The sequence below is a fragment of the Melanaphis sacchari genome, unplaced genomic scaffold, assembly GCF_002803265.2.
Source record: "Melanaphis sacchari strain LSU unplaced genomic scaffold, SCAv2.0 Contig53_pilon_pilon, whole genome shotgun sequence".
Classification (NCBI taxonomy): Eukaryota; Metazoa; Arthropoda; class Insecta; order Hemiptera; family Aphididae; genus Melanaphis; species Melanaphis sacchari.
Genome location: NW_020271371.1, coordinates 563,918 through 636,006, shown reverse-complemented (window position 1 = coordinate 636,006; position 72,089 = coordinate 563,918). Strand labels below are relative to the sequence as shown.

The 72,089-nt window shown below is 30.5% G+C and overlaps 2 protein-coding genes and 1 long non-coding RNA gene across 8 annotated transcripts in view; 1 reads left to right on the top strand and 2 right to left on the bottom strand.

The window, feature by feature from the left end:
- The window catches only part of LOC112599564, an 11,252-nt gene extending 6,194 nt beyond the window's left edge, over positions 1 to 5,058 (top strand). The window contains exons 9-15 of the mRNA XM_025346502.1: positions 1,375 to 1,495; positions 1,563 to 1,751; positions 1,837 to 1,979; positions 2,414 to 2,526; positions 2,806 to 3,065; positions 3,978 to 4,144; positions 4,653 to 5,058. Coding sequence (XP_025202287.1) covers positions 1,375 to 1,495; positions 1,563 to 1,751; positions 1,837 to 1,979; positions 2,414 to 2,526; positions 2,806 to 3,065; positions 3,978 to 4,144; positions 4,653 to 4,829 — 1,170 coding nt within the window. The 3' untranslated portion in view covers positions 4,830 to 5,058. The remainder of the gene's footprint in view (positions 1 to 1,374; positions 1,496 to 1,562; positions 1,752 to 1,836; positions 1,980 to 2,413; positions 2,527 to 2,805; positions 3,066 to 3,977; positions 4,145 to 4,652) is intronic.
- Positions 5,059 to 7,374: 2,316 nt separating this feature from the next.
- On the bottom strand, positions 7,375 to 8,898 carry LOC112599592. The gene is made up of 3 exons (XR_003114948.1): positions 8,378 to 8,898; positions 8,091 to 8,323; positions 7,375 to 7,935 (listed from the first exon to the last, which is right to left on the bottom strand). It is a non-coding gene; the product is annotated as an uncharacterized LOC112599592 (long non-coding RNA).
- Positions 8,899 to 23,548: 14,650 nt separating this feature from the next.
- Positions 23,549 to 61,031, bottom strand: LOC112599544 (mushroom body large-type Kenyon cell-specific protein 1). 6 transcript variants are annotated; one of them, XM_025346473.1, is made up of 5 exons: positions 60,678 to 60,764; positions 60,250 to 60,350; positions 35,858 to 36,045; positions 28,967 to 29,733; positions 23,549 to 27,381 (listed from the first exon to the last, which is right to left on the bottom strand). In XM_025346473.1, the coding sequence occupies exons 3-5, from the start codon at positions 36,017 to 36,019 to the stop codon at positions 24,591 to 24,593; spliced, it is 3,720 nt and encodes a 1,239-aa protein (XP_025202258.1). In that variant the 5' UTR covers positions 36,020 to 36,045; positions 60,250 to 60,350; positions 60,678 to 60,764; the 3' UTR covers positions 23,549 to 24,590. The 6 variants fall into 6 exon arrangements, with proteins under 6 accessions (XP_025202258.1, XP_025202254.1, XP_025202256.1 ...); XM_025346469.1 differs by lacking the exon at positions 60,250 to 60,350 and having other exon boundaries at positions 60,678 to 61,031; XM_025346471.1 differs by lacking the exons at positions 60,250 to 60,350; positions 60,678 to 60,764 and adding an exon at positions 59,361 to 59,784.
- Between the last annotated feature and the right edge of the window lie 11,058 nt (positions 61,032 to 72,089).

The window sequence follows — 72,089 nt, the reverse complement described above, 5'->3', positions numbered from 1 at the left end:
TATAATAGTAATAATAACACAATTATTTCTATTAATACTAACCATTATAATAATTCTACGAATGATAAAATCCATCCTACAAAAAGAAGACCATAATAACCGCTGCTCATAAGTCACACTGTTCGGTGAGTTACCGATAGATCTCCTGAACCCAATAAGCACCGCCAATCCACGTCAAAATAGTATGTTTCAATATGTTCTGGATCCCCCGCAAAACCAGTGAATCCGGCTACCCTGCCCAGCCTATAGCTTTATGCTATCACGTTATTATTACGTTCTATACGTATTATTGTTCTAAGTAATTTTAATTTTGCACAAGAAAAAAGTATAACTAGTATAAATATTATTCGCCACTGATAACTGCGGCAATGGATTTATTAAATTATAAATACGTATTTGCGTTCGATAAAAAAACAATTGGTGGGGAAGTGTCTAAAATATCCCTTAATGACTTGGTAAAATTTGAATAATTTCTAGATATTCCGGATAAATTGTAAACTTTGTTTAAATATATAGGTACCTTGAAACGTGTCGCCGGATCTAATAAAATTAATTGCGCTTTTAAAGTATGAATAATTTCTAGATATTCCGGATAAATTGTAAACTTTGTTTAAATATATAGGTACCTTGAAACGTGTCGCCGGATCTAATAAAATTAATTGCGCTTTTAAAGTATGAATATAAATATTTTTATAGTCATGAGTAAAATGCTATAATACGGTGAGCTATATTTTTTTAAGTCGGTGGAAGAGGGAAGGCATGGAAGATTATAACTATTTAAGTAATAATAAACGTACAGAAATAGAGATTATTATTTTTAATAATGTGTCAGGTTTTATACATCTTTGGCATTGATAATATCCAGTACCTATCTACTAAACGATTTATTTATGTTATTTGTATACATTTGAATTGTTGTATTTTTTAGAAGTAATTAATTAATATTTATTCATAATTGTCAAAAACCTTAGCATACAGTTTACGTATTACCTATACTAGAGGAAGGATATCACATGCGTTACGGTGTGACGCACAATTATGCGATTTCTAGGAAAATGTTGTCTTACTGTCTTAGATAATCACATACACAAATCAAGGACTTCGTGTATGTAATAAGACTATTTTCTATTTGACATAATAATAATATGACAAGTAGCAATAAATAATATATTGCAAAGGAGGATATTGAAAAACCCAATCGACCACTTCTTCGACAATATGAACTAGACCAACCGGTCTGTTCATTGAGATCAATTCGAAATAGCTGACATTTTGACTGAAAACGGCAATAAATCATACATCATAATATTGATTTTTTTTTTTTTTATGTATATAACCGTAAATCATTCGCATGTATTTGTGATTCTCATCTAGTGTGATCTATATCGTTTGTGTATTCGTTTTCTCGTTCTTGATAATATGTCGAAACAGGCTATTGTATGGTGTTTGATTTTCGCGTACACCGCCAATTCACAATTCTCGAACCGAAAAGACGGTGAGACTGACAAGTCGGGATTAACTCAATGCTTATGTTGGTCTTATTTCAACCTTTGTCTGCGTAGATGAGCTGTGCAAAGTGATAACAAAAACTAACGACGATTATACGTGTAAGCCAATCAATCAATGTCCAGTAGCTCTTCGCGCTGCTGAAGACCTTTCGGTGTATCCAAAGATATGCAGGTTCCGTGGACAAACACCAATCGTATGCTGTCAGACTTCACAAGAAATCCTCAGTAGAAATTCCACCGAAAGCGAGTGAAATATTATTATTATTATTTATTTTTTACTATCGGCAATAACGTTTAAATCTTAAAAACTCCAAATGATTTTGTGTAGTGTGCAGAGAATATTATTCGTTGACTACGAAGGGTGGTGGAATTATCGACTCCGGTAGTTGTCGAACGAAAAATATGATCAGCAAAAATCTTCTTACCATCGTCGGCGGGGACAAAGCCGAGGAAATGGAATTTCCTCATATGGCAAGTACCTATCAATTAATGTAAAAAAAAATTAAACTAAATTTAAGCGAATCGTTTTATTGAAATTGCCCATGATATAAATATGGTGACTCACAACAATAATAAACTTGTCACTCATTTTTTCAAAAAAATATTCATGAATATCTCAAGATAATGTTCTTATTTTTCTAAGAACTGTATGATAATATTTAAAATAGTTATAGTATACATGCTTAGTGCAATATTATTCCTGCACAGTGCACACCTACCTATAATTTAAAATATTAGATATCTACTGTTTCCATCTCTATCTGTGCATGCAGTTTAGATGCCTACTAAAATATTACAGTATCTACCTAAGCGTTGAACATTCTATATAAGTAGCGTGCTACCTCCAAATAATAATAAATAGAATAAATGTGTAATGTTTGTAATAATTAGTCAGAAATATTCAGGTTCTTTTAGGATTTGGAGAGAAAATTAAGAATGTCGAATGGGCCTGCGGTGGATCATTGATTAGCGATCGTTATGTGCTTTCAGCAGCACACTGTTCTGAAATTGGAAAAAAGTAAGTTCCCATTATAACGTTAACTCGACATAAACATTTAACAGGTATGATAACTACAAAAATATAAATGTTTTTCGTTTTTTAAGTGAAAACTAAATTTTATTTTCAACATATCTATGAAGTGTTTTATTTATTTTTATTTTATACGTACCAACTATAATTAATTAGGTACTTCATTTTTATTTTTTTTTTTTATCCAAGACCAATATACGTCATAATATTATATTAATACATTATGAAACGAATTTCAACTATATAATACGGTTATTCTTACTTCAGAAGTCCAGTTAAATGGGCCTTGCTGGGTGACAACAACATAGGTTCAAATGAAGGTGCTGCAGACCCTCAGGTTCGCGAAATCGACCAACGCATCTTGCATCCAGATTACAAACCTCCGTCAATGTACAACGATATCGGTCTGTTCCGGTTAAGCACACCGGTTAAATTCAATCAATTTATCTTACCGATATGCATAAACTCCGAAAAGCAATTGACTGTTAAACAAGCAATCGCCATTGGTTGGGGAAGAACTAGTTCAGGTTTTTGTATACTATTTATGTAGTTTTAAGAACATTTTGAAAAATGTTCTAAGTCATTTTCAAATTATTAATAGTACATAGGTACTACATATTAATTATTATTAACATTATGTTGCAACAATTGCTACAATCGAAAAACCAATTATTATATAATGTACTTTGAACAATATATTAAATTAGATCAAATACATGCTAGTAAACTTGAGGATCTTCTAAGTAAAAGTCTTAATAATTTATCTATAAATCATTAAAAAAAAAAAAAAAAACTTAGTTAATTTATTATCATAACATACACACATATATATATATATATTACAAATATTATCTAGACACAATTTAACAATACGTCAATACTTTTAATATATATTTATATTTAAATTAATATATTTTATATTAATATCTATAATTAAGGTACCTATATGTTTTAATGTTTTATCCCAATAATTAGTGATCATCCTATAATTTCTATCTGGTACTTATCAATTATTTTATTAGGTAATTCTAAAAATGTACTGTGTCCAAACGTGCATGTAATAATGTTAAAGCCATTTTTTATATACATTCTGAACTTAAGTTTAAATTCAAATTTTATAATTTTTTAGAAATAATAGATAATACTGCACTATATCAGCGGTTCTCAAACTGTGGTACGCGTACCACTAGTGGTACGCGAAAGACTACGTCATGATGGTACGCGGAACTGCGGAAGGCCGCTTGGTGGTAGGATTTTTAATCTTCAGTGGTACGCGACTGATTGATAATATACTTAAGTGGTACGCGAAATAAAAAGTTTGAGAACCGCTGCACTATATCATAATATAATAATTGGCTTCGTGCCTTATTCGTAACCTCATTAAAATTATTTAGTGATTTATTGATTAATATATTTTATTATTATTATTATTGATTTAGCTGGTCAAACAAGTAATTTATTGATGAAAGTATCATTAGATTTAGTGGAACAAAATGAATGCAATCGTAGCTATTCGTCTTCCAGGAGTCCAAACTTAAAATTTGGAATAAATCCTAACAATCAAATTTGTGCCGGAAAAATGGAAGGTGGCAAGGACACGTGTCAAGTACGAAATTAAAATTTAAATAACTATGAATAGGTACTAATCTATTATAAAGTAAATACTAAATCTATAATAATTTATTTATTGGTAAATTTAACTTGTCGAATTGAAATAGTTGTTCATATACAGGTAGGTACCTCAGTAGGTAGGTACCTGCCTACCTACTGTTGAGTAACCTATACGATAACTACCGTTAATTTGTGTTCTTAAATCTATGGATAACGGTTTTTGATATACTAAAAATGTAATGTCAGATTATATAGTATTATATATTTTGTAACTTAGGTAATATAAATTTGACGTTACACCACGAAAATAGATGACCATTCTTTATGGATACCAGGACATGGCACTATTTCGTTGTCATTTTAGTGCTTCTTTTTCATTCACAAACAATGTTTAGTTTAGATCTCATGAGATTCCATACAAGTATATTGTGAATCAAGAAATATTTTAAAACTGTTGTGTTATTGATTCTGTAAATATTTTATGCACTTATTTGGCTATCTAGGGCGATTCAGGTGGACCATTACAGATCGTACATCCTGAATTTGAGTGTATGTACACGCAAGTGGGTATTACGTCGTTCGGGAAACTGTGTGGTGAACCAAATGTGCCTGGCGTCTACACGAAGGTGTCCAATTACGTGTCTTGGATCGATAGCGTCGTTTGGTCGAACTCTCCATGAATATTGCGATTACAGCCATTTAAAATGATGATTATACAGCAAAAGAATTTTCTTTCAGCACATATTATTATTATAGTGCGTGGTAAATGTAATACCAATTTATATGTTATGTCATATAATTATGTGCACACCTACCTATAATAATTATCCTTTATACAACATTAGGTACCTAGTAGATATTATTGGTAACAACTTATAAGTATATTAATGTATACTACACGTCTACCTACCTAATGTTATTGTAATAAAATGTTTAATGTATTAATAAAATATGTGGATTACATTTAAAGCTAATATTTGATAAGTATTATAATTACTATAATTTAATATCTATATAAACACACAAAAAAAAAAACTTTGCAGTGTTCGGTATTTTATTAGTAGATTGATACCTCAATTTAAGCCGTAAAAAATGTAAGAGTGCATATATATGTATAGATATATCTCGATCAACGCTTAGATATTATGTAAATAATCGATTTCTAAGTGTTAAATTATAAAATTAAAAACTATTTTTTAAGTACTATTTTTCTTTCTTGTCAGTCATTAATATACCGTCTGATTAGTTATTTATAAAAGTGATTGAATCATCGAGATTATAATACTTAACTGTCTTAAAAACTACCTACCTACCAAACTGTTGAAAACCGGAAAACTATGTCAGAATTGAAAGAATAGGTAGTGTTGGAGTAGGTTATTTCGTACTACCCACTAGTTTATAAATTTTTAATAATAGTTGAGTGTCTACTGTTAAAAAAGATTACAAATTTATAAGCGAATGGTTTAGTAACTAAACTTTAGTTATTTAGGAAAAAAAATATTATTTTCATGAAAAAAAGAAACGTATATGATAACGCCATCTAGCGGTTGATATTAATGACAGTCATGTTCAGTAACTATAGTATATTACAATATGTTATTTAAAATAAATCGTACACATTTTCTGTTTATGAAGAACTTAAAAAATATATGCAAGTCGTTCTCAAAATAATCTAAAAATATCTTAAATACATGATATGCAAAATAAATTGTTTACACACATTATTTTGAGAATGAATATTTTAATTTTTTAATGAAAAATAATAACATAGGTACTTAGTTATTCTATTGTAATTAATAAAATATTACCCATAGAAACTTGATACAATTGTGTATGAAAATATTTACCTAACATTATGAAATTTTCAAAGTATTTGGTTATAGGCTATTTTTATCACAAACAAATTCTCATTCTTTTACAGTATGAAGTGTAATGGTATAAAATCCATTAGAATATTTACATTTTATTGATTTACACATAATAGAAAACTTTTAATAGTTATTAATATGTAAAAATGATATTAATTAATACATGAAAATAAATTTATCTTTACAATAATCATAAATCTCAATAATAATTAAAAAAAAAAAGAAAATAATTGATTATTGTTTAAGTGTAAATAATAAAAAATACTGTGGCAAGGAGAGGAGGTGAACATATTCCTAGTTTAGTAAATTGAAATTTTTCAAGCAAAATTAAAATTATAATATAAAATAGGTTTTAAATTTTAAATTTAATATTAAGAAGTAAGTACAATGATTATAATTTGCTTGCTTTATTAAATTAACACGATTAAATATTTTTATATTTTGAAAAAAAAAATTAACGGTTTATTTTAAATAATGTAATTTCAGTTTTTCTAGTATAATTTCACAAATGAACTTTTAGAGAAGTAGCTTCTCTTATTCTACAATAGTCTATAAGCTATAAGTACCTATTATCGTCAAGCAAATTGTTGCAAGAGATAGTAAGTTAAATTTTAATTCAATGATAAAGAATTACACAAAGAAAATCATAGAACGAATAGTGTGTTAAACTGTTTCTAATTGTATCTTATAGTATAATTACATATATTGCAATTAGTTATTTATTTTTTGATATATAAGTAATATATTTACTATATTACTTAATAATAATTAAAGTATTATAATACATATTATTTTTATTAATTTATTATAAATTATTATCAATATATTGTTAAATGGTGTGAATAAGTTAATACTATAATTACTAGCTTTTAATTATCTACACTAAATATTTTGAAAATGTAATTATATATATTGTAATAAATAATAATAATAATAATAATAATAATATGCATAATAGTAAAAAGTTTCAAATATTTATGATTTTATACTACTTTAATTATGATAAAATGTTCTTTATGTTTATCCCTGGAAGTTGGAGTATTTTTATCAATTGTTAGACAACTATGTAAATGTATCAAAAACAGTTTAATGCTTAAAGTTTATAACAACTTATATTAGGATTTATTATATTATATTATTAATAATCTACAGCAAATAGTAATAATTAACGATTCCAGTAATATTAATATTAACTGAAAATAAAATAAAATAACAACTTAGATTATAATATTTTAAAGCAGATTCCGATTTGAAAAATATAATGTGAAATGTTTAATTAGTTTGCAAACAGTACTAATTTTTAATTCATTTTTATAATAAACACTAAAAATTAAATGTATAATTGTTATAAGGCAGAGCTATGTATTTTCTTATTTCTTCAGTTACCATTAATTTTTACTTGATATTAGGTATAGGATGTATTCACTTTTCAATTATTTTTAGTACAAAGCTTAACAGTTTCAGATGAATTTTTCTTTGCATTGCATTATTCCCTTTATAATGTTTTAGCTAGTGTCTTATATTTTTATTTTACATCTTAATTCTGCTATTTAGGAATTTCTTTGATGCAAACCAGATATAATAGATTAATAATAATTGTATCAAGTAAATATTATTAATTTTTAAGATTTTTAATGATTTGTATAACTTGTATATATTACAGTCAAGATAGTTAACATGACTCTTAAGTCTTAAGCAATGTTAATAATTATAAAAAATCTCTAATAAACTATGCCAGCGTTATACTTATTCAATTTAGACATTATTGCTGGTATATTATATTACACAGATACCCACTACCTACACATACCTATAGTGATATTTTTATGATTATAACTTGAAGACTGTACGTTGTATGGTGTACAGCAATTTCTGTTGTAAGGGTGGTAACTCTTTTCAATATTGAAAAATCATGTCACTGAAAGAACAGTTAAATATTATTATACAAAAATATTAGATTTACATTAGAAGGCTGATAATATAACAATAAATAATTTTATGAATGATTGCCCTTGGTTAGTTTACAACATTAATACCTGATAAATATAATACAAATGGTAGATCAATACTCACATATAACCCTGTTAAATGACAGATTTAATCTCGTGCAAAATATAAGCTGAAAAACATAGGTATTAAAGTTAATTAATACAATAAAATGTATAGATCTCACGTGCATGCGACTACCCAGCCACGGTTATTGTCGATTAAGTCAATGAACAAAAAATAAACCACAACGTTCAAACCACGGGCAGGAACAACACAAAATCACAACAGTTGTCGATTAACACAAGTAACACCCTAAACTAAAGAAAACAACATTAACTCTTAATACTGGTTGTTGCTCAAACAATAGTTACCAAACTACATCAAATTTCACTGGACGCAGATTGAAGACAGATGAAAAGATGATTTAAAACATGTGGATGTGTTCCATTTTCTGTAAACAAATACAATAAAAAAGAAAAAGAAGTTGCGACGAAAATGCTGTAATGACAGTTCAATAACAAGTCCACGTAAAGTTTGCCCATCGCTTGATGAACCAAAAACCAACAAATAAGGCTTTCAATACCTAACTCTGTAAACGCGCGAATGATGGAAAATGTTAACTTCCGGTATTTTAATCACGGTAAGACTTATCTAAAATTTAAAAAACGCGAACATTTTTAACATGGATTTTGTCAAGAGATACAAACACGACACATGAGGAGACCCTTAATCCAAGCTTACGCTCAGGACATTTCTTACCAATATTTTCAGTACTCACTGAACTCAGTTTTAACTCTTAATAGTCTTAACACTCTTAACACTCTTAACAGTCTTAACTCTGCGTATGACTCGAAATTCGAACGAACATACATGTCGTATGACTCGTATGAGACAGTCGTGAATCGTGATATGAGCCGATGTGCCATGCTCGTCGCTTAGTATCGAACGGATAACAGCTGAGCAGTTATCATACCGCAACAGAGATACGTAAAACGTTGTCGGGACGCATCAACAAAATTAAACACGTTTGTGGTGTGAACAAATTTCTAGATACTTAAATACTTACAGTGCCTGTAAGATCGTATTTGTAGTTATTTAAAATTTAAAAATGTTTGTAAATCAATAAAAATAATTAACTCCAGACTTGAGTTAATTAAGTTAGGTCAACGTAAATTATAGGTTATAGTTTATGACTAGGTAACTCATAAATTTATGATAGCTAGTAAGCAATATATTATTTAAAACATAGTGTACGAGTTCGAAATAAGAACACAGAAGAATATTAAATTTAATACATTTTTTTTTTTCATCATAAATAAATATTTGTTAAAAATTCCGTCTACTATTCCATCTTATTTCATACTGTCTGTAGTAGTTTTGTCAATTACACGTTTGTTGTATTTTATAATTATTGATTGGCATATTTGATATTTATTTACTTTTTTTTCTTGATTAAATTAAGCGTGTAAAATGTGATCAAACAAAACAGTAATATACTAATTACTAATATATCTACGCCTTTTTGTTGGACTTGCTTTATTATCGCATTCTTAATTTTATGTTTATTGTCTTTCAAATACATAAACCGTAATAATGTAATCTATTATACTATACGGATACTTTAATTAGGTAAATTGTTAAGTTTATTAGAAATTAAGTACCTGATTAGTAGGTAGTTATCAAATTAAAAAAAAAGTTAACATATTCGATATTATTTATGTAAGCAAATCACCAAACATTGTGTTAGAAGTTTTGAACCGTTTGAAAAAAAAAAAGTTTAATTAAATATAAAAATAATAAAACGAAAAATACGATCACATTGGACATTATATCTGTGTGGTATTTAATATAGATTGTATACACTATAGACATATCACCACTTATAGTATTACGTCGTCTCGGTTAACATTTTCAGTTTGTTTATACAGATTTATTGTTGACAATATAAATGTTTTTTGTATTATCGCAATTACTGTACAGTATCATTTGTTCTCAAAATGTTATAAGCACCTACAAAATTCACAAGAGATAAAATATTGATATGTCCATTAATAATAGTTAATACTTAATATTATATAATATACAGATACTATAGATACCGCAAAAATATAATTTTATCATAACATAGTAAACTGAGCTCAATTTTTCTTCCGGGTAAAAATTAAACCATTTAACCGTTTTTCAAAACGAATTTTACGTATTGCAAAGAATAATTTATGCCGCTGAATAATATTTTATTTGATCACCTATATTATATTCGGGACGAACAAAAAAATCAGACGCGATTATACACATTTATCGAAAAAATGTTGAACAACTATTATAGATGACCCACGCGTGTTTAGCTGGCTGTCGGAGTCCTGTGGGTTAGTACACACTACACACGTGTCAAAAAATATATTTAAACATATATTAATATTTAATATGCATAAAATAATAATCATGGTAGAAAATAAATACTCACGTTAAACCGATTAACGAATTATGATGTTTACCATTCTACGAATTTATATTAATTAAATATTCGTAAAATACTTCAAAAACGCACGCACGTATTTGATTTTAAATTTCTGCAGAAAACTATTATTACAAATCTATACTTGTTTTATTAGAGTACACGACGTTGATAATATTAATCCATCGAATTTGTAAAACGTTAATCTGTTTGATATAATATTTTCATCAATCAGAAGCCAAAAAGTACTTGGCTTAACATTAATTTTACAATGTTACATTCTTATATTATAATTAGAAACCGAAATTATATGCACTAATAATGTGGCAAATATGATACAAATATATAAAGTAAAAGGGTAAAAATATACATTAATATTTAGGTACAAATAATTGAAAAATATGCTCAAATATGCGTCATAAATTTATATTATTTCAAACAATACAAACATTAGAACAAATAAAAAAAATAAATATAACTTTATGACTTTTCAATATTTAAATATACCAACAAAATATTTAAATATAAAAAAATAACATCATTCTATATGTTTTTAAAACAGTTTAAACAAATATAGGTAATATAATAAAAACTGCGGTGTTACCACTTACCAATAAATGAATGTTAAATTTTTACACAACTTTAAGAAGTCACTTTAAAAGTAATTTAATTTGTCATATAATAGTTTATCAATACGGTATCGAACTAGAGAAGATAAAATTCTATACTGTGTTGACGGTATTTTTTATTCGTTAGTATGGCAGTATTTAAAAATTACGATTTCTAAAATAAAAACTTAAAATAATTTGATTATTTACTAAGATTGTAAAAAATATGCACATTATATGTACTTTTGAAAAAATGTAGCTCAACCCTCTAAATATACCATTATATGCAAAATTAAATTTGGTCTAGAGAATCAGTTGGGTCTGAATCGCCTACATTTCAAACCCTCGTGTAAGTGCATACATTTAGTATGAACATGCAAACGCATAAAATTCTGGTCTCTAATTATAATATTTATATAATATTTAATTTAAATATAATATATTGAACTACAAAGTGTATTTACTTTCTACGAGCGACGACTGATACTTAGCACCAAGTATGATGTAGATGAGAGGTAGACGTAACTTGAATGGCTGTAGATCAACATCAATAATAGTATGAATTCTGAAGTATTTAAAGTATCAATTAAATGAATAGCAACTAAAATGTTCCGATTTTGTTGTTTATCTATGTAGTTATATATAGTTAGACATATTATGACATGTTATGCGAAACCAAAACAATATAATAAGGATGATCATGGACGAGAATCCAGTTGGCAAAAGACCATTGGGGAGACCTAGATTGAGGTGGGAAGATATGATAAAAAGAGACGTGGAGACACTTAATGGAGGACCGGATTGGAAAGTACAAGCACTAGATAGGGAAAGATGGAGAATTGGATGTGTGACGGGATGGTCTTAATAGCCGATAAAGAAGAAGAAGAAAAGTTATATATCGTATCCATAATATACTTTTTTGTAACAATAAGTTAATTTTATTAATCTTGATGAATTGTTTAGTCATAAAATCAAAGCGGTTTTTTTGTTTTATTATTTTATAAAGTTTTAAAGTATGTTTTATACAAATTTATAGCCAAGTAATAAAAAGATCCTTAAGTAATATTATTTTTAATTTTAAAAGCAATTATTACTGTTCGTCTGTTCACTAAACTATTATAAGTAATAATTTAATTTTAAAATAACGAATTTTAACATTTTATTAAGTGTATTTTGCATGGAAATTCAAATATAATTAAAATATCTATGAGTTTAAAGATTGAAAATGTATTATATATTTTTAAAATATGTTAAGCTTGTGTAGATTTTTATTAAATTCGAATATCATTGATATTATACAATTATGTAAAGTATTTGAATAAATGTTTTTAAATACTGAAATAATTTTTAAATTGAACATTTTAAACATTGTTTTGGATGTATTGTATTGTATTTTAAATTTAAAAAAATATTATTAGTCACATTTTAGATTGTTTTTTGTTTATCATTTTATTATGTTATTTATAATTAAAATAAAATTATTAAATATTTATTTTTATATTCGTTTTAATATAACTTTGTTTAAGTATGTATATCAAGCGATGAGAGTAGTTAAACAAATAAATATGTTTTTCATTTATTAATCAATACTTATGGAAACCCTAAAATAATATGCAACATTTCGGGTCAAAAATCTTTAATTCTCAACTCATACCACTATTTGATATTTTTAACTTATTAATTTTAATGAAATTTTATTATCACCTCACAGTTTTTGAATTATAATACTAACTTGTATAGGTACTTAAGACTATCGTGCTAGTTATGAATTCAGAAATATATCGTTTGTTTTGTCCAGTTTTAAAATAGAATTATAAATTACAATTACATCATTACTTTTAATATCGCAACATTTGCAACATACAATATTATGTAGATACGAAAAATCAAATTATAGACTGCATTGAATAGCCTGTGAATTATCTTAGTTATAGACAGTTATACACATAAATACACGAATTTAACGTATAGATTCTTTCATAAGTTTTTAAATAAAACTAATGATAAAATATTGTTTCTTTTTAGTGTCAGAAATGACTTATAATTATGGAAATGTTTAGTTTTGAAGTTTATATACCGTGTTATTAAAATAAATTTTAGTATTCGATTAAAAAAAAAAAAAAAAAAAAAATGAACGATGTGCAACACAATATATCTAGATTTTTAAATAGATATAATTCGTGTTTAAGCCATCTGCGCTATATACCTCAATAGAATGCATATTGTTTATCTAGGTACCTATTATCAGTTATCGTTCTGCAAAATATTTTTTAATGCGTTCAAAACAAATCTAAACCCAATATTTTAATAAATACTGCTGTGGTTCAGTGGTTGACCCATTTAACACGCATTCAACATTGTATACCATTGTAAACATATTACGTGTAAACAAAAACCATGGCTTTATAAATTGAAAGTATATAATATTATAATAATGTATCTAGTGCCTGTAACGATTTCAACGAATAACTGGGAAAGCTTTGAACGCGTTATTGTATAATATTCTGTACAGCGGATCACAAATCAAACAGATATACCTTCAAGTGACACACTCATCTCTCGATGATATCTGATCTCAATTAACTATAATGTGCACATATAGGCATATGGATTATGTACATTAGGCGTGGTGTATATAGGTGATTATTATATTGTATGCTGAGTGGTCCGTTTTACCGGTTACAGTAATTTTCCAAGTGAGGTTTTTGAAATTTTAAAAAATAAAAATGTATACAGAATAATGAGTTTGAATACTTCATTTTTATTAAAAAAAAAAAAAAAAAATGTTTTCTGTATTTTTCCACATAGTGTGATTGTTTACAAAAAATATTTTAGATTCTAATGAACGGAGTAAAATATATACCAAGGGAATACATCCCATAAGAGTGGTTGTCTACTATTACTATACTCGTTAATATTTAAACTTTAAATGTTAGTCAAACGAATTCCCAAACCTTTATTTGTTCAATATTTGATATTTATACATTCAAACTTTCAAAAAAATATTCACTATTTCCGATTGCATCAAATGAAAACTGCACACGTCTCATAACACAATGTAAAACTTAGAAATATTTGTGATACAAAAATGATTAAAATATAGATTTATTTTGATTTTTTAGTTAAATACGTACCTATTTGAAAAAATAATTTCGAAACCTAAATTTGATAGTTTAATATTATGATTTACTCCGAAGATAAATAAATAATAATATTATGTAGGTATTAAACACAATATATCAGTCCGAGTTCCACATAACACAACGATTTCATAATATAATATTATATACAAGGGTAAATCTATACACTCCGAACGTGTATAAAACAGGTTTGGGAAAGTAAAATAATGCAATATTATATTATGTCGTACCTGTTTGTTTATGTGCTTATATTTTATTATTGCGGTTCGCACATAGGTACCGAAAAATGTGCGTGTGTGAGACTAGTACGAAATTTTATACCTGTAGCATGCTTATAGAGCAACGGCACACACATGATAACGTATATCGAATGATCAACTACATATTATAGGGGAGACTACAGGTACGGTTGTAACAGTTTTCATATAATTACTTATTTCTCATAAAATTTTAAGTCTTATCCAATGCAGTGTTTTCTCATAAGGTTTTCGCGGTTAAAATGCACCACAAGTCGATTTGGGATAATTTCGATATAGCATAGATATTTTATTACAATATTATACATATATATATTTTTAAATGTAATCTAGTCTTATATAACAATTGTTAGCTGCATGTCTAAGATCTATTACATGTATAAATTATGTATAAAATAACATTTTTACTTTAAAAAATCGCAAATGTTTACGAATATGATGTGCCTTCAATTTAAAAACATTGAAACAATGAATAAATATTTTACCATGATTATTAAATCTATTTTTATATTAAGTGGACATTTATTATTAATAATAATTAATTTTGGAACTTTCAACCGTATAATATACATCATACATTTTAATAACTTAAACCAATTCGTCTGAATTTCGAATTAGATATATTTAAAAAAAAATCATCACAGAACAATTATTAACAGGTCGCTCAAAGCTCAAAGTTTTGAGAAAATGTTAAAATGTGTAGTTTTTTAGATATTATCACGGGATTTTTGATTTTTAAAAAAAAAGTCATAGGAAACTTTTTTGTAGAACTTGTTATTTACTAAATAAAATGTTCTTACAAATCTTTCACACAGTTAATATTTTTTTGTAGAAACTAAAAAAACTGGATAGAAAGTAAAATTTTATGAAAAATCTTAGGCTATATATATTATAATATATAGTGTAGTAACGACGAACTTAAAAATTTGCTTAAAGTTTATGATATTAATGTTTCAAGTATTCGCGCCTCGTGCAGCATATATAAATATAAAATATTTACGCGTTGGTATCTGTGTATATATAGGATGACGAAACGAGCAGTTTTCGTAATCTAGAGGGCGGTGAAGGGATTGAAAGGAGAAAAAACGAAAATTCGATAGCGATGCGCAAATAGACAATTTCCCTCAAAGTACTAACGAATACCTATACAGTATATCCATATATATATATTATGTTTGTATTATCGTGAAAGAGGTGTGTTTGTTGCAGTTGAGGAAGAGGAGAAGTATATGAGTATATAGGAGGAAGTGCAGTAAGAGGAGTAGATGAAAGAGAAAGAGAAGAAGGATGAGGAGAAGTTGAATGGGAAAAGTAGACGACGAGGTGCATGTGGCGCGTGCAGGTGCGTGGAAGGATTGCGGCAGCGGCGCACAATTAACTTTTAGGCCTTTAGTTTCGGTGCGCATAGCGAAAATTGCTTCCGTTCGGCAGGGCGCTCACGGCCGAGTGCGCGGTTGACAGGGGTGGACGTGTAATATACCCCCACTAACTCTTCACGACTCGACAGCGTTTCGGTGGTGGCAGGGTTAGGCCGGTAAGGGTGATTGGGGCTGGAGAGAACGTCTGACGATCAGCACTCTCTACAGCTGTGGCGGCAGGAAAACGCAATTACTACCGTAAAAATAAAAATACATGTATAGGTAAAAAGGTAAAACTGAAAAAATCCACCCGAGAGCGCAATCACTTCCGGATTTTCCGGGTTCTCGTCCGCCGTCTGCAGTATACGATGTACCTAAATATATAGCTGTGTATGTTTATATATATAATATATATATGTTTCATCAGCCATCGTCATCGCTGCATCTTTTCTCATCTTTCCGTGACCTTCCTTACGATGCGCGTCTTAAAGCACTGCGGCGACGGAGGTGGAAATGAATTCAAATTTGCGCGCGCTTGCAGCTTCGGTTAAAACCGATTTACAATCCATTCTAGTTACATACACACATATACACACACACACTCGCAACCAATACGATGATTGGATGACATATATACGTACACGCGTGAAATGCGAATATAGGGCAAACGTGTTTCCCGCCCTCTTTACTTGTTCGTCAACATCACTGCCGACACCCCAACCGACTTTATAAGCCGTATATAGCATATATAATAAATATATATATATGTACTGTCCCATATTGACATACTGTGTTACTGATACATTTTAAGGGTGGACCGCCGTCCGTATATAACATAATATTTTGATGTAAACATGTCGCTATTACTGTGCCACAGGGCCGATTTTGATGGTGCAGGTCATGTGTTCGCGAAATCAGGTCACTGCAGTTAATTTGCACAATCAGTGAATTTGCTGAACGCCGCTGTTTCATTTTCAATTTTGAACGGGGCTTCTGGTAGAAAATTAAATCTAGTTGTATATACTAAATTTTTAAACAAAATATAGCAAATTCTTAGGGAATTTAAGCTTTTTATACCTCTCCGTAAATTATTACTTACTGAATACCACGAAATGACAAATTATTTAAAATAAATTCGATTTTTTTATATTATAATCTTAGCTATTCGATCCGTTTTACGTGGTAACTACATCAATATTGAGTTGAGTTACTATCAGTTATAATACTTATAACCATATTCAATATAGTTTAGTTTATCTTATTTAATAACACTTTATCAAAACAATAACTAATAGTAACCCACATAATGTCAATTTTAATACCTGAAATAAAAAATAATTGAAATTATGGGCTTGATTTTATAGCAAATCTAGAATACAGACCAGATTATTTTCATGCTATCCCTGAAACTGAAGTCTGTTTAATTTGTTTTAAGCAAAAATTAGTTCAACTTACTGTATATAGTGACCTACTCAATGACGTTGTAAACTCAAAACAAGTTACTTTACAGGTTTTTTTTTATTTTTCTTTAAGGGTGAGTGCTAATCGTCACTTGCATGTGCATTTATTTAATATCCTTTTATGTTCGGTGTAGTGTTTCATGTGCTTAATTATTTAAAATAGGAAGCAGCTGGTCAGCAGTCTATGCTGAACTACAGTTATTTGTAAATTTGTTATGTGCAAAATGTGGTATGCGTGAATTATTTTTAGGTAACCGAACATACGGTCTATAAATTGTTGTTCGTACCGGGCCTGTACACACGTGCAACTACTTTTTTTTTTTGGCTTAGTTATTATCCTTTCCCTAAATTTTTTCGAAATAACGAATCTTTCTTTGTAATATTTATGACCCGATACCTTTTTAACACGAATTATAAAATGAATTATTTTATAACAAGTTTACACATGAAAACAGAACTACAAAAATATTACATAAAACAACGAAGTTAGCTGTATCTATTATGTACATATAACTGTACCTACTAAACATTTGCAATATTTTTACGTAGTCTATCGCATTGTAATTTATGCCCTTCTTTATACTTGTACAACGAAGATTAAAAAAAGTTTTTTGACGGTTTATTTGTTACGGAATACAGTCTCTATGATGTATAATATACCTATACCTTATAGAAATATGCATGTTAACCTGACAATTGTTAACTAAAAACAAAGAGCAATAATTAATTGCTCAGTATTTTGAATTATTTTTATTTAATTCATAAATTGTATTCTAAATTCATTCACGCATCATTCAGAAAATTATTTGCCAATTTTTATTAACGATCACGACTGCAGTTACATGAATATTCAAATTTGATAAAAGAAATTGGTTTTTGCTTTCTATACTATGTTATGATGTAGTGTATTAAGCTTTGAACAAGGAAATAAAAATTTGACATTTAATAATTAATATTCGCACTCTAAATTTAAATTTGGCATTATTAATTTCAATATACTATACAGTTTTACTATTAAGTATTCTTTATTTATTTTTAAATAAGTTTTAATAATATTATAAATTTATTTATATTTTCAATGAACAATAATTTTTAATTATTAAAAATAAATTTACTGTGATGTGTGGGAATAAGTAATTATCATTATTTAATTATTTTAGTATTGTATAGTAAATAATAATAATACTATAATTACTACAATAATACTTATATTGGTTTTTGGTAAACATACGTATAAATATTTAAAATTATAAAGCAATTGCTAATTATCTTGTGCTTATAAATTAATAAAATATTTAATATTTAAATACTTAAAAAATTGAGAATAATTCTTAATTTGTTCCTATAGAATTTTAAGAATAACAAAAAATATATGTGCAGTTTTATTTGTTTAATTTTGATTATATTGATTATTAGGTAGTTAAAATTGTCTATTTTATAAGATTAGAAAACTTTTTCGTGTTCAATTATTTATCATGAAATTCAAATAAACTATGCTATAGAAGCAAACATTAGTTACTTTATAAATAATAAAAAAAAAAAAAAAAAACAAAAAAAATTATTTCATAAGTGTTATGTACTGCTGGATAATTTCTTTTAATTTCTCTTACATAATCATAGTTTACATTATCTACCCACGTATTAATATTCACTCGTTTTTAGGAGAGCTTGAAAGACTTTCGAGGGATCTCAAGACCTCCCAAGTTTCTTCTCGATTCTTCACAACGACGTATAACCTGTTTATAAAGCAGTAGCAGGTATTTAAATTTATAATTTATAATTTGCAATGTGTCGGTTTATATAAAATACATATCGCACAAAATATTGTATTTTATCGAACGTCTTATTTTTTTTTTGTACAAGTTTTCTAATTATATGTACGGTTGGTTCTTTTTATGCACAATAAATTATGTATATATTATACTCGTACGTGCTAGGTTACTATATCACACTTGTTGATGACATCTACAACGACGAGTAAATACCTTTGCGAAACGTCGAGACTAGCATAAATATAAAATAATATAGTTATAGATCTATATAGTATATTGTACTCGTGTATAGTGTATACATGTGATCGACGTTTGGTGCCCGGCGCGCACACCTTGTTATACCACATAGGTAGGTTGTAGGTAGGTACTTATAATTTTTTTTGTCAGCCGATTTCGATTAATCGATATCGCAATTTCCGTTCGATTAAACATAATTTTTTTATGGTTATTTAAACACCTTCACCTCAAGTTCTTTGTTCGATCATACCTAAAACGTTTTCAATCATACACACACCCGTTACATGATTAATAATTAATAATATAATAAACTAAATACAATTTTACGTGTCTTGATAGTATAATACGAGTATAATTCGGCAATACGGAGTAGATCAGTCGCTCATACTGTAAAACAAATCGTATTAGGTTTCATGTTATCGTACTATTAGGTGAAATACACATACAAAATTAAAATATTTACTACAGATGATCTCGTGGATAGGATTTTTATAAATTGTAGGCACAAAGCACATAATATTGCACAGGTATTGAGCACTTGAATTGAACAATTATGAAATTAGTAATTAGTAACCATCATAAGTATTCGTACTATTCTTATTATGTCAGAAATTTATAAAAAATTAGTTTTTGTTTGTATATTAGTATACCAATAATTCTTGTGCCATGACATCGAGATCTTATTTAGGATCAACTCTTACCTTTAGTCACGGGCTAGTGGTTATTTTACATTCACCAAGTCATATAAGTTAAATATCTCCTTTCTTTAATTATCGAAAACTCCCACGGATTCCATCGTTGCAGATTTTTGACTTGGACTTGTAGACATTGTAGCGGTATAATAATGACTGTAAGCTATGGAGATGATTAACATACAGCATTTTTCATACGTACAATGTATAATAGAAACAATCAAAAAATTTTTTTTTATTGATACATAATGTTTATTATACATGGCGAATTATACAAATAAAGAGTGTTCTGCGGAGATAAAAATTTCTGTTATGCATATGATAACTCCTCATTTTTACTGTAAATTGTTTAGCGAATAATTTATTTTTCTGAAAATATTGATATATTAACAAATATTCAAACGAGTAATTTTTGAGGTGTATTTAACATTGTGTATTATAATTTTTAAGGGAAATAGTTCAATGATACTGTGTGCATTGGTTCAATAGAAGTAATGGTGATTTGAAAATGATGATAATCAACACTAGTCTAACAGCGTTCATAATTTGTGAAAATATTCCAAGTATAATAATTAATATTAGATACAACATTAAATCTATTTTATATTTTTATAAAAACATTTGATAAATTTTAAAATATGGTTTTTGAGTTTATATTTTAATAAATCCGTTTTTCAAGGAAAAAATTGAGGTTAAGTTTGCTAGATAAATCATCTTGATTAATTATATATATAGAAAGCTATCGAAAAGTATAATTTTATTGATTGAGGAAAATATTGGAAATTAGATTATATTTTAATGCATATAAATCTGGTGTAGTATTTGCATAATAATTTCATATATTATTATTATTATAAAAGACAATTCTATTATTAAAGAAAACTAGTTATTTTAAAATCACTAGGTATTAACGTTAATGAAAATATATTTTTTGAATATTTTACACAGTCATAAAACAACATTTTTGAAAAAAAAATGAATATTTTTTATTACTTTTATAAACATTTTTAATTTTATGACCAAATTATAATATTTTTTGTAATATTTAAAAATATTATAAACATTTATATTCTGTTAGTTATTAATATTTACATTTAAATGAGTGGTGTGGAGTTGCATAGCTAGAGATACTTCACAAAATATCAGTCAGTAGTTAAGTTGCTAATCTTGACATCGAAACTGTAAATAATTAAAACTGCCTTGTGAACTACTGATTCAAAATTTGATTTTTATATGTTAAAATATTATCTTATGAATATAGGATTAAAAATATCATTATTATTCAAAAAGATAAAATGTATATCTAACTTTCAGGAGATGAAAATAATCAACCGTTAAGTGGCAGAGATTCGGTCAAATTTTAGGGGTCGGTTTACACTTAAATAGTCAAATAATTTCTGTAATACAGATTTCCTTATCTTTAATTTCTGCGTAAATTGATAGCTTTGTTGAAAATAATACATATACAATGACTTAAAAAAAAAATGTTTTATGTAAAATAATTTTCAAAACTATTATATTATATTACATTAATTTTAATCGCCCAAAAATTATTCGATCAAATGTCAATGTTTATGTAGGTACACGCAATGCAGGGAATTAAAAAAAAAAAAAAATTATGTGCTTAACAATTTTCAATAAAAAAGGATAGTTCTAACTTAGAAAAAATAATTTTGTATCGCTGGAAACTCCTTAAAATTAAAATGGCATAAAAAGTTGAAGCGGGTATCTGTAAATTTAATTTTTAAATAAACTTTTAGTTTTTGAACAAATTAATTGTCATAAGATAAAAGGGGTATTGTGAATCAAACTTTACATAAATCCGCGTGCGAGTACATAAATTCAATATATGTATTAAGTATACTTACTAGTGATTAGCGTGGTCGAGTTCTTTACAGTATTTATTGCATATTTTGTAAACTTTTTGTCTGGTATATATATTTAGGTTTGTACCTAATAGGTACCTATCTACTTTAATAACTTCGATCAAACTTGTAAATAATTGATATTTCGGAAATAAAATTAAGCACACATGATAATATTAAAACCAATGCGTATACATTATATAAAAACTAATGCACCACGTGTTCTGCATTAGGTATGAAAGAAATAGGTAGGTATACATTAAAGGTGGACACTTGGTTGAATTATTTTTTTTTGGCTAGCATTATTCAAAGTATGTGTGAAGTAGCCTGCACACCGATTACTGTTTACATGATCCAATAATATTGGATTTCTATTAAAAACAATATTATATTGAATACCATTGGAGGGAAGCTATTAAAGTTTCTGGATGCTAAGTCTCCAGAATAGTCCCTTTTTCAATGACCATTTATGCGAAGTACACATAAACACAAAGAAGCGGACCCTGAAAAATACTGCAGCGCTGGCAACAATGAAATAACAGATACATAATGTATAATATGTACGATCATAAAAAAAGAACGATTTTATTAGTACAAAAATTGACCTCAAAGAAGTTTGTATTATTATTAAAAATAATATTTTTGTACAGAGTAAAATGAACGACACAATTCGACAGTAATAATAATTATCATATACAATATTATTATTTCAATAAAAAATAATAACTAAAAAACGTAAGGGTACAAATTGAAAAAATATTTTGTTTTGATCATAATATGAAATACACAGTTTTACATTAGCACTACACATGATGTCTGAGACTTAAGTAATTACAAACAAAAAAAAAAAAAAAGAAAAAACTCACTGTACAGTGTACAACAATGCATTTTAATATAAAGACCATAAAACAGTTATGGCCTATATTTTAAAAATATGTTTTTTCTTTAATGAACACAAATTATTTGATTACACATAATATCAATAACAATATACAACATTAAATCCATAAGTTCCGTAACGCTCTGTCATATCTCCGTAAATCCCCATTCCCCCTCCCCCCGAAAAATTATAAAATAGTGAACACGATACTTGTTATAAACGTACGTATATTTTTTTTTAAAACATTGTATTTTGGAATGCTTTGCTGTCTTTAGGCTTTAAAAATGTCACGAGAACTGGAGATAAAAATTTGAGTTTAACAGTTATATATATATATATTTATATCGCGTTGTATGGAATGTAAATCGATTTTATCATTCCACTTATACACAGGTTTGATTTCGGTCAAATGAGTTCATAATACAATAAAAGCACAACCTTCCTCTTTTTTTCTATATATATATTATATAAAAAAAAAACAACTACCTAATGTCGTAATGATATGATTAGAGTCTTAAAAAAAAAAATATATATGTATTAAAAATCGAGAAAAAATTACAGACTTTCGCGTGATTATAATATTATAATAAATCAACACTAAAATAATATATTTACATTTTTTTTTTTTTTTTTTTTTTTTTTTTTTTAATATTTGCTCTTTAATATTATTTAATCATCGTTTTCCTCGATACATTTAAAAGGAACAATAATACAAAATAATAGTCTAAAAAAATTATTCAATTTTTTTTTTTTTTATATGTACATACAAATATAGAAGTGATTAAAAAAAAAAAAAACAATTCCTTACGTATATATAAAACGAAAAAACTTAATAAATTAAATGTTCGTTCGTATGGAACACGTGATTAGAAAATATAATCAATTATAAACATTCGTTAAGCGTGATCGGCTCGACCAATGAAATATTTCAGTACACATATAATATTATGCTATACATACTATCAATATTTTTATGGCACAAACATTTTCATGCATGATTTTCTTATACATGTATAATGTGTATTATATAATAAGATATATACATCCCTCTAGTCCGTGTATCGATTACTATTAATTTTAGATTAAATATCATATAATGATATAATATAGAAAGGTATACGTAAGACCGTGATATTAATCAATATAACACGACATACTGTACGAGTGTATCTGTATATACCCAGAAACAATAATGATTTATATAATAGTATTGTATATATATTATTATAATAATAAAATAAATTATTAAATTTTTTACACTGTACATAAAAAGGGACGTTTACAACCAAAAATATTCGTAGTTTTAAAACATGGTAGTGCAATAAAATTTAATGTAAAAAAATCATAAGATTTTTTTTGTTTTTAAATTACAAAAGAAAAACACAACGTAAACAAATATAAACAATTTTTTTTTTATCACAAAGACGCCGCGAAATAACAATTCATGGAGGTTTTCATTACCGTCAGCAGTTTAGTAATGCATGTTATACGTGCATGTATTATTATTTCAATTTTTAACACAGACCACGTAAAAATTGCACTAGCCGATTACATTTTTTTAAACTATCTTTTTAATTTCTATCCTCAATCAAAATCATTACCGAAACGACACAAACAAAAACTCATACCACATTTTCTTCTATTATATTATAATAATAATATACATATAACTCCCTTAGTCGGCAGCAAGAGAGTTCTATATAACAAGCATAATATTAATATTATTATATTTATTTACAAACAAGAGAATTGTCTCATAAGACGTTTATACTTATTTGACTTGTTCCCAATTTTTTTTTTTTATTATCATTTTTCAAACACACTTATCATTAATATATTATGCATACCAGCGGTGTTACCTCAAACTGCGTCGGCGATATCGTCGTCGTCGTTTTCCGTTTCGATTGCGCGTTCGGGTGAAGCAGTGGACGCCCGATCAGCGACTGTTTCGTGTTCGGAATCGTCTTGCTGCTGATGACGGTGTTCCTGTTCGTCCGGAGACTTCTCGTCTTCGCTGTTCGCAGCTGAGTCCTGACATGATGGTGGCGTGGCTGCTCGGTCTTCCAAATGGTCTTTTCCGTCGTCTTCGGCCCCAGCTACTTGCGGTGAACCTTCCGGACTGCAGTTGTCGCCGCCACTGCCATCTCTACATCCTCCATCTCCCTTCATAGCGTTTTTAGCAGCCGCTTGGACTGCCGCCATAGTAGCCGCTGACTTAAGTCCCGTTTCCAGACTGGACCTGATGATACCGTCCAGGAAGCTGCCATTGTCCGTTCCGTCATATAGGTTTTCAGCTACCTCGCGGGCGTTTTTTCCCAAACTGGCGATGGATGCAGCAGCCACGGCTGCGGCCTGGTGGTGGTGTAACCGTGACTCAGCTTGCATCCGTTGCATCATCGACATCGGTGGGAACGCCACCGGATTACGCTGGAACTCCATAGGCATGTGGAACGGGTTTGGGGCCCAAAACGGGAACGATGGCTGATACGGTCCCACCGGGCTTGCGGCGTCAAACATTTTGAGCCCATTAGGTGTCTGAATCGATGACGGTTGTTGTTGCGCCGAAAACTGGACGTGCGCGGGCATTTTAATAGATGGCGGAGTGGCAGAAGACGAGGAAGACGAGGTAGTAGTCGTCTTGTCAATTGGCCGGACGACCGACGAAAGATCGGACGATGACTTTTTCCGATCTGAATGCTGGTCGGCGACAACTGCTGCGGACACTGACGATGAGGACGGAGGGTTCTTAGGCTCCCGTTTCCTGGGCCGCATCAGATGTCTCTCCTTGACCTTGTACTCGAGCGTAGAGTGTGGCACGCCGTAATAAGATCCAGCCCGGTGCACGCTCATTTCACCCCGCTGCACCGCTCGCACAGCTTCTACTAGACTGTCCCGGTCATAGTTTCGGTATTTGCCTCGCTTGGGCCTGGTGCCCTTGCCACCGGCAGCTGCCGCAGCCGCAGCAGCAGCCGCCGCCGCCGCAGCTGATGCCGAGTTGGAAGACGACGATGAGGAGCTACTCGTGTGGAAGCCAGCGCCAGCGGACGAAGACGTTATAACCGACGATGATTTGTTGGTAGGCGTCGGTACTCGTTTCCGACAATCATCCTGCTGCAAATTATTGTTGTTATGGTTCCTAATGACGGAGTTTCCGGTACCGAAGGAAGTGGATATGCCATGTTGCTGTAGATGATGATGGTGTTGTTGTTGTTGATGATGATGGTGGTGTTGTTGTTGGTACTGTTGATAGGCTCGAGCGAACGATTCGACGGCTGGTATGGGCGGTGGGAGCGAGGGATCGGATTGGAACCTTTTCGTGATATTCTTGGCGATCACGTCTCTTAGGTTGGCCGAATGTTTACCACCAACACCACCGCCGGACGACGACGGTGGCGACGACGAATCGCTTCTGACACTGTTGGTTCGCCCAGGAGACGAGATGTCTTTGGCGCACGCCACCGACTCAAAATCGCCACCCTTACCACCGGGAACTGGCTTGTAAGACGGTATTCTCAGGATGACGTTGGACGGGTTCGAATCGTCGTCGTTGCTGCGACCCGTGTCCATCGGTTCAGATGAACTGCAACCGTTCGACGACCACTGTCTAGGGTCTACCAATTTGTTGCCGTACTGTTGCAAGTGCTGTAGCTGCTGCTGCTGTTCTTCGTCCAGTATTTTGCGCATCAAGTCCTTGACGGTGAAGTCTTTGAATAATTCTTGCTGGTGGTGAGCCACTGACATGTGCTGCTGTTGCTGCTGCGATGGTGGCGGCGGCGGTGGAGGTGGTGGACTGCCATGAGATTGCAAGTGCGGCGACCTCAATCCGGCCGTAGGCGACGCGGCCACCACCGACGAGGACAACAAGTGCGACAGATACGTTCCCATGTGTTGAGGGTCCAAGGCCGCCGCCGCTGCTGCAGCGGCTGCAGCCGCCGGCCATAGATCCGCAGTTATGGGCAGCGGAAACCTGGTGGCGGCCGTAGCGGCGGCGGCGGCGGCGGCGGTGGACGGCGGCGATGGCGATCGGCCGTCCACCGGTACGTCGCGTCCCCGATAATGCGACTCCGGTCTGTTGTGCAGCAGTTTGTTGTTGGCGTAATGCTGCAGGAACAGCCGGAGCGTCTCGGCGTTGGGCATGGTCGCGGCCGCCTGCTGCTGTTGTTCCGCCGTGATCCGCAACAAGTCTTCGACCGTCATGTACGACGACGGCGTCCTGGGCTGTTGGCCGCGGTGCTGCGGCGGCGGCGGCGGTTGTTGTTGTTGGTGTGGCGCGTGGTGGTGGTCCTTGCCGTCCGCCGTCGCTCTGTTCGTGCATTCGTCTTCGACCGACGCCGTTTCCCTGTCCTCGTCGTCGTCGTCCTCGACCAGCATCGGCATCATCTCGGCGGTCTGTCCGTTGGACGGGTCGTCTCCGACCGCCGACGCGTCCCTGACGGCCACTCCGCCGCCAGCGCCGCCGCCGGCGCTGTCCCGTTCCAGCGCCATCTTGTACACCTTGTTCCGCAACGTCGACCTGGGTATGCCGTATATGACGGCCGCCCGCCTTGTGCCCAACTTGCCGCTCTGGATGTCTCGAAGCGCTTTTTGCAACTCGTCCTCTGTGTAAGTCTTCCGGCCGGCAATGTGACTCGGCTGTTTCACCGTCCTCGATCTGCAAAATCGAATCGTAGGGTTTTAACAGCGCAATAGGTATCGGCGTTGCGACGCAGCAACTCTCATCACGCGCAAAAACGTTTACCTACTAATCAAACGCGCGCACGATATATATTATATTATTATTATTATTATTATTATTATCGGTCTAGACCGTTGTCGCAAAGTGTTCGAGTCGACGACCTCGACGGAGTCTAACAGAAATCTGACGACGGGGTAGGCCGAGAAATCGTATTTATGGTGCCGATATTTGACGCGCGACGTTTCAAAGATCTATAAGACGTTTAACACTGTCTTAGACACGTACGTACCACGAATGGTAGGTACACGTCGGACGCCATCGTATAATACGCGCTGTAAACTGTAAACCCTAGTGAAATAAAGAACTTTTATCCTGCGCGGCTATTATAGTAGGTACGTTGTTTTCACTAATCGTCGACAACCGCTTTTTTATAACCGCTTTGAATACTGTGCACAATTTTGACGTTCAAACACGAATGTTTAATGACGAAAATGCAAATACATAATATCATAAATAGAAATTTAAATACCAGCGCTGTGCAGGTAACGACATCTATTAACGCGAATTTCGTGTATTCATATTACCTATAAATAATATATGACGCGTGTAATGTGTAAATTCACTAAATCTCCACAACGTCATATTACCTCGTCGTTAACAGACGGATTATCGCATTACCAAGCGTACTATTTAGATAGTCGTATAGTGAAAAAATACAACGACCGTGTTCTAAATAAATTAGATGTAAATATCGTAATTATATAAGCCAAAATTAGGTTAATCGAATAATATACGAGTATTGTGCACAGTTATGAAATACCGACCAGTGGGATTTGGCCTGTGTTCCGATTTGAATGCAACGTGTACCATAGACAGACCACCGACCGTGTACATATTTTAAAAATGCATCTCATCAACGAAATCCGACATCTGTATGCCACAAACTCCGTGTACTGTATATACGTATACATCCACGCACTCGTAAAACCAAAACAAGTACTTATTACGGGCATAAATCATTTTTAAAGTGTACACATTTACATGTACACCACATATACATACAACTACTGCAACGTGTGGCCGCGTGCCGTTTAACAACAACAACGTCAATAATAAACTGTAATATTTAACCACACGATAATTGCCAGCTGGAATAAATTATATTTTTTCATCAGTATGTTAATTCGTCGATGCAAATCACAATAACGAAACACGTCTTGTCGATTCGATCGGACGAAAAATGGCAGTAGACAAATACGCGTTTTCAATACAACTGAAACGAAATATTTTGAAGGGTCATTTAGAACATTGCCCCGAAGAATATAACCTCCGAGGTGGTCTATACTCAATAACGAATAAAATTTTTAATAATGAAACATCATATGGCATACACCTGCGGAAGTGGAACCGAATCGGACGAGTAGGCACACTGCATGTCGACAAGACTTGTCCGCGGTAGTTAATCAGTGTAATATATACAAACATCACAAACAAGAAGATATAAATCGCCTACACGGGTGTACAAGTCTTAACTAACGTTAACGTTAACACGGTCACTCACTTAAGCGCGTTCCGGTTGTTGGGGGTTACCATGGGCACATTGAGCGTTGGGTGCGGTAGGAACGTGGACGTGCTAGGTAACAGGTCGCGCAGCTGGTTCACCATGTCCGTGGCGATGAGATCTGACGTGAACGGGTTGATGGCGACGGCGGGAGCGACGGTGGCTGGCACGTTTTTCAGCTCGGACGACGGCGTAGACGTCGAGCTCGGACACGACGGCGTGGACGACGACGAAGCGTTGCCGCTGACGTTGTTGTTGTTGTTGCTCTTGGCGCTGAGATCAAGCGGTTGATCGAGCGACTGGTGTTGTTGTTGCTGCTGCTGATTGTTGTGACGGTGGGCGGGAGGCGACTTGCAGCCGGTGGTCGCCGACGTCGCGGCCGCGGCCGCGGCTGCTGCCGCCGCCGCAGCGGCCGTCGTCTCTTGCAGCCTCAGCGTGGCGGCGGCCAAAAGCCATTTCGGCAGGCCGGCGGCCGCGGCCTCAAGCGCGGTGGGCGACGGTGGCCCGCCAGCCGGTGTCATCGTCGTCGTGGACGATGACGACGACGAGTTGTTCATTGACGCGACCGCGGCCATTGCGGCGGCGGCAGCGCCGTGGGGTTGGAGGCACAATAGCAGTGGCGGTGGTGGTGGCGACCGATCATCGGCGCAACACGGCTCTGATGCCGCCGTCGGCGGTATGGAACACGACCGCCTGCCCGGTTCCGGTTCCGGACTCTCTGCGCTGCGACTGCCGCCGCTCAAGCTTCCCGTTTCAGACGATGGCTCCTGCGAACACGGCACATAGTTTTTAAGTACACATTATTATAATGTTGTATATTGATATTACGTATATTGGACGGTAATTTACTAATTTATAAATATTTTTTAAAACAGTAATCGAATTGCCGTTGTACAGTTTTGAAACAAACTATATATTATATCACCCGCTTAATTAATTAATTTTTATTTTGTAACTTTCTATTGTATAAATACGAAAATCTCCAGGGTGTTGATATCATATCACCAATTAAGTCTGAATGGTAATCGATAAATGAATATGATCGTATCTCACGATAAGTATTAATAGAACTGGCTAAAAAATAGAGACAAGTCATTAACTTCGAGAGTACAAAAATAATACAATATAGCAGTTTTAGTGCGTGTCGACAAAAATATGAAACGCAATAAATGTGATTCCCTTATCGTTAAATATTCAAAATGTGTTAGTCTAGGAATAGTCACAGTACAGAAAAGGAAAACAAATTAATATCGAAAATATGTAACACTAATTAAGGGAAATATGTCGTTACTATTATATAAACGATTAATAAATACAGATATTCTATTTCACATCATTAATAATTTTCTAGCCGTTAACATAGATTATTATATGTGTTTCGTAGAGATCTCGTTGAAGGAACGTAGGATAAAACAATTTTCAGTATATCATTGTTTTAAGCTATCGATTATAATATGTGCATCGAAAAGAATTTTTTCGAGTAGGAAGATCAAAATAATGTTTTAGATAAGTATTTTATACGTTATGCATTGGCTACAACGTATTTCACAGAATTATACCTACCATTTATGTTGCCTGACACACATTTTTTAACAACGATTATAGCGAGGAATTCATTACTTCTTGGATCCCGCAGGGATGTACTGCAATTTTCTCATATTCAGGATATTATTTTACTCCTAAAGGTATAAAATTCCTAACATGAATATCGAGAGGTTGGGGAGGTTTAAATGTACCAGAAAAGCAATACCTCTTCGCGGTACTACAAGATTCCTAGGATTCATTGCACTGTAGACAAAACAAAAAAAAAAAAATTGGACAATTTTTGCTGAAGGCCTTCGACACATAAATGATAAGAATCTGAAATGAATCCGACGAAACTGCTGCTGATTGGTTTTTATCGTTTTAAAGCGAATCGATTATAATACATTATTATTTTATATAAACGACTCCATATCACGCGGTACATACGTGTAACAATAACGATAATAACAATCCGGCAAAAACCACATAGATTTATATATATATTATTAAAGGAAACGCCAAATCAGGCGATCAGATTCAGGTATCTACTCGTGATAATAATTGCATATTGTTTCAGGGATAAATAATGTATCAGCGCACAAGCGAAACTTTTCCGAGTCACGAAACATCTCCGAGATACGGTCAAAAGTTTAGAGTATAAAATATTCTACACGACAAATTCCTATAGCAGCGAGTTAAAATCGACGCATAAATATGCCGGTGAATTCGAAGGACTCTACTTCATCAGCTGCAGTTAATGCGGCACTTTTCTGTGATAATTATAATATGGGTAAAATATATACAGTAGCCTCGACTATAAAGCTATAATATTATCGACTATACTATGAACAAAAATAATAACTCATACCGATAAAATTAGATCAAACATATTATACACATTAAACAAAAATTTAATCAGTATCAATTATTTTTTAGATACTAAGTATACTTGTAAACTGAAACTATATAGTTTTGACATCCACGTATAGGTAAACGATTTTATTGTTAAAATAATAATATGCCTGAAGTATAGTCGCTTTCCAAAAGTAATTATTTAGCAATAATTGTTTAATAAATCAATTTATATTATATAGTAAAATAAACGTAACATTATGCAAAAACTAGCTGAATTACCCGGCTTCGCCCGTGTGTATTTTTGTCGATAAACTTCTCGGAACAATTCATATCTACACGCCGCACGGTTGGTATAGGTATATAATTAATGAATAATTGAAATTATTAATTAATCCACTTAAACGCAACATTTTTTAAAATCCTTTCTTATAGCACGGTAAAATTATTAGAGAAACCACTAATGCAAATTTCAAGTTCGTAGGTTGAATAGTTTTTGAGCTACAGCGATTAGTGAATGGGGTATTTGGATTTTATATGTTTAGATAAATCTCGATTTAAAAAAATTTTTGAAATATAAAATCGTCTTTTTTTCTTTGATGATTTGCGCAATTGTGACAGTGTATCTATTAAATTATTGTATTAAAAATAAGAAAAAAAAACGTTATTTGCTAAATATTGTATCATTGATTTATATTTTTTAAATTTAGATTTAATGGAGGAAATTTTTTTAAAGTTTTATCAATTGTTATATTGTTTGATCAAATATTTATAAAAATAATATAAATTTAAATACATTGATAATTAAAAAATGAACTCAAAGGTTTACTGATTTTAATAAATTATTAATTTTAAATTTAATATTTTTCAACAGTTTTATTAAGATGATTAAATAATGAATTTTTTTATGTCTACTTAATAATAAAAATATATCCAGCTGATTAATATTGAATCATGTTATACATTGGAAATTAATTAGTATTAATACTAAATACTTAGATACAATTTAGTAATTTATTAAACGAATTTCAAGCAAATCCGCCGTACTTGTAACTATTTAATACATTACATAAATTATAAAATAATTAATAAGTAGAATATTATATAGATGGGAACGATATATTGTGGATATTATAGATTGAACTACACACCTTAGTATAGTTCCTATACAGTACTCACTGTAATATTATACGTTAATTATAATATTTTTCTTAATAATTACAATTTTCATAATTTTTTCATACATACTATAATGTTTTATTACTTTCCCTTTTTAACATGTTATGTTGAAAATCATTAGCACATTTAATACAATATTGAACTTAATATTAAAGTGCAATTTTAATGCATACACTTTTAAATTAATTAATAATTATATTGATAATAAATTGAAGTAGGTAGGTACACCGTATTTCTTTTAGATAATCTTGGTACTACAGTCGTATATTCGTATATTTGTTTTAAATTATAAATTATAATACACCAAATTACGGCTCGATGATTTTTGATCATCCAAACAAGTTTATTAATTGAATACTTAAATACTTTACATATTGATATTATCAATACGTTAGGCATTATAATATCTATACATACCGAAACAAATTTCATGTATAAACACATATATTATGAAGCATTTCAGAATTCACGAATAAACACATAAGTACTATACATGGACAATATTTGCGCATCAAAGTCAAATTGAACTACTTTCAATGAAGTTCAATTTGGATCAAACGAATCAAAAAATAATGTTCAACTTAATAATTTTAAACTTTTCTGCAGTAAAAATCATTTTGTCGTATTATAATAAATGAAAATTACATAGCTAATTTTATGAAACCTAACAAAGTAATATTATAGTATAAAAATAAAAAAAAATTAATGCGATTGCTAATTAAATTTAAAAATATCAACTTACGTCAGACACTCGAGATTACAGAGTGACAATGTTTATCATGATTAAACTGGGTTGACCTTAGGTATATTATACAGCCTACCGTGTACTTGCGTATTTAATAAAATTGTATGCGGTATCGAGGTAATAATGATACTCTAAAAGGAGAAGTATATGGGTACGTACTTACTTATTATGTATAGTGTTTGCTGTGTATATATATTGTATATAGTATATACTTAACAATAACTTGTAATTTGTAAGATATGTTTCTGTAATTATTTCCAGTAATTCACTTTATTTTTATTATTATTATTATTATTATTGTACTATATGCATAGTGCATACAGTCTGATACATCCACGATTCACGACGTGTAGTTGGATATATAATAATATATTGTATTATGGTCGTGGTGGTCGTTCAATAAACTATACTTGTGTTTTGTATTTATTTAATGTTTACAACTGCGAACGTGCAATGCAAACGCGCGTTGTTTTAGTTTAGATAATACAAACCGAACGAATGAACACGTGATTTTTCTTTAACATGATATCCGATTGTCGGTATACACGCGTTAGGTATAATATATATATATATAAATACATACACAATTTATGCGAATAAAAAGACCGCGAAACGTTTTCTTTTGTAACACATTATTCCGGAGTTTTACAATTTATGAATAAAACAAAAATAAAAAAATAAAAATACGACCATGAATAATAATAATTTCTCAGGAGCGCCTAACCTCCTATCAGAGGTTAAAAACAAATGAATAAAATGGTGTACGCATGACGACCACGCGAAATGTAGGTCATTCGGAAACGATGACAAGTGGACTTGATCGTATATACCTATATATATATATATATATTTATATGTTATATTTATATGTGTGCGTGTGTGTGGACTGTTGCCGTTTAAAAGGTAAATGTCCCACTGAAAAACTTCGTGAACTTCCGCACGTTGCAGTTATACAACAACAATAATATTCTAATACACATCACAAGTAGCATGATAGTACATTGTTCTCAATTACGGCGTCGAATTCAAAATTAGTTATATTATTTAACTGTTGTACACGCATACACATATTATAGTTTTTTTTTATGCACTGATGTACTAAATTGTACTCGTATATAGGTATAAACATAATATGTTACAAAATAAACTGTATATTTTACCCCGTATCAGTCTTGTGTTTGCTATGCGTCAGAGGAATATATTTAGATTTTATAAATAGAAATAAAAACGATAGTTCATTTAACTTCTAATGCATATATTATCATGTAATAATTATACAAAAATTAATAATTAATTAAAACTATAGTTCTATAGGTTTAACAATAATCCTAAAAAGAAGAACAGAAAAAAATCATAACTTATTATTTGGTAAAATTGTATTTGAGTCAAATATTTTTGAAAATATATTACCTGCATTAATAATGATTTATATTAGTTCATTGCTATTTCTACTCACATTAAAAAATGTTCGATATTAAATATTTGGATGTATTACAGCACACAGATAAACGATAAGCCGCCACTGATATTAAGTATATTATAATCATTGACAATATTACAACATTTTAAACCAGTAATGTATGAGTAGTTATTGTTAACAGATATAAGTTTATATTTACAAGTTAAGGTCAAAAGACTATAATTAATATACATTAGTTTAAAATAATAAATAAAAATGTATAATTGTTTACTAAACTTATTTAAATTTTTACTAAATAAATTTATTAAATATTTAAATAAAATACCGCACAGCGCTGAGTATTGCTTTTGTTACCTTTAGGCTATAACACCAATTTTCGTCAATTTTGATATAGCTAAATTATAGTAATACTATGCACGTGAAATAATTTAAAATATTCATCAGTAAGTAAACTTAACCCAAATAATAAGAAAATTATGATTATTATATCGATCACTTTAGCACATTCTGTTTACGAGTGTCGGAGAATCTTCGTAAAAATCAAAACTATAGTATCCATGCAGGTCCATGATGATTAGCCAAATCTAAAATTATACTGCGATACTCCCTATTGTTATCTTTCGTTTGAATTAAAATCCATTTAAAAATCATTCATATGAAACTCAAAACATCCAAAGGAAATCCAAGTTTACAATCACACATAGAAACAAAAACAAAAAATAAACACTTATCACGATCTTGATTATCACAAGACATACACTTCTATTAGATGACATTGAAAACTAACAACGAATAATATTATGCTGCATTACACACAAACTTAATCTTGTATAATATTAATTAATCCTATATATTTATTGTCACTAATTAGAACAAACGCATTTTTTTTTCACACTTTGCAGTATTTTAAATTGCTAAATTTGTAATAGCAAACTATTATATTATATTCAATGGAATATAATAATGCTTTTAAACGTCAATTTTTAGACTTTTAAGAACAAAAGTTTAATGTTAAGATAAAATAATTTTTCCTACTATTAGGTAGATAAGAAGAAGGAGGTATAACTACCTCATTATCCTTTTCCCACCACAATTTAAATTCAAAAATTCGCCATTACTCGTCGCAATAATAAGATAATTAATAATATCAGGTATAAATTTGCATAATTACCAGTTCTGCAGGTGAGTGATCCGCTATACTCAGGTCTGTGTTCACATCACATGAATTAAACGTTTTGACGGGAACCCATTCTCTCCGATCCATTAATTCCTCTTCTAGTAAATAATTTTTCGCCAAAATGTCTTGATACTGGTGCCATTTTCTTCTTCCCATTAACTCTTCAGCGATCCTTTCCAACCCTGTGAACATAATGAACGGGTGACGTTGTTACTCACAATAGCCACAGTAATAATAATAACAATATAAATTATACTATAAGAAGTAACGATAGCGGTCTGCGTAGCGTATGCAACAAAAAGTGTATTGCATTAAATATGCATTAAATATATAATATGAGCTCAGCGCGACAAACTAGAATTTCCAGAAATAAAATCGGAGCGCACATACGAAATTGTAATACTGCACTGTTCGTTATATACGACCTATTTAATATTTAGATACCAGATATGTATATTGTATACCTATATGCACTGTAACAACACACACGCACATACTGCACGTCATAATATTATGTTTTATATTATATGTAGGTACATATACAGTGTACTATTTCAGGATTGTTTTCGACTGATTTGGTCCACGAATTTTCTATATTCACTTAAACAAAAAATAAAAAATAATCTAATGTAACGCTATAAATCCGGTCTGTGATAATATTTATATACAAAATACAAATGATAATGGTAGTATGCCGTGAAAAAATGTGTTTTATCGATAATATTAATTATAAAAATTAGTCATAACAAACAAAATTGTATGATTATAATAATTATTAATTTTAGAGAAACTTTAAGATCTAACACAATAGATAATGCCACCTTTATTAACATCATGTTTTAAATACAATAGCAAAATAGCTGTTATATGATATTACAATTTTTTTCTAGGTTCTGTGGTACTTATACAATTTTGTTTGGCCGTTATAATCTAATATAATGCTTATCCTATTGCTAAATATACCTGCTTATCGACCATATTTCAATGTCTATACTTGCAAAGACGTTGAATGGATTATAATTTTTTTTAGTACTGACTATCATACATTATTATCTGATTAAATGTAAATATCTCACTATACCTATTACATTACAAGTATAATATAATACAGGAAAATTTAACAATATAGTGCAGCTATCGTAATATCCTATCTATACTATCTAATACCTCTGGTAACTGTACATGTATAACAACATGCGTATATCATGAATACACGATTACAGAGTATATAATAATAATTTAAATTTGTAGCCTTATCTCACAGTAGATTATTAAATTGTATAATTTTCAGCGTTTCAGATTATTCTGATCAACGAAATGCTGAAAGGATATATATTATTATTACATATTATCTTCGAAAAGAAGTATTTTTTTTAATATTTCTGTACGAGATTAAACACATTCCATTGTGATTTATATAATTTGAGTATAATTTTCTATTTTTTTTTCACGGTGTGTGTGTGTGTAAGATAGAAAAAGATGCCACTGTCTAAATAGTCAAAATTTGCATAATATACAAACAAGTAAATAAGAAATATTAAATGCGACGTAGGTATCTTACGTTACCATATTATATTTACAGGAAAATAAATACAATATTAAACTAGGTATATATAAGCTATAAATTAATGTATAAAATTCAAAACAAATATCAGAATTCAGCATCATATTTATATTTAAGCACATTGCCAGAGACTTGTTTACTACGTCCATCGTAGTCGATTGTTATTTATACTAATAAAATATAAAAGTATATATATATAATATATCATATAAATACATTAAATATCCCATTGCACCTATAGTGTAAGATAATATATTTTTGAAAGTTTCTTATTGGTAATATTATATATTATATTAATACGTATGTTTAATGTGTTATACGAGTGGCTAACTGCAGTTAGTGTAAGAAATTGGGGTATAACTAAACATTAATATTTAAGAATAAGAATTATTATATTACTCTATAAATTAATCTGATATGAATATATAAAAAGGTGAAAGTAAGCAATCCTCAAGTGCGATCAATTTTCCAAGTATAATCTATACTTTATAGATATACCTTATTTTTAAGTTTATTTAACCAGATTGTTTATCATCGATATTGCAATAAGTTTTAAGTTAACACAATTTCAGTTTAGATCATAATACATAAACATATTAGGTAAATTTACATAGATATTATAAATGTATATTTCATAATACAGTAACGAATATATCGCTAAATCGGAGGTGACTATAATAATAGCATAATAATAATTCTTTATTTTTTTACTGTGTTAAATTTATATTATAATCAATTTATAATGTAAATTGCAATCCCATACTACGCGTAAAATTTAAAATTTTTAGTGTTATTACGAATTTTTCAATAAAAAAATAACAAGGAAAATAATTTATTACTACTGGTTCAGCTGCGACAGGTGATAAAACTGATCGAACCAAATGCTCATAGGTACTCATATGAATATTCAATTTAAAGTCAAACCACGTTTGATAAAAAAAAATAAATAAATAAATAAAATAAAAAATGAATATTTGTTCGTAAAATCTAAAATAAAAATACCAAACCTTACTTTTACACATACCTAAATCTATTCAAACGGATACTTAATATATATAGTAATCGTATACGAATTAAAAAAAAAAACTATCTGATATTTAAGCTTTATTATAGATATTATTATTATACCATGTATAACTCAATGATGTACTATAATAATTGTATTATTCAATAATATTTTTTTCTAAGAGGGATAGAAGACTGCGAATAAAAAAACATTAGGTATAATATCATAACATAGTTTTTATTTATATAGATACAGCGTTATTCTACCGCTCTGGGTGAAAATACTATGCGTCAGCTTTCCCGACGGTATTCGTTTATAATAATAAATAGGATGTATGTATAGGTACAACGCGATATATATAGGAATACTCCTAGAATATATAATGAAGACAACGAAAATATATCAGTAAAAAACACATTTATATGGACATGTTTTGTGTTAGATATGGTGACAGATTATGGTAACTTAAATACCTATATATATATGAGTATTGCCATATTACGTATAGTTATGCGTGGTTTATCTACGGATGAATCGTCTCGTCGTCGTTTATATTATTTATAGGTATTATAAATACGATAAGTATAGTAATATTTTACTTATTATTATAATATTAGGTATATATTTAACTCAGACACGGGAAAAAGACACGATAATAATAGGCGTGTCGTGTGATTGTCGAATGTCGGTCAATTACATACCCTGTCCACCATCTTCTCAACGATGGCTGAGTTATATAGGTACACGATATTGCCTGCTATGAGTGCTATGTATATATACATTTATTATATAGGCGTATATCACCTGTACGACTGTACACATATACATATTTATTATTATTAGATATATTACGTGTGCCCTATCGTGGCCGTAGCCATCTAAATCACGTGCGTGTCCGGGCGGCGATAGACAGGTATGTATGTAAAAAAAAAAAAAAAAAATAGAAAGGAATTAATGACATTCCGTTTACGTTTAATGTAATTCAATTAAAAAAAAAAAAACTCGGCGGTGGCGGCGTCGGCGGAATGAACGCCGGCGCGCGCGATACGCGCACAAACAGATACGCGAGGCCTATATAACATAGTATTATTACTACTATTTCTATTAGTATTATTATTATTATATGTACGTGAAAACCGGGACCATGACGACGACCATTTTGAAAATGAGGCGGTGCGTTTGTCGTTTAACGTAGACCGGTTCGCCATCGATTGGTCAAATCCGATTCAAGCCTATATACGCACATATTATATTATTATACATATATAATAGTACCTGTATTTACCTGTTTCGGCCAAGGTGGCGTTTCATATTATGTATTAATGTGTGCGTGTGTGCGTGTGCCTATATTGCCTATATTTGTGCAGCTTACCCGAGGTATATATGTATTTATTGTACCTATAGATGTGTAGGCAGGTATGTATAAATCTCATGTAACATCTATATACCGACTTCGGTGACCCCAAATAGAATCGGACTGGACGAATCGACGTCGGAAGGCATTATCTCCCTCCCCCAAAAGTCACAAACTAAATAACAGTGCTGTGGTTACAAGACGCTTATATAATAACACGTTCAAAGTAAATAAGAAATACGTATATGTGCGCCTATATTAAAGCTATATAATATAACATAATAGACAAGCTGTGCATATATATATACAGCTGTAGCAACGTTCTGAGAACCGGCAACCATGCCTCATTGCATGAGAAAATGGGGAAAAAATATAATATTTTATGCGACGATCGTTCGATGCAATATTGTTATAGGTAGGTATATAGGGAAAGAACTGGTTTTTTATTTACGTCGTGTGTGCCGTTCAACTGACAGCCAAGGATTAATGTAAAAGCCAAACGCTGAACACAATCGCTGTTCGATTAAAAACGCCTAAAACGAACATGGAAAACACGTAGATACTTAAAATATGTCATGCTAGTGCATATATATAGATAGGTATCTATACTATATGTATACCCTATACACTCTATAATAGTATATAATCTCGTTATCCAATCGTTTCGTTTCAGACCTTCAGTTCTGACTGCGCTGCGGCCTATGAAAACCCACCGATCGACTGCACGATTACGTGCTGCTGCAACATTTATTATAACGTGCGGTCGGAAAAGGCGATTGCATTTAGTATATAGTTACACACATAACATATCATATTGTGTGGGTGAAAAGTCAAAAAACCTAATAGACCTCCCTCCATGAGACTATATAGGGAGTGAGTAAAAAAACCATCATATTTTATGTCATATAGATACCTATACATTCATATAGTAATATATCATGGATGTAAACATATCTCCCGCCAAAACAACCATATTCATAACATGTATGTAATTATAAAAAGTTATCAGTATATAATATATATATATTGCAATGTACATTTTTTTATTCTAAATATAGCTTCATTCATCATTTCTTTCGTTGACTTGTTTCACCTACGAATTGATTGCGTATGTATTCTATGTATAATATATTAATATATGTATATATTTGTTTATACAAAACAAATGCAATATTACAATAAATGTTTTGGTTATAAACCAAATCGATCTCGTCGCACACGGTTCATAACAGTAATAAATAAATTGTTGACTTTGTATGGCAGTCGTACAGACATGATTATTTATACAGGGAAATTATTTAAATTCAATAACGTTTTGAAATCAATTTTAAGTAGAACATATTTGTTTAAATTATACAAATCTAGGTGTACTATACATACGTATTTTGACTTATGCAAATGATTCAAGTTTATTAAATATTTCTCAAAAACAATTTTGATTTTTTAAATCACATTATTTGAAATTATTTGATACATGATGTATTTAAAAAAAGTGTAGTTAAAACTATTTTGAAAATATTTAAAATTGATTAAATAAGCAGATTAGTCAATCAATTAATGAATATAATATTAAATAATTAAAAGTTATATTACAAGTTGTAGATATACGATATAGAACAAACATATTTTGTTTTGTTTAGTTTTGTTTTAGCGACTTAAATAATTATTTAATTTCGGAACTATGCTTAAATCAAGTAAAAATACATGTTTTCTATGTGTTTAATAAACCTGAAAAATATTGTTATAGTTTTTAATAGTTTTTGGAATGAATAAAAACAGTTTAAAAATGTAATAATGATATAGATATACGGAGAAAAGAGTACGGACCAGTTACACATAAAATAAAATTTGTGTTTTAGAGTCATTTTACTAATTGCACTACTTATATTTTAAGTCCATATTCCAATAGCGCCCCTTATTTTTACTGTCAATAAACATTGATTTTTTGAGAAACACAAAAATTATTATTGATTTACGGCCAATTTATACATATAAAATCCAAATACCTAAAAAAAAAAAACAAACTATATGAATTCTACAGGTACATGCAAAAATACATTACCACCATTACTAAAAAATGTATCAGAAGTACAAAGTGCATTAACTAATTTGGATACGTCTAGTACACGCAAGAGTGAAAATGTGTTGTTTATAAACGATAATATGTTTTTGTAATTATAAATTATATTTAAGCACAAAAATTAATGTTATGTGTTATTGAATAAAATAAATATTATTAGGCGGTATAATTAAGTGAATTATTAATTGTAACTGATCTATCAACTCTAAAAATGACTTGAGCGCAATTGGTCTATCGACCTATAAAAAGATCGAGCTTAGTTGGTCTATGGAAAAGTCATTTTCGGCGAAATATTGGTAAATATATTCTCGGTGAAAAAATTATTGGTACTTCATTTTTTTTTTTTTTTTTTTTAAATTTGTTCATAGACTATAATATAAATAGGAATACAGATTTTTTCCTCAGATTTTAATTGAGGTTGAAATAAAGCCACAGTTTCGTTTGAATTTATAATATACTTGCTATTTCAGTGATCTGGTTATTAATTGTGTGCAGTACTGCCGTAAATATGCGCGCAATATTAAATTTATGTGATAGCAATTACCTATAATTATAAACGTAAAATCATACCACGAACTGTCGTCGTTTGCAGTATAGGTAAGTGTATACTGTATATAATACAATAATACAAGTAAAGACAACTGCACTTGACAATATACCTACGCACCTACCAGCTGTGTATGGCTATATATTATAATATTATCATGCAAATCAAAAGCCGTAGAGGTAAACATTCACCTTTCGGTATTTACAAAAAAAAATTCCAATATCCGCGGATCCTTACAACATTTTTACCATTCTTATTTACCTAGGGTAAGTACCTGCGCTTTGCAGTAAATCATAGTATAAAGATTAATGGTACACGGTGATAAAAATTTAATAAGAACGTGCATCGTCGGCGGTATATATATATACTGTATATACATGCGCGCGTTATATTATTTTGCTGACGCGGGTAGATCAATTAAATATTTGTCCTCAATTTTTCGTTTTTACTGGCACGGCCCAGCATGGAAAAAAAATACTGTGTGCCTCATCACCCTGCAGACCGTGAAATATGTGCGTGCGTGGTGTGTCGGAGACTCGGTGTGTATGCACAAAGAGATGAGCAACGTAATCATATAATATACGCACATGCAATATTATAACATTATGTGTAAAATATTGTGGAACGCGCTGCAGCATATTTTAATAACATATATATATATATATATACCTATTTTAATGTATGATATTTTATATTATTATTAGCAGCGGGCGTCGAGTTGTCGTGCTGCTGCTGGTGCTTTAACAGTGTGCTCCGCGATGTATATAGTACACGAACACGCGAATAATATACATCTGACGGTTTGGCGAAACATCAACGAAACTCCCCTACGTGCGCGCGTATGTGTGTGTGTGTGTGTGTGTGTGTGTGTATGTGTTAAACAATATTTGCCGACGACGTAGAAAATTGCAAATTTGCTATAGGATATTATAATTATTATATCGTCACGCGCATATATGGTTCAGAGGTCTGTTTAAGACATACACATACATTATCATGATATCTACATTATAATAATTTATAATGTATTATGTACGCGCGTTCGAAATCGGTTAGTCATCGGTTTTGTATTTTCGAGTTAACACTTGAAAAAGATGAAAAAGACAAAAAAAAAACTATATAATACGACGTTAAGGCTTGGCGTGGTGCAGTATACATCGAAGCCGTATACACGTCGTCGTCGTCGTCGTCGTCGTCTACACGTACTCGAATAATACACAAACAATAATATACTTTTATAAAGCATATTGGCTTTTACTGCTGCACATCATAACATATTATATATATATATATATAAATACACTCACACACATACACATACACGCACATTGTATAATAGTCCATTTGAAACTCGCAAACTCATTCGTATATGGACGCGGGAAATTGGACCATTTTGCGATTACATGGCGAAACGTTTCGATAATCGTTTTGTCGCAAAACAGCAGCCACGGCCGCGAGTACAATACTCGTATACCGGTAGCAATGCGATTTCATATTACATAGTGTAGGTGCCTATATATATATATATATATAGTATGTGTGTGTGTTTGTCATATATGTAATTATAGGCGCGCCCGGAATCGCTGCAAAAATATATTGTAAAGTAAAGGGGGAGAGAAAAAACAATTTTAGTCACGTAGTTAATTGTGAAAAAATAATATATATATAAATACTAAAAGAAGGCGAAATTGCTTATCAAGAGGTGAAGCAGAGAAGGCCCCCTTGTACATAGTTTGCGCGCGCGCGCATGCACGCCCGTGAGATGAATAGACTCGCGTATGTACGAATGGGGAGGTTGCAGGGTGTATTATAATAATAAGTGTGGTAGTTTATAAAGCATATATTATTATTATAGGCGTAGAAGATATGTGTAGGTATATACCACACACAAATCTGCGTTCCGAGTACATGTTAGGTATATATACAATGTTTAATTCTGACGAGGTGCAGAACGTGTATATATATATATATATATTATAAAAAACGCACCCCTGTTAGGTGGGCGGAGAGATGTGTGAGGTGCGAGTAGTAAAAAAAAAAATTGTTAACATAATATATTCGCTGTATAACTCAATACATATATATTTACTAGAATAGAAAACTCGTGAGTTGAGATTTTATGGCATCGTCGACGCATTTTAGACCGACACAAATATCGTCGTCTTCTTCGTGATATAAATTCCACCGAATACCGGGTACATAATAAAACACGCGCGCATATGAATAAATAATAACGATAATTTAGCACGAATAAAAATAAAAGAAAACTATATCTGATGTGTGTATCTATATACAATTTGATTTAATAGAATGTTTATTTGTTTATTTAGGTTCGCATACGCATTTAACACACTTGTTACGGTTTTTAATAAACATCAATACGTTATATGTATTCATATGTATTATGATCTAGAATAAAACTATAGTTAAATAGCATCAAATTGTGGTTAAAAATTGGTAAAAATGTACATAGTAATAAATTATATTTTTAACGTAACTCTCGAGATTATATTTGATAATAATATTACCAAATATAAAGACCCATGAACTTGAGTGTTTGTAGTAATATATAATTCTAATAAATAATAGTCCTTTAAACTTTAAATACAATACGTAATAATTATTATCGAACTTATGCGATGATAAACTATGGTGTCAAATCAAATAATAGCATGATTGATCTATTTTATCGAATTTAAATCATTCTATCAAAGCGGTCTTTTTAAATAATATAAATTATCAATAGTGAATTTTTATTAAGTAACGTTTTAGATGTATGGCCACATAGGCATATAGTAGTTAAAATTAAAACAGATATAGGTACAATGTAAAAAAATGTACCTGACTCATATTATTTTAGAAATAGGAAGATCTGAAGAATTTGAACGTTTTTGACAATTTTTATTCGTTTTTTAAGTAACAATAATATATTATACATAGATATTATAGGTAACAATATGGTACTTATAATATGGTGAATAAAACTACACTTTAAAATAAAGATAAGGATAAACCGTACCTATTACATTATATTATATACTTGAATATCTATCTTACTTTGAAATGTTCATGACAATATCATCAGCTAGAAAAAAAAGAAGCGTTATCGCTTAATATATAAGTAAACTAATTATTTTTTAATGTCATTACTACGAATGAACGTGTGTAAATAATCTGAAAATTTGGCAATGTTTAAACAATTATAATTAATAGTAATTATATAAACTTAAAAATTATTAGCAATAAAATTATAATCGCTCTTTGTTTTCACTATACACAATAAAATATAATATGTGCACAAGCGTTGTTTGGCGATTCTTTATCTAATATTAGTAATAATCGAACGAAATTATTAGTGTTTTTAAACATGTAATTTTAATTGATGAGTGTTGTTGATAAGATATGTTATAATATGAAGCAAATAACACATTATAAATTATAATATATTGGTAAATAATAGGTATACTAAGTATATGTTATATAAATTAGTAAAGTAATATTAGTAATAAATAATAACGAATAAGCGGTACACATTGATCAAAAATAAATATGCAATCGACCATCATTAAATTATATGGTACAACATACCATGTATTGCACAGCACTATTTTTAATCTGCATATAACACATACCCGCTACACAGTATACCTACTTGCTTCATGAGGGTCACAGAGAAACCTTACCGAGTTAAATAAACACTGACGACGAGAGGATTGAATAATACGTAAAATGTGCTAAATTATAATTTATTATTTTTTGTTTGACAGCAATTAAGACGCATTATAGATTTAAATTTAAATAATAATTTACAAATATAAATTTCAATTACTTGTCAGAATATTTAAATCTGAATAATAAAATTATTCATGCATGCAAATATAACAAATTATATTTATAAACAAGATATTTAATATTATTATAAATAGGTATACCTACCGATATTAAATGGTATGAATTAAAAGCCAAACCTTAGTCATCTGCATTTCCAAACATAATATTTAAATTGTGGTTCTGAGAATCATATTATTGAACCGGCGTGCATTTAAATACCAGCGTATTGCAAAATTTAAAATATTCACTTAAAATAATAATTTACTTATTTGAGTTTAACTGTTATACAGAATAATTTTATACTAATTTTATACTATAATGTAGAATATATTCATCATATACCAATATAATGCATCGATTTAATTGGTACTGATTTCAGCGCTACTATTGTCGAAATTATAAGTATTGACCTTTATATAGGTTACCAGTTACAATAATAATAATAATTATAAATCCGAAAAAATCTACAGACAAATGTAGTATTGTATATATATATATATATGCATGTATATGTATACGGAGATAGTTATATCGGTAGCTCTTTTAGTTTGAAATAATATACATATATGATATACATAGTACGTAACCTTCACTAGTTGTGTTCTTTTAATTAATTTGCACATCGCAAATAAATCACTTTAACGATAAAATGAATTTGTTGGGCGAAAATAGGTTTCTTATCAGTATCGAACCTTACTCTTGTCATGCGTACATCACTTTATTATATAATAGACCTTTTTAAATGCCCAATAATACAATGAGCACATACGTTATTATACTTATTATAGTCAATACGCTGTGGGTAAATAATATTATAATAAAAGCGTGTGCATAAGCTGCATACCAAATAATAAGTGATTAATTATAATTTATTATACAATATTGTATGCATTCAAATTGCAGTGCATAATTATGGATTAATGTTTTATTCTGTATACTATTGTTTTAAATCAATATAAAGTTATTCTGTTATTACTCAAATGCCGCTTGACTAACATGCCAAAAATGAATCATTACTGACGTAGGTACCGTTTAAAACCAAAATAATACTGTATAGCTTACAAAGTAGGTACTATAAGTATTGATAACTTTGATGGTTTTTTTCGGTTTATCGGTTCTAATACTACAATACCGGTATCAAATTTCAATATACCGTCAAACCTATATAGTGTATTTGAGTACACATAGTATGTAATAAAAAATACGTATAGGTGCATATTTATTGATTATTATTTTTACGGGCAAAGGTCTTTATGACATAAATACCTAAATAAAATTCGCAATTATTTAAATTAACAATAATAAGCTCAATAAATAAAATGTGATTAGATTAACATTATCAAAATATAAATAATGATAAACTCAACAATATTCGAATTTTAATAATTAAAAACAAAAATTTTAATTTTAATTTTAAAATTTGGATTCACATTATTATTTTTTATTAGTCTTTTTGGTGAGCCGCTGTTTATTTGCTAAATAATTAATGATAGCGTGTGGAACGTAGAATGAATCGATTTAAATGCTTCACATTTTAAGTTACGTTGATTCAAGTTTGCCACTTATCAATTATTACACGATGTACTTAACACATCCGGGGCGTCTTTGTTCAGTCTTGGAAGAAAGGCCAAGTACATTTGCTACCATGGAACGTTATCATATTGCGAACAGGGAATTTTATACATGTTATATTACATGTCGCGTTTTTTGACGGTGCAACTATTTGTTGCGTCGAAAAGTTAAATTGTTAATTGTTATTGCGGTAGTTGTTACTGCTGCTATTATAATTATGAAAACAGTCAACAATTATTAATATTTTATTATTTTAACGGACGGGATTAAATTGTGTGTGGTATAATAATTATTGTAACCTCGCGCGCGAAAAATTCCGGCATATCCTATATACGTACACACGCCTGACGTCATTTCACATGAAACTCGATATTTTATATTACACCCGATGAAATATTCGACGGCGATAAAATAAAAACCATAATAAAAGCGTCACGATGCAGACACGGTATACACTGATACACTACACACGCGCACACATACAATATATATAAATACATAATCGTATAAACAATACTTAATTTACTACACTATCTGATCGATTCGTATCATAGATACCTATTCTTTATTATCGCAGTCTACTGTTATCGTACAGGCGCCCGTCCTATAGTCGCCCCGGTCGGAAATGAAATAGTGTAATATAACTTTAAATGTATGATACATATAGGTACAAGTAAACGTCGTAGGATATTTGAGAACTTATAGGTAGTCCTTTTGCAAAGAGATAGGACTGACTCTTTTGAAATTAAACTCTGTTGAAATTCTTTTCTTAAAAAATAGACAGATTTTGAGACTTATTGCAAACAGACTAGATACATACTTATGGTAATCATAATATAAGCCATTTGACCATTTGAGAAAACTTGAATATTAATAATCAATGCAAGTATATAAATTTTAATTTTGTTTATAATATTGGCATTTGAATAATACTAAATTATAAATTATATATTTAGTAGGTAGTACTACAATGCATTGCTTACTATTATAGTTAATTAAATAATTTATTGTTACACGAAATATAAGAATATATCTACATAATGGCAAATCAGTTGTTCTAAATATCTTACAACCTAAGACTATATATTTTGGAGTGAATGAAAAGTTAAAGTTTTTAGTAAAAATTTATATCTAAGTATATGTTGCAATAAACCTCAGTTAAGAATAATTTTACAAAATTGTTTTTTCTTTTTCTTTATTAAAAAATGTATTGAGTGATTAGCTAATAACTGTTATAATTTGATACTATAGTTAATACAAATTGAAAATAATTTAAGTTATAACTACATGAAATATTATTCTTGTATATTGTATTGCACGAAAAGTTGTAGATAATAATGATAGCAAAATAATAAATAAGTTGTTATTATTATGAAACTCAAATTCTTCAACAAATTTAATGATTGTATTTTTTGGTTTAACTAATGGTGATGCATTTGCTGGAATGTCGGAGTATGCATAAATGTTTATATTTTTGAGTTGAGATTGATGTCGTTTTATAGGCTTACTGCGAAGGTAGGGGTGAAACGATTATTATACTATTTAATCGTGAAAGGATTGTTATTGTAACTTATATTAGTGTAACTAAACCCAACGAAAATATTTTAAAAGAAAATAATGCTTCAATACTAATGAGATTTTTAAGTATAGGTACCTACTGCAAAAAATGTTAGAATGGCTGTTTCAAATGGACAAAATCTAACAAGATGTACTAAAAAAAATGAAAAATATTTTTTCGATCCGCGTCGATCACGAAATTTCTTCTATCGGTCTAAGGTACCCATATACGAATATTATATATCTATATAAGTGTATTTCATAAAGATTTATTAATTTACGTGTCGTTATTGCATTATACCGTTTGTGTATCGTTTTATTTTATTATATAATATAAACGTATACGTTTATTAAAAATAAAATAATTAAGTCATATTTCACTTTACATACCCATTATATCGCACGACGGTTTTGATTGTATAAACGATCTTGAACAAATGGACAACGACCGTGTTAAAAATGATTTTTAAGACGATCGCGTACTCTATCGAACGTCTAAAGTCTATACGTACGAACCTACTACACCGTAAATAGATATTATATAATAACTTGATGCAACGGTAGATAGGTTACCGTGAAAAAAACCACACACATATTAATATGGCGCGCCGGATGTTACTACGAGATAACATGATATTTATTATGATGCAGCATCGACTGCTGTAGGTATACGCACCATGGATGTACATAAATAAGGCATGGACCGAACGTGTAGACAGAGAAGTTTTCGGATAGAACATTGTTAAAAAAAACACATATGGCGTACAACACGGTCCGTATAGACCCATTAATAATATCGAGATATCGTGCGTAATATATGGAGAGGGTGAGAGGGGGAGAGAAGTTTAACAACATAGATAACAACGTTTTTAGAAAAACATGTGCATACACTTTTGGACTTACGTTTTTATATTATGCACTTTGAAGGTATTGGTCATCTCTTTCTATAACGGCGACGTTAGCACTATATATTTTAAAGGCAACCCGTTGCATATGGTTATACCTACGAGGAACGCGCCGCGCCATCCACGTATAAATGTTTCTATGTTCAGCGTACACCGGAACTGAAAATCGTTTAGTATAATACGTAAAAGTAGATAGCAAGGTATATTATGTTATATTGTGTATATTTTTTCATTTATTTTTTTTTTTTTTTTTGCAAACGCACCACTACACACGAAAACGACACACTATTGTTAAAAACATGTACACGCGATGTTGTTTATTTTTTCGGCGTTCGAATCGTACGCGAATCGTGATAATAATATAGTGCCATAACAATAACATCAATATAAATTACCTATACGTACGTATTATTATTATTTGTCATTGCACTAATCACAGGGCACCGAGTATAGGCAATATCCGTGTTCAATTTTACGGTCTACGCTTACTCGACACTAAAAATGGCCGTCTGCGTGTAATGCGGGCGACGAAACAAGACTTGAACGAGAAAACTTTTACTCGACAGTGATATATAAGGTGCGTGCAATATAATATTATAATAGAAAAATATGGTACGTTGGTAATAATGTATTTTATAGTGTGCCGTTTAAAAAAACTCGAATCTATAATCGAGTATTTAAAGCATATTTCTAGTGCATGCGCAGTTTTGTCGCACAGCCCAAATGTTTTTTTTCAGAATTCAAATCTGATTACACTGTAATTGCTATATAATATAGGTTTTTAGAACCGTTTAGGTCTATTTCGCTATAAACTTATTATCGATAATATGCGGTATCGAGATATTAGTGACCCCTTTGATCACACACACACACACACTTACATATGCCCACACGCACACGTATATTATGTGTATATACAACTAAGAACAAAGATTGTGTCTGTCTTTTTAAAATATAGCTTAAGTGTATACATATATAAAAAGAATAATAATAATTAGGAAACAATTAAATGCTTTTATGCCATTGACATACTTTTAGTTATAATAACGTTGAGAGTTTTGCATAACACGATTTATTAATTTATATTGAGATATTAATGATTATGATATTAAAAAAAAAAAAAAAATAAACACCATTCCACTTGATTCAAATAAATAAAAATAAAACATTTTAAACATTTTGATATTTTTTAACAAACAATGTGATTCATGATAATGTAATTTATCGTTGTGGGTCGAAAACTCGAAACCCAATTTACGGATTCTGACGGCTGAAAACTGATTATAGTTTTTTCGTTATTAACCTATACTGTGGTTTAGGCGCGCACAAATATACGAAATGCAATTTAACTTCATCGTGAGCTGATAAAAAGTATAATGAACAATTTGAATGCCGCAAGTCAATATATTACATACCTAATAGCACAGTTGAACGAATTTTGCGTAATACTTTCTATAGGTACCTACCATTACTTTAAAATAAATAATACCTATACTTTTATAGTTTTTCATAGACAAAATAATTGTATGGTTATACATCATGGTTAAAATTAACTATTATTTTGTTTTTTATTTAATTTAATTATTATATCATAAGTATAATAATATTATATAATATTTGGTAAAACCAAAAACTACGACTTATTTTCAATAATTGTGTTATAAAAACGGATATTCTTTAACAAACGAACTAATAACTACTATTAGTATTTATGTATTTGTCTGACAGAACATTAAGCTAGCGAAAAACGAATTGAACAAAAGTACATAGAAGATAAGCTACTTTGACTCCAACAAATTTCAAAAATAATTGGTTGCAGCAATTTGCAACCCTCTTTCATAAAACGTGTCTGATATGCATACCTATTATATTAGAATTCGTATTTAAAATAAAATCTATATGAAAAATTTACCATTGTATTATTTTTGCGATTAATACATAATAATGTGTTATAGTATCCATTTTTTAAATATTAGCCGAGTTCAGTAAAATAAAATTAAATAAGCAATCTAATTATAATATGATAAACATAAACGATTAAATGTAATGATATCATGCCAATATGCCATGACCGTATCAAATTAGTATTTAGCAGAGTTTAACTATAAGAAAAAATGGTACGTAATAATAATATCATATAATTTTTAACTAAAAATATATCATATATTTTTACCACATTTTTTAAAAATGTTTAATTAACTGTTATTTATGTGAGACTGCATCATTATAATAGCACCTCATCTAGCAATACATAAATATTTAAATCATAATTCAATGCGTAAGTAAAATTAAATTATCTAACCTTGTCTTTACAGGGTATACCTACACTTAAAACGTTCACTTTAATCAAACTTAATTTATAAAAAATGCAAGATCGATTTACATAAAATAACATAACAAAATATGGTGTATATAGTTGTATATTATTATGTATTATATACATTTATAATGTGGAATTTTATTTGAATCAAACCGTTACAAATTTAACTTTAAAGATTTTCAACCAAGAAAATATTCAGACGGGTAATTATACATTTTTAATATCAAACCTGTATTATATATAAAGTAGTTCTTATAATATAAAATTCTCATTATTTAAAAAATTATTAAAATTTTTGAAAAAAATATGATGTTTTCTTTTTCAAGTTTTTTTTTTTACTATTTAGAACGACAAGAGTCATTCATTATATTTCATATTCTTAAGCAGAATAATATGAACATAAGTTAAAAGAGTAAAAATGTTGAAAAATTATATTTTTTCTTTACAAACGTTGCTCTTAAATGACTCCAAATAAGGTATATAAAAAAAAATAAAAATTAAAAATAGTTAATAATGCTTTTAAAGATAATCAATGTTAACTGTTAAAATAATTACCCGGTGTATTAAATATACACAAAAATATCCATCGACATTATAATAAATATACGTAAGAATAATTTAATTTCAAAATTATTGTATATTGTGTAAAAAAAAAAAAAAAATGAATAGTAATTTTAAACGTACCTATATGGCTATATACAAAACATTGAAGTCGCTCGTTTCATAATTTGAAAAAAAATTGTATTAATACAAAATATTTACACAATACAATATAATAATATATTATTATATAATTAGTTAAAACCATAACACATTGTATAGACGTTTATAATTCATACATACACGCTAACGCAAATGTACACACACCCATATTTATTATAATATTAAACATACTCATACTCATATGCCGGACATTCTTCATTCAAATGCGATAAGGTTCATTTTGCCCAGCGAATAACATCATTAAACGATAACAGTATGTTGAACTTTTGTCTGATCGGCGGAACAGCTGCGCGGTATTTTATAATATAAGCGTTTAGTAGTATTTTGTCGTTTTACAATGTCATTGCACTCGAATATTATAATATTTTCGGATTAAATAATAATACCGTCAGAGTCCAATACGAATGTACTATTATGAAAAATTATATCGACTCCATTATAATACGCGGAGTACTTACACCTACTGATTCATATAATATTATATTCTGTGTATACAGCGTGAAACGCGGCCGTTTAATGTTTACTGTTATGGCATATATGATGGTGTGATAAGCTTAGCAAACAAATGATAATACAATATTATGGTGAATAAATATTTTATTTAAAACGCCGTTTTCAAATTAAAAAACAATAATGGCACTAAACCGTTGAAAGATTGCAACGATTCGTGTTGTTTTCATGGCGCACGCGCACACGCATCATGATGTGTGTACGTGGTTTATCAAATGTGTCGTTCTCAAGTATAAGCCCAGCATTTATTATCTAATAGAAAAAAAATCCTAAAAAAATGTATGAAGGCGTGTTCGACATTAAGACTATTTAGAGCCAAATAAAATAACATCCGTTTGAAAAACTATAAATTAAACTAAATCGACATCCCCGAGCGAAAGAGTAAAATATTATGTTATTAACTTTTGAAAAATTCTCACAAAAATAATCTCGTCTTTCATATAGGAATCAAGCAATCATATTGTATTATTTATGCAAAATTGTATTCACTATACATACTATTAAAAACAAGCAACGGTCTTTTTTTCTAGAAATGTATTTTAATTACAAGGAGATTTAGCAACATTGCATATTTAAATATATATAGATTGGTACATATTTATACACATCATATTATTTTAAAATGTATTAGTATATGAAAATATTGTACTAACATGGAGCAACATAATTTAAGCATAGTATGAACCAAGCACATCATCTATATAGATAATAATACAGTTTATCTTAAATATATACATAGATAGATTGATAAACTTATTGGCTTTATACACAATCTAAGTATGTAGGTAGGTACTAATAAACAATAACAACATAAATAATATGTATTACTTGAACGAAATTAGAATATAGGTACCCATTTCAATTATTAATTCTCTTGTCTAGAAAAACGAGTTATATATTAGATGTAGTAAATGTGGAAATAAATCTACAATTTTATTGTAGTATAATATAGCATGTATTATTTCACTACGAAATGACAATTTTACCAGTAATTATATTATACAGTAGAACTTATATAATTACACATGTCTTGTATTATATGCAGTAAAATTATTCAGTTGGCAACAATAATTTTTAAAAACTTATCGAATTTTAAATTTTATTGGTAAAAAACAATATAATATTATATGCTATACCTATAGGTACCTACTATTACATTGCGCACATTGATCGGTTAAACATATAGGTATGTTTTGTACATGACAAATACGTTATCTTCGCGAATCTCAGGGAAACAAATCGATTTGTGCAGAGTTTTCATCGGTATTGCAGTAGACTTTTAATATAACACATGTATATGTATATAAATGCATGTGTGAGTATTACGAACGACGATATGTGAAAGTCTATCGTGCGGTCTCTCCGGAGGAGATGCTATATAAACGTCACGAACTTTGAATCGTGCGTAACGAGACGCTATAATAATATATTTAGGCCATCGTCATTATTTTATACAGAAAACGGCGGTAAAGGAAATATTCACGTATCATAAAATATTAGTAGGTATATATTATAGTCAGTAGTTACACTATGTATACATTATTTACACCTGCGGGGTGACAACGACGATTGCGTAGGTACATTATCATAATAATAATTAATAAGGATAATATGCGTGATAATGAACGCAGTTATATATATATATATATATATATATATATATGATATTATATCGTTTAAAAGTTCATGGTTTCTTTGAACATTTATTAAAACGCGTCGTACATTACTATCTGTTTTTTAGAGACTTGATTTTTTCCGAAATTTCCGTGCCCGTGGAGGATTTTAAAAATAATGAGTCACATTTTTTGGCAAGAATCTACCGGGAAAACGCGCGCGGTCGCCTAACCGCGCCGTACAGAATAGAATAATATTTTATCCTCATAATATATATATATATATGTGTGTGTATTATATACATTTTTTCCACTCTGATTTTTTTATAAACCTATATTGTTGTATCATTGTACACACGATTGGTTTGTTCGTGGTTTTTATTTCGGCAAAGAAATAACAAAATGAAAATGTAAAAAAAAAATACAATAATAATCGAATTCCGAGAAAAACGTGTATTATGGACGCTTATATTATCGTCGGACGTGAGTGTTTCATTGATGATCCACACCGTTTGCGATTAATGCGATCGAAAATTATACACGATCTGTACAAAAATACGATCATACACAGTGTATAACAGTTAATTCTATAATTAAATGTACTTGGTATACTTTATGGTTATGTATTATAATGGTCAGTAAGCGAGTAAAGTTTGCGTTGATCATTAAGGAAAAACATAAATTAATCTGTGCTTTAATCTACACTATTTAAAACGTCAAATCACACCTTGAAGAGGCCAATTTCATTGCGATTTTATTTATTCAGAAATATTACATATAGTAAATAAATTGTTAATTCTCCTATATAAACATGCACAAATTATACCTTGAAGTAAAGTTTATATTTCCTTCTTGCAACTACTTATTAAATCCCCACTCTTCATCTCCTCTCATAAATTTTACATAATTGTGATTATTTCCCGACTTAAAAATAGCTATTTAACTATGTATAAAATATAAATAATATAATATATAAAGCAAATAATTCAGTGAGTTCTATTGAACCATTTGTGAGCTTGTTTATATTGTTAAAATTAATTTCACTTTCAGTTTAAATAAAACTCAAACAATTTCTTTTACATTTTAATCGTACAGTTATAAAACGGAATTTATATTATATATGTATCTTTTTAGGTGTATTATAAGACTCTCAGAACACTTAGAATATTATAAAAATTACAATCACGTCTTTATACTATTATAAAGCTGTTCTTATGAACTTTAAATAAATCAGAAAATTAATATTGTGTTTCGTGCTTTTTTACTTAAATTTCTATAATACACTGTTTATTTTGTGTTTGTTGTGTATATTTATCTACTCTATATAATCATATACCCTTTGGCCTTAAATTTATTACCAATCACTATACTATATACAATACGGATTTTCATTAATTTATAATACATTTATATTTCATTATACACAGTAATAATGCAATTGCGCTGTATAGGCAGTTTATTGTATGGTGACATGTGTCGTGTATATATTACTTCCTAGCATATATGTATATATACGAGTAAAAAGATACCTACCAATACTCACATATTCAAATGCAATTTGTGCGAAATGTTTCACATCAAATTCGTATATCAAGTCCATATACGCGTATCATTTTTACGATAATATAATGGTCAGTTGGCAGCTGTTTAATGTGATTATTTGTCTGCAGTGTATTGTTACCAACTAATATAGTGTAAAGTTTGTTTTATACAATAAAATAATAGATTTTACAAGTACCTAATCGGATAATATAATAATCTATACTGCATTGAAACGTGTATAATATAATGTTATTTCGAATTGATCATGTACTTGTAAAGGGGCACAGCAGTGTTGGCGGTATATAAGTCTGAGGTCACGTCGCCGTCGCGCGTAGGAACCGAATGGTAAAGCTTTTATTTGGTAAAAGGTTATCAGTAGGTTTTCTCGGTTATTTTTTTTTTTTCTACAGGCGGGTCAAATTCTTTATCAATAATATATATATATCCATATGATATTTAAACTATAAACCGAAAAAAGAAATGGCGTTACTCGTTATGACGATAAATTATTATACATACTATTCAATATTACGTATATTGGTATATTATATGAAACAGAAGAGCGGGGCAATTTGTAAATTATTGTTTCAAACTAGACAGCTATAATATGTACAATATATATTATTTAAATAGACTATAGAGAGATCTATATAGAATTATGATATCAAAGCAACGATAGATTTATAAATATTAATCTGTACGTAGCCTTCAAAATCATTGAGGATTTAAATAAACGAATATATATGTAAAATATTATAATACATGTAATTTATTTATAAAATAATTATTTAGGTAACATTTATGATGATATTAATAATAATAATTATGAAAATATAATGTATGTAGGTATATGCTATAATATTTTTACCCGACGACGATGACGGTTTGTTGAGGTGGTTGTGTGTTTGTGTGTATGAGTATGTGTGTGTACACATGGAATAGTCGATTATGGCGGACAATTTGCGATAACTGTTGAAAAACTGTCGTTTGTTGTCTGTGTGCTATTTTTTTTTAAACTATTAATCAGTTTATGGTCGAACGAAAAAAAAAAATAAAAACTTGAGAACAAAGCGATAATACGAATTTAGTATACTATATATATTATATTATAATATATTAAAACCCACAAAATATTATAGTGAAAAAAAAAAATTATATCATCGGAAATATTATAATATGTAACGTCTCTTTCCGATAGTGTCTACTTAATGTGTTTATACAACAATCACAACTATATAAGCTTGTAGGTATACTTAAAATAATAAACACATAACGCAAAACAGGTTTTTTGGAGGGTATTTTGTTCTATCTAACACATATTCGATTCCAAGTTATCGTGTCTATTGGCATACCGCATACATATAGTACAATATTATATTATATTCCCCTGTCACGTGACATTGAACAAACCCGTAATATTGTTATTAATGTTACACCTGCAACAATTTAGTGTTCAAAAACAAAAATAAAATTATGAAAGGAAAGGAAATCGATTGGTCGAATCGGTTAGGGCTGTTCCTTTATTACTCTTCCTTTAATATACATGGACCGTATATGCGTAAAGTTAGTTATGTGCATTGCCCGTTTTTATACAATGGTTGTTTGTGGTGGCCAAATATATATTATAAACGTTTGCCAAATGAAAAAATACAAATAAAATCGCACCGAAGTCGTGAAAAATGATTATTATGGTCCGATTGGACCGTGCGAAAACGTTTTGTGCGGCAACGTAATAGAATCTAATTTGGCTAATGATCGGCAAATCTCGGGGCCCCTTCGTCCGGTAACAATCCATTTGCATAATTGCCATTGCATACTGAATCCTTACCTCTAGCGCATATTGTAGGTACATATAAACATACATTTTTTTTTTGAACGACCGTTTTTATCCACGTGCGAGTTCTACTTTATACCATAATATAATAATAAAAACTATTTAAAAACAACTAACCACTTATTGTGTGCATTTTAATTCTTCGTATTAAAACATTATCGAGGTGACGAAGTTATACGATTCGTTGTTACGAAAACAGCACTTTGAATTTAATCGTTTTTAAATAAACAACACACTCGAGACATTATAATGTGTACATGCATATATATAGGTATATATATTTGGTAAAAAATTCGGTGATAATTATATGATTATTGAAATATTCACATATGCACAAATAATTAAATTAATTACACTGTTAGTAATTACATATGTTTTTTAATTATATTTAACGCTATTCGGTGAGAAAGAGAGAGAGAAGAGGTCAGTCGCAATTTCAATAACGTCTAATAAATTTGACCTAAACTAAGGACGCGGTTTAAACAATGGTTGACCTAAAATCACGACGTCAAACAAATTTATAAAAATCATAAACGTACCGTGTCTGAACGCTATGGATCGCCAAGTTTGAGGCGAAGAAAAAAAAATTGAGCTTTGTGAATAATTTGGTGTCCAAATAATAGTCGTTTGTCGCTTGCAACACGAACACGGACTCGTCGAACACGAGTTTAATAAATTTATAACGTAACGAAAATAATTTATTATTTACTTAAAACTGATATAACCGCACGAGCACAAACAAACGCACACTGAGACTGCGAATAAAAAATAATAGCGACAATAATAATAATTAAATAATAAAAAAAAAAAATAGTAAATTAAAAAAAAAAAGAGTAAAACGGAAAAAAAATATTAAACAGATTGGTAATAAATTTATTTCGAAGTCGTTGCGACCGCCCGTTGGTGCATCCGAGCACAGTGCATCTGAATGCAGGAGGACCGCTCATTTAGGTTGGTCGGGCCGTCGTCCTTGGAGAACACGAAATGTGCAACATGCATTAGGCAGTCGAAAAACTGCATTTCGCCGTCGCCGCCCGGCGCGCACACACGATCACCCGCCCGCCCCCACCCATCCGAACAAACATTGCCAACGGGCTGGAGGAGGGAATCACGAAGACGTCCGATGCACGGCCAGCGCCGAAGACGGCCGAACCACTCTCGCGCAGGGAGCAGTGGGGCACCGGCAGCACCCCCGACCCGCAAGTCTTTTTTGTCTCACGCCCCGCCCCGCCGCCGGCCCACGGTGCATTTCCTATAAAACCCCGCCGCTGTCGTTACCACCCCCACCCTTGACTTTAACGCCGACAACGTCGTCGTCGACGCCGCCACCACTGCCACTATCATCACCGTTACCACCACTACCACCACCACCGCTACCGCCACCATCAACCGCCACCACCATCGACGTTGTCGACACTATATACACACACAATACTGCTACTGCCACGCCGCTACCTCCTCGACCACATCGCGCGCGCCTACCCTCGGCCTACTCGGATTGACCAGTATGCGTGCGCGGTTTTTTACGCCTAAAAAAAAAAAAAAAAAAAAAATGAGAGAAAAAAAAAAAAGAGGGTTCCAGGCCGACCGAAATAATCGATTTTCGTTGCCGAAACGTCGTCGTCGCCGCCGTAGAAGATACATTATTATTATTATTATTATTATTACTATCGTCGTCGCGGCGAAGAAAAACAAGATAAAAATAAAAATAAAATTACGTTACAACGCGTATCGCGTTGAGGCAGGTCATACACACACACACGGTAAACTGTAATTATGTAGTACAGGTGTAATAATACCATACGAACGGTCAAGTCGTGGTTTACGCGTTAGTGACGTGCTTGCGTCGTACTTACCGATGATGAGCACCATGTTGTGTGACCACCGGCGCAAGTGTTTCCTAACCGCTTGACGGTCGTGCGCCGCAGCCGGGCACGGGCCGCATCCGACGGCCGTGCGGCGCTGCAACTGCATCGTCCGCGCGGCGTATTCGCACCCCGTGTACACCGCGTATGTTATTATTAAAGTGCACGGTGCAGTTGTATGTGCAACGTCGTCGCGGTCGTCGTCGTCGTCGTCGACGAGCACGTTACACTCTCTCTCGCGCGCGCGTATCAATAATTGGCGGGACGGCGCACGCGGCTCTCTTACTCGGCCACACGACAGTGACGGTGACGACGGTACGCGCGCACGGCGGACGGTCGCGTAGTATATTACTACACCGCGCGCCAGTGATCCGGCGTGTGCATGTGTATATGCATGTGTGCGCGCGCGCGGCGCGTGTGTGCGTTTGTAAGTCTGCGTATGCATTTGTAATTGTATGCGTGTGTGTATAAATCTGAGCGCGCGCGCGCGCGCGTGTGTGTGTGTATATTTGTACGTGTGTGTATTTCGTCGGACGCGTTCTTCGGTAGTGACGTCACGAGTCTGCGGACTGGCCAGGCGGGCGGGTTGGCACGTCGTGATGCAACACGTAGTTGCATTCGTTCCCCACCAGTATACATTGCAACCGAACGCACACACACATACACGTATAACGTGCAGTGTATGTATGTGTACACGCCGAATGTACGGGCGCGCCCCCGCCGGCCACCATCGACTTCCGCTTTTTTTTTCGTTCCCCTTCTCATCCGGCCGAATTTTTTTTTTTTTTGTTATAATCACTTAGCAACCGAAAAAAAAAGGGGAAGATAATCAATACTTTGGGTCTAGCCGGGCCACGCCAAAATACCGTCGTCTCTACGCCGTTGCACGTACATATATATACACGACCGCTTTTTAAAAACTTATTTCACACACGCGCGTACGAGGCCGTTTTTTATCGACTCGACGGCGGCGGCGGCCTATACGCTTCGGCGGCAGTGGTGACGGCGGGAATGGTAGGGAGAACGGCGGCGGTCTGCGCGATAATGCACTCGAGGGAAAAACGAATACATTGCACAAAACCGAATCCCCAAAATGCGTCGCGTCTTGCGCTCTCTTTTTCCGACCCGTCACCGCCCTGCGTTAATATACATTACACTACATATTTATATATTGTACACAGGCCTACTACTTTGTATGTATACGTATTTCCAACGAATTCGACACGACCGCATTATTATACGTTTGTAGTGCACGTATACATTTTAGACAAAATAATCCGCAGACCTTATAACATATTTATACATACTTAAATAATACATTTATATTGGTATTTCCTTACACGTGGTCCGGAGATTTGTATGCGAACTTAAAATATAATAACCTATATGTGGTTAACGGCTACGCAGGTGATAAACATATGCACATCCATACGTCTTCGTATATTATATATTATATTGTTAATTATAAAAGGATGTCGATTATTATATTCATAATAATATAAAAATACTATGTTATACTATATTAATCAACCGTATAAATGTATAATATACGATAGTTAAAGAATACACACGATATCTGTCCATATTTTTAAGTTCTGCTAGATCGGAGGGGGGTTGATAACCCCTTTCATTATTAATAAACATTATTATTGCTTCCGACAACACATAGTTTTTGCTTTATTTGTTCTAGGTAATTTCTCCAGTCAGCGCTATGCTAATTCTGAGTATTTAATATTCGTATTAATTTTAAGTAAATATCACAAGAAATGTGTCTACAAATTTGAATTTAAAAATATTTTAACACTTAAGACGCAGTAAACAACAATATTAAAAAAAAAATTATTCTTTAATTAAGAAAAATATTAAATTAATTAAACATATAATATATTTTTATTAACACATTAGTTTCCTATACTGAAATAGGCATTTCAAACTATAAGAAAGAAAATCCCCCTCTTGTTCGTCCAAATGACGCCATTGACGGGTTAATATACATTCACGCAACGGGCATATCTAATGAACCGACCGAATACGAAATGCGATTGGATGCGTCCCAGACAGATTGCTAACGACTCTCTTTTTTTTTTATATTATATATCTTAGGGGCATGCATTTTTCACGAATCGGCCTAAAACAGTTTTTCTTGCGAGAAATTTTTCAATTTTTTTATTTCTTTTTTTTTTTGTAGTTGGCGTGACAACCCTCTTTGTTCGGATACGCGTCCCCTCTTCTTTTTTTCTACTCGAAATATGTATAATATATATTTTTTATAGTGTGTACATATTTCGTTCATTGTTTTTGAAGGGTTACGGCGGCGGTGGCGGCGGTATAAGCAGGAGGATGTAGATATGTATATGTATATTATGTACATACTGCAGTTTATGTATTACATAGGCTTGGCATACATACGTATATATACTGCGGCGGGGGTTGCGCTCGGCGTAGTTGCCGAATTTAGCTGGGCTTTTCTTTGTCGTCTCGTACTGCATGGGCCCCGCGCTGCACGCACCGCCCGCCACCGACCCGTCTGTGCCGTCACTGCCGCCGTCTGGTGCCGATAGCGAGCGGCGGCGGTGGCGGCGGCGTAGGCCCACGTCGATAAAATTCCCGGCGAATTTGCATCTTCTCTGCTCTGGCCGACGCCGCCCCAAAACGTTCGGGACGACGGCGGCGGCGGCGATGGCGAAGTGAGTGCAGCGGCTGTGCATTGCCGGGCGCGACAGCGGTGCGAGGGGGGGGGGGGGGGGGTCGGTGCAGCGGGAGGCAAAGAACGTGCGGCTGCAGCGGCGGCGGCTGCATGCAGCGGCGGCGGGTGGCGGCGCGGCGTCCGGTGCGTAACCGAAAAAAAAATAAAATGCCGCCGCCGACGAAAATTAAACGGCCGCCGCCACCGCCGTGAAAAAAGAATTTCGTTGATCGATCGCCGCCGCGGCCCGCCTGTACCCGTGCTCGCCATCGCATCCACTCGTCTCGCCGTCACCCATCGTCCCAAACGCACGCATTGCACGGCGGCGTTATCGGCGGGCGTCTGGCCTCTTACGAGCGTGTCGGCGGCGGCGGCGGCGAGTGCATGTACAGGGCGAATCAGATGCAGCTGCAGCGATCGCGTTATTTTTAATTCATCTCCTCGGACGCATCGATATAATATACACGCCGCGGCGTGCTGCAATAGGTTAGGTACCTATACCTATATTGTTTAATAACTTTACCGTTTTGAATAATGATGAGATTTGGGAGGGGGTGGGAAAATGTGGCTTAAACGTTACATAATATTCATACTACCTACATTATTAATGCTTACCAAAATATTGTGACGCGAAATGCTTTTACGAAAGTTACAGCTGTACTTTATTAAACATGTCATATTATTCATATTAACATGAGCGATCGTTTAAGTGTATACATATTACATATTATTGATATTATACGTTTCAGTCGTATGCTGTACATGGACTTGACACGTTAAAACGATATCGAGTATAATATGGTCTATGTGTCCAAGTTATCCGACGTTTTACGTTACGCGTTGTATATTGTACATTTTTGCATTTTGCACGTTTACAGTTAAGTTGAACGCGACATACCGCGAATCAACAATAGAATTTCGGCTAAAACAAAACGTTTAACTCAATAAACTATTGTTAGAATTCGAGATATTTTTTTTTTTTTACGTTAGAAATAAATCAATTGCACGATATAGTTTATCTATTATATTATTACTATTGTGTGTAATATATTTGATACATAATATGTATATATTTAATGTAAATAATAATTACTTTTATAAGCCACCGCACAACTATGTAGATCCTAATTCTTCATAATAAATACAATATGTCAATATGGCATTTCAATAAATTTTGGAGAACCCAATTTCTGAATAAATCAAACAAATTTAACATTATTCTAAATCTGCACATGTTTACGTTCAATATTATCACCAAACAATTTGTTGGTATTTTCTTATGTTAATTTAATCTAAAATTACAAAAAAAAAAAAAATAACAGGGCCGTGCTATCTAATATAAATCACAGAAAATCGTAAAAATGTAAAAAGTAGTTTTAATACTATATTAAGATAATTGTTAAACTAAAATATCTCAAAAACCAAAGTCGACATGTAAATATATTTTATTAAATAACAAAAAATTAAGTATAAAAAACTAATTTAAAAACCAAATGAAAATGTATTTTTAATTCAAATAATCCTACAAAAATATTAAGAAATGTGATTATTATTTAATTTGTGACAGTTTCAATTGCAATTTTAATAAATATTTTTATAACAATTAACATTTTATTCTATATTAAAGAGGATAAGTGAAATTTGTGGAGAATAGTTTGTGATATTATTCTATAAAATCATGGATATTTTCACCTTAATTTAAACAAATTACAATAAATTGTATGTACTAGTATCTATTGTTTCAAAAGCTAAATTAAAGTGATTTACTTTGCTGTAAAACTGAGTTTTTGAGGAAATGAATTTTGTGTTTCAAGGTTGATAACTGAAGTTTAATCGATTTCAAAAGAAAAAAAAAACCAGTGAGTAGATTATATACGTATACGTAGAATGCAATGAAGTATTTCTAATGGGCTTTAATATATTATTGTTTCTTAACAATTTTTTAGAACGTTAAAACATTTGTAATGAACATTAAAAATTACAACATTTTTTTACAATATAATAAATACCTATTTTTGAACAAATTAATAACCCTGTAGGCCCTTTTTTACTCATTAACAAAGTGTAATAATTATTATTATTTTAGCAAATTCATATGTGCACTGTGCATACCCAAAAAAAATGCAGGTTTGTATGATTTTTGTGTAAATATGTACTTTAGAGTGTATGTGTATTTGTGTAGGATCACCACTAGGACAAACATCAGTAATTAATAAATTAGTGTTGTTACTATATAACATATATATTAGAAAAAAACAGATGTTCTTGGTATCATATCTGTTTAATGTGATTTATTTTAAAAATTGAGTGACAAAATTTATTGGCAGGTCGAAATCCTCTCCAAAATAATTATATGAAATGAAAAAGTCATAACATATATAGTAAAACAGTGAGTAAAACAAACACTGAAAATAAAAATAAAATATGATGTTCTGAGGTAATAACTATATTATTGGGATCAACATAGTAATAATAAAAATAAAAAATCAGTTAGGTAAGGCTAGACTTTAAAAAAAAATTTAGAAATTTAGATTAAAATAAAAGTTAATTTAAAAAAATAGAAACAAAAATTATATAATATTTGTTCACAGGTTTTATAATAAAATAAATACATGATAACGATATTTTTTGAACAAATATCTGTATTGATTATATCGTTAAAACAGCATTTTACTGACAACAATAGTACATAATAATACATAATATTTCTATTTTCTAGTTTCTACATAATTGGACTGCACCCTTTTATCAAACTTATATATTTATTTATGCTAAAAATGATCATGCTATCAAAATTCAACACCCAGCTTAAGTTTTATAGCAAAAGTAGCAATTTCAAGTTTGTCCGTCCTTAGTAGGTCATAATACTATAAAATATATACAATCATTTTTACTTAAAAATAAATTTTTGTTTATTTGTCTTTTTTTAATAGTGATTTTTTAAATTATTTTATGGGTATATTTTATTCATTCATTTTCCAAAAATTTAAAATTTTTTATTTAAAAATTCTTTAATTTTTCCATGCTTTCTAGAGCCGTAGAAAAATCCTGTTTTCAACCGATTTTTGTTCGAATATTTTATCCTTAGTTATAATAGTTATTAAAATATTATTGAGCATAATAATATTATTTACAAAATCTGATATTTATATAATTAAAACATATAGTATGAAAACTAATTTTAAGTTTATGTATTAAATGCAAATAATTTGATACCATAAAGTCGTACATTTGTTCTTTATACATTTAAAGATAAATTATTTAAAAAAAGTTGTACTACTACAGTCTTGCATGAAAAAACTAAAGAAACAAGATAAGCAATTCAATAAAATAAATAAGAAATATTTATGTTTACTACCTACTGTTTTTTAAATAATTATAAATGATTAGAACAATATAGTAAGTTTTTTTTTAATAAAAGTGCAACCGAATTAGGACTAACAAAGAGGTTTTAGTACCTATAATAATTTTCCACTTATCTGAAAGTAATTTCACGACTTTAATTATTTAACATTCAAAAATGAAAAAGAACATCGTATTTAAGTACTTCATATAATTATTATTATTATTATTTATAATATTATAAAAAAATATTTGTAACTTATAACTTATAAATAATTTGATTACTAGTTAAATTTATACAAGTAAACTAGTTACATAACTACATAATCAAATTATATAAATTATATAATCGCTGTATAGATTATAAGCTAAAATATAAAATAAAAGTATTTTTAAACTAATTCATAGTAATAAATTGTACAACTAATCTATGTTAAAACTTCGTTACCCTAAAATTCAAAATAGCTAAGGTTTTGTTCAAAATAAGTAATAGCACACATTTTTCTATTGAAAACCAAAGAGAAGATAGATTGAAAAGTAATCATTGATCAATTATTATTGATTGAAATACGTAAATAAACCGTGCTTACCAACTGCATAAAAAATATTTATTTAAAATGAAAAAATAAAACATATTTTTATTATTCAAAATATACAACTCTCTGCTGCACTTTGAATAAGTTCAATGCAAACACATAATATTTTATCAAATTTAATACTAAAATTAGTAGTTTAATATAAGTATATGATCGTTGCAATATGCAAGAGCAGACATTCTGAGCAATAACAGTATTAACAGTATTAAAAACGAAATGCATTATGCAAGAAATATTATTGATTAATAGCAAAAAGTATATATTATGGTTTAGAATATAATTATACATAATTTAAATAATAGTAAAATGTATTATGATTATTAAAGAGCTAAGTTCCTATACAGTAAAGCAATTACACATCATTGGATAATTTCACAGATTTGTTTAAAATGTACCATGTAGATACATTATTATATACACGCATTTCTTAAGTAATTTTCTTGTATCGATTAATTATGGTATACACGTATTTTATAAAATTAATTTAACTTTCAACTCATTTTTACTATATACGTTATATCATTTTCATACAACGAATTCAATATTAAACGCTGCAAGGTTCGATTCCTTTTGATATTTTGGATATATCGATTGCCGAGCAGCCGGGCAGGGCATAAAACTATAAGAGTGTAAAAGAGAGAGTGAGTGAGGAAGTTAAAAGTGCATGGTTAGTTCTCTCGTTGAAATTCGGTTTTTTTTCAATTATATAATGTATACTCGGCCGGGATTTAATTCATCGAATACCTTTTTGAAAACCGACATCAAATGAACTCTTCCTCTTGACATAATTATTATTGTTCAAAAGGTCCAATAACCATTTTTGTTAATTAGATACCATTCTTTGAATTGAACTAAGCATGAACACAGCAATTAAATTCTATTCTCTAATGATAGGAATATGTTTTTTAATTAAATACATTTTGTTGTAGACAATGGTAATTTAAAATAGACAACGAAAACACACACACGCACACACACATGCTTATTTTTCTAATGTTAATAAATCATAGTAAATAGAACGATATTGTGTTACGCTTCCGGAATCACTCGTTTCATCACTCAACCAGGGCCCCTAATATATTTCCACTTCAATGAAATTCGACATCGCCACAAATCTACTTAACAAGATATAATACTCACCAGTCTCCTCGGCTCCCGTGCAATTTGTTATCTACTATTTATGTATTCTTTTATAATAATTTGTGTATCGTTACCTCTTAGACATTATACATAATATGTGATCATATATTATAAATACTCAATAGCAGTGACCATTAGTGATCACATCCGCGAGTTTATTTTAATGTTTGAAAAAAAGAACAATATTATATTATATTAAATTCATATAAGCTGTATGTGTACTTCTATAATCGGTATCCTTTTATTATATATAATACATTAATTATAGTTTATAATAAACATAATACTATTACACTATTGTATGTGATTAAACATTCGTTTTAAATAACAGCAGTGCAGTTTCCGTCTAACTATATTCAATATATTATATACATAAAATGGAAATTGACGGTATAATTTTAATTGACGTTATACAAGGATACAAATATATGGTATAGACTACACAATATAGAATAATAATTTAAGTTTATTTACCAGAGTGTAAAAAAATATTAATTCCAAATCATTACAATCTATTTCATCTCCGTGGACTTGGGAGTTGACGGACAAATACATAACGAAGGGTGGCTTTGCACCGCGTTATATTATATACTGTGATTAAACTCACATTTATTTACAGTGTGCGCATTTAATCAATGATACACTAGTAGTCACCGTGATAATAATGGCTTGAAAGAGATCAAAAGAATTGCGGTAAAACATACACACTTTATATTTAAACGAATACAAATTACATCAACCCTACGTAATATTTTATGTAACCCTTCGTATTGTTATTGTACCGCAATTTATTTCTACCAGTCAGCTAAAAGTCTATTTTTTTTCGCCGTATTATATCGGTTTTATATGTCTACCTACAAACACATTCACGTGCGCACACACATACACACACACAATCATGCACACATATACACATTTGAGTTCATTGCAAAGTGTAACGATTCGCATTTCTCATATAAAAGTGTACAGAATAATTATTTCATTTTCATATCTACATATGTCTATGGTATATATTATTGTCTAATGAAGTGTAACATATTGTAATAGTAAAATATAGATACACGGCGATACTTATGTTTTATTTCCATATTTCACATTCATATGTATTTATATTCGTGCGTATTGTATGTATTTGTGTGTAATGTATATATAAATAGATTAACACCTAATTATTAGTAAATAAAATTTCGATTTTTCCGAGTTTCTAAAAAATATAATTTTTTTTCTAGATATGGGAAGTAATACAGCGCATGGTTTTGAAATGACTACAAAATATAATAACTGCTTATAAAATAGACAGTATAGTCAATAATGGTATCCAGTTATAAAGCTAATATAATATTATTATGGATGACCACGAGTTGGTTCCCAATTGTCGAATTGGTTTCTGGGTTGTCTACAGGTAGCATACAAATTGATTCTTACAAAAAAATGCAAAATAAAAATTTCACCTTTGAAGTCTCTGTTACAAGAATTAAATTATAAATTTGGAAAACACTCTTTAAGATTAACCAAAAAAGATGCATTTTGCATTGAAATCCGGGCCCTACTTATAAGTAATTTTATTTGGGAATCAATTCGAACACTTTTATTTTATCCAGAAACTGATTTAGTATTGCCTGCTATTATGACTGTGATCGCAGCACCAGAAACCGTGGTTGATTACATTAAATTGCTCGTTGGCCGCCTATTTACCTACTCAATTTGTGGCGAGCGTTCAATTACAAAATAGCGACCAATTACCATTTTCTTCTTTTTTAAATTAAAGAATTCGACTGTGCATACATCTTATTTAGAATATTGTAAATAATAAATGTGTATTGTCATCAAATCTATACGATTTCTGACTTCTGTGTCCTACTTACTTTCTTCTTTATTACTTATTAGTTATTAACAGCATTTATAAAGTATTAAAGTAGGTACCTATTTTATTAATTCTGTTAAATAATTGTATTATTTTTTGTAAATTTAATATAATATTATTATAAAATATTTGCTGGTTTGCTATAACACTTTTAAATTGAGTGGTGTGCTTAGGGGTATAAATGTACCAAGTTATGCAAATTTTTTATACGTCATCAGAAGAGGCTCTCTACTATATTTTTTCAGTTCAATTTGCACGGTATATACAAACACTGCGGCGTGCGTAATTGTATTGCAAATGTCGAATATATTATTATTTATAACAAATATAAAACTGTTTATGTGGCTATATATTTAAGAATACAAAAAACAGCGTTTAACTCTAATTATTTTTTCGATATGCTCCTCCGGGGTAAGTATACATATTGCATATTATTTGCATATTATACTAATATAAATACCAACAAATACGTGGTAGATTCATTAATTAACGTTTATCGTGGACCACCATTTAAGATAGATTATAATACGATAGCGTAGTGTGGTTGGACTTCAGTGTATACTATTCATATTATTAAATATGAACGTGAACGGAATTTATCTACAGGTCATGATACTGTTATAGTGTATAGACATTTTCTTGAAAAAAATTCAAAAATATTATTATTATTAATATTCTAAATATTAGTATTCTAATAATTATTGTAATAACATATACCTAAGTGTACAAATAATGATAGATGGCCTGATTGAAATTTAAGCATTTAAACATATTATATAATATTTATAAAGTTAACACACATATAGAAGTAAATCTTAAGTATATATATAGTACATAAGTCCACGTAATATATATATGCATTTAACACGTATAGGATGGGGCTTGGAGAGTTCAGCTATTCCTATAGTAGAAGAAATTAAAACCGTCATAAGTTTTAACTATACCAATATTTAATATATTACCAATACAACTCTTATAAAAAAAAAAATGGATAAAATTATATTTCTACAGTAAGTAATAACATCATCAATAATTAACTATATGTATAATATGTCGTTGGATGTGCGTAATACAGAGTAAAGAGGTGCTTAGGATAAAACAAAAAGTCTCTATTTAATAAATATGAAAATAATATAGTATATAAATACTCGAAAGTGGACTATTTATCTGCAACCACATATTTACAAATTTAAGTCTCAGCAGTCTTGAGTGCAACGTTTCGTAATTAGCATGTTTCCTGTGTTTAGGCCTGCACGACGACAATTACAGCGTCTATCGGAAATCATTAAAGGAAGATTTTAACCGTCTGTAGACACAATGATATTATTTATAATACACATTTATGCATATATATAAATATATATATATATCATACATGTATAATGTGAGAATGACGATCGGCTGCTCGCGGGAGCTACCGCGCAATGACGACATCACGATAAATAATATTATAATAAATAGGAGAAAGTGCAGCATATATACCTACGTAGTTATATCAAAACATACGCGTGTTAATAGCTATATACGATGTTATGTTATTATATACTCGTATTATGATAATTTATAAAAAAAATATATGATATACGATAAATACATAATATAAATTATTATTTTGAATGGTTTTCAACGAATTTATGTACTTAAATATTAGTAGAAGTACGCAGCTGTCGAAAAAAATGTAATTTCGTGTCTGGGGAACGTGTGCCAGATGTCTAATTACATTATTGGATTTCATAAGTAAACTATTATATTTTTGTTAGCTGCAGAAAATCAAT

Coding starts and splice junctions, on each gene's coding strand:
- LOC112599544 (XM_025346469.1), bottom strand. CDS start 60,795: ATGCAGTTGCAGCGCCGCACGGCCGTCGGATGCGGCCCGTGCCCGGCT. Junction 29,734..35,857: donor ATCACTCACCTGCAGAACTG/GTAATTATGCAA, acceptor CCGTGTTCGCAG/GAGCCATCGTCTGAAACGGG. Junction 27,382..28,966: donor AACAACCGGAACGCGCTTAA/GTGAGTGACCGT, acceptor TCGATTTTGCAG/ATCGAGGACGGTGAAACAGC.